The sequence below is a fragment of the Nicotiana tomentosiformis genome, chromosome 5 (assembly GCF_000390325.3).
Source record: "Nicotiana tomentosiformis chromosome 5, ASM39032v3, whole genome shotgun sequence".
Taxonomy (NCBI): domain Eukaryota; kingdom Viridiplantae; phylum Streptophyta; class Magnoliopsida; order Solanales; family Solanaceae; genus Nicotiana; species Nicotiana tomentosiformis.
The window spans coordinates 83,481,275-83,553,363 of NC_090816.1; the positions used below are offsets into that span (position 1 = coordinate 83,481,275).

Below are 72,089 nucleotides of genomic sequence, written 5' to 3' on the forward strand. Positions count from 1 at the left end.
TCCAAAATCGCTTTTCCTTTAGAAATCACCTCTAACCGGCTTAAATCTAGCCAAACAACAACCAAAGAAGTCAACCAATACAATAGGAAGCAATCTCAATCAATAAAGCTTCGCTCTTTGAAGAAGTCCCAAGAAGTCAACAAAAGTCAACCTGGGCCCACGTGCCCGAAATTCAAAACCAATACCAAAATTTGATGATCCATAACCTTTCGAGTCCAAATATATAATTAGTTTCAAAATCGAGTCCAAATCGGTGGTCAAATCCTCAAAATACACTCTCTTAAAGTGTAGTTAAAAAACAAAAAATCCATTTTAAAATTCCATATTTATGGTGTAGAAATCCATGTTGATTCTTGAAATATAATCTTAAATACGTAAAAATCACTAAACCTTTTGCCTTGTATGAAAATCTCCATGAACAATTATCACAACCCAAAATTCTACCTTGAGGATAGTGATGGTACCTAGTCTCTATAACTAGGTAAGCTGAATACTTATCAATTTTTAAAGCACTAAAGACGTGATATACTGAAGGATACAAGCTAACACGACGATAATCACAATATATCCTAGAACTAGGTAGTACATAGTCGCAAACTCTAACTGAATACATTGAAATAACTCAAATATAATACTGTTTGGATAGAGAATTGGCAATACAAACGTAAGGAAAGGACTACAAGGGACTGTGACGATCAAAGCATCTCTAGCTTGAATCCTCACGATCAGAGAACTCTCATTGTCCGGATCTGCTATCGCCAACACCTGGATCTGCACAAAAATGTGGAGAAGTGTAGTATGAGTACACCACGATCGGTATCCAATAAGTATCAAGACTCACCTCGGTAGAGTAGTGACGATGTTCAAGTCAAGATACTCACTAGTCAAATAACATGTGCAATAATATCAAAAACTGGCAAAAATAAACAATAACATAAAGCAATAATTTTTGTCTCATCAAACTAAGCGATAACCATTTAAAACAAGTACAGTTTCCATTCCGATAATAATTCATCAAATAGAATCACACACACGGCACCTAGTGCCCACATTATCAATCATCCTCGCATGGCAAGGACCTCGTGCCACAATATAAGTCTCACTCGCACGATAAAGACCCCGTGCCACAATATATGTCATACTCGCACGACAAAGACCTCGGGCCACAACAAATACCACAACCGTACGACAAAGACCTCGTGCCATAATATAAGTCTCACTCGCACAACAAAGATCTCGTGCCACCACATATATCGTACTCGTGTCAGTTACCAATAACACGTTCAAGAGAAAGTTTCCAAGAATCAAATAAAGTAATGCATGATAACAACTTCTTTTTCTTTCAATCCGTTATATTAGCATTAACTCAACAAAATATGAGATAATAATTTCACGTTGGTAAATTCACCTTGGCAGCCAAATCATAAAGTAATATCAGAGACACGCAGTAGCACATTGGGAACAACATAACAAATCACGTAATATGCAAGACACACACAAGGAAGTCATAAGCACAAGCAAGAATACCCTTTTTTTCATCAACAACACGCACCTAGGCCATCACATATCATCCCCACATAGCCACCCTTATCTCACCGCGTGGGCAACAATAAAGTAAATGCGCGCCTTGTCTCGCCACACACGTTTTAGTAATCATCCCTCCTTATCTAGCAACATACGCAAACCCGATATATATAACCCGCCTTGTCTAGCCGCATGTGAAATATCAATAATAACAATAGCATGATGGAAACATCGTGCAAACAGCCGAACAATCCGCCCAATAAGTCCACATATGCCAAAATCATGACAACATAACGTGCCAACAATTGTCATCAAGATATAAACTCACAATCTGCCAAGGCAGTGTACAGGGACAAATCAATAATGAATTGTGGATGGGTGTTCAACATATAAGCATGAAAGCTAACTCAAATTAGCAAGAATCTTACAAACGTCCAACTTAGCCAAATAAGGAATTAAAATCATAAAACATGATCTCTATCTTGGAATATAAACTCAAGTAAACACCAAAGTGAAATCACGTAAATCAAAGACTTCTCAATCAAAACAAAGTAATAAAAGTAACCTTGGGTCAAATCCGGTCATAACCAACACATACACCCGTGTACTGTCACGACCCAGAATCCCAATATCGGGTCCGTGATGGCGCCTAACATCTACTTACTAGGCAAGCTGATGTTAGATAATGAATTAATTATTTTTAAAAATTATAACAAGGAGATGATAATTAAAAATTGATTAACTCATAAATGAACACAACTAATATAAATAGCGTGATACTAAACTACTCCCAAAAATCTAGAGTCACAAACATGAGCGTGTAGAATGCTACAAACATGGTCTGAAGTAAAACATAATACTTTCTAAAACTAGAATAACAGTAAAACATGATAGAAGGGGACTTCAGGGATTGCGAATGCCAGCAACTCTACCTCAAGTCTCCTGTATCTGTCAAATCCGAGCAGTCTCCGCTACGTGCTGCTGGGACCAAAACCAGTAACTGCACAAGAACTGCAAAAGTGTAGCATGAGTACAACCGATCTCATGTACTCTGTAAGTGCCTCGCCTAACCTCGACGAAGTAGTGGCGAGGCTATGGCAAGTCACTCACAAATATCCTGTACGAAATAATAATAACAGAAAACATGAATATAAATAAAGCAGTAAACTCATATAAACGGACCCAAAGGTCAGCTACCATAGAGCCAAAGAATAACATAATCTCAATTCTTATATCACAACACCGAGAATAACTCTACGCCACAAACAACTACAACACATCAAATCCGTTGCGACGTGCAACCCGATCCCAAGTTTCATCACAATATCTTTCTCAACGTACAACTCATTTCCAATATCACATCATAGTATTTCATGTGCCGCTGCGGCATGAAACCCAATCCTCCAATATCAATTCCTTTCAATACCGTTGAAGCGCGCAACCTAATTTCCCAATATCAAATTATTAACATAAACAACTCAACACTACTATTTATGAAATATCAACACAAAAGAGAATGAAACGTATGGAACATTAAAGAACTACCAATACAAACGGAGAATATCCAATACCTCGTAATCTCAAACCTTATCTATTCATCAGTACAAGAATAGCTAAATGACCCACGTAATCAAAATAACATAGTAAAATGCATCGAGTAATATAAGGACAATAAAAGCGGGAAAAAACATGTGACAATGAGAATTTACAATTAAGGCAAGTAGGAACATGTAACAGGTAAGTAGATATTGAGTGAGAAATGAACAAATCAAAGCAAGTAACAATTAAATAACAATTAATAAGTGAGACATAGGTGTCAAGTAAGAACATGTAACAATTAAAGCATATAACAAGAGATACATGGAATAAATGAAGACATGGAAATAAATAGCCCAATCCCGCATGCTAAATTTCAGGACGGTGCATATACACTCGTCACCTCGCATATACGTCGTTTTCCCATATAATTCACATAACAAATAGTTTTTCAAGTCATAATTCCCTCAAGTTAACGTTAGACACAACACTTACCTCTTTCCGCAACCCAATCAATGCTCAACCACGACTTTTCCTTTAGAATTACCCTCCAAACCAATCAAATCTAGCCAAATATAGTTAAAATGATTCAAAATAAGCTTTAGAAACTACCCATGGGTGAAAAATATTTCAACTTTAATGAAATTGAAAAAAGTCACCAAAAGTCAACCTTAGGCTCGCTTGGTCAAAACCCGAGATTCAGACCAAAATATGATTAAACATTCACCCCCAAGCCCGATTACATGATTTATTTCAAAATCCGACCTCAATTTGAGGTCTAAATCTCAATTTTGCTAAATCTCTAATTTCTACCATGAAATTCATAGAATAAAGGTTAAAATCAATAGGTGATTATGGAAATACATCAAAACTAGTTAAAAATCACTAACCAATGAAGCGGGGATGAAACGTATCTTCAAAATCGCCTATATGCCGACCTCTTGCTTTTAAAAATTGTGAAAAATGTCAAATCCCGACTTTCAAAACTTTAAATATCTGGGCGTCAAGTGTTCTTTGCGTTCGTGAAGCACCTGACGCATTCGCGATGAGCACTGGCCAATTGGCATTCGCGTTCGCGAGGTCTTCATCGCGTTCGCGAAGGCTTATTCCCCATCCTGCCTTTGCGTTTGCGTTCGCGTCCCCAGGTCCGTTTCGCGATGAAGAGCCACCTGCCTTTACCCTATATCCCTCAACACTTCGCGTTCGCAATATGCATGTCGCGTTCACGAAGGGTAAGCCCCCCATTATTTGGCGTTCGGGATCGGCCCTCGCGTTCGCGAATAACAACCAGCCCCCAGCCCAAGGTTCCCTTTCGCGATCGTGAGGGAAGCTTCGCGATTGCAAAGCACAAGACACCAGACACCAGAAACAGCAGTTCTACAAGTTTAAAATGATCTTACACCGATGAGAAACTCACCCGAGCCCCTCAGGTTCCAAACCGAACATGCACACCAGTATGATAACATCATATGAACGTGCTCGCACGATCAAAGCACCAAAATAACATCTGGAACCACGAATCGGACATCAAAACACATGAAATTCAAAAGGAAACTCAAGAGTAGATAGAAACAGAGCAAAGCGTCTAATTCCTATCAAACCAACTCGGAATTGCACCAAATGTTGCAGACAAGTTTCAAAACAAGTCAAATCATCCTAGGGACCTCCAAATTCAATTTCGGGCATACGCCCAAGTCCAAAATCACAATACGAACCTACCGGAATCATCAAAATATCGATCCAAGGTCGTTAACCCAAAAATGTTGATCGTAGTGTAGTCAACTCAAGTTATTTTTAAATCCAAAAATCACATTTTCTTCAAACTTTTACGTAAAAACATTTCGGAAAACAACACGGACTATGCACATAAATCAAGAAACATCAAATGAATATAATAAAGATCTCGAATCATGGAAATAAGGGCTAGTATTCAGAACGACCTATCGGGTCATCACATTTTCCACCTCTAAAATAAATGTTCATCCTCGAACGGACATAGAAAAGTACATGGACTAGTAAATAGTGTGGGTATCTACTCCATATATCGGAATCGGACTCCCAGGTAGCTACCTCAATCGGTTGACCTCTCCATTGCACTTTCATAGAAGGAAAACTCTATGATCTCAACTTTCGAACCTGCCAAGCTAGAATGGCCACCAACTTTTCCTCATAGGTCAAATCATTGTCCAATTGGACTGAGTTAAAATCTAATACATGTAACAGATCACCATTATACTTTCGGAGCATGGAAACATGGAACACCGTGTGAACTCCCGATAAGCTGGGTGGAAATTCAAGTCTATAGGCCACCTCACCAACTCTCTCAAGGATCTCAAAAGGACCAATATACCTAGGGCTCAACTTTCCCTTCTTCCCGAACCTCGTCACACCCTTCATGGGTGAAACTCTAAATAAAAACCTCTATAACACCATAAATGCTACATAACGTTTCCTCCGATCAGTATAACTCTTCTGCCTAGACTATGTTGTACGAAGTCGATCTTAAATCAACTTAATTTTCTCCAAGGCATCCCGAACCAAATCAGTGCCCAACAACCTAGCCTCTCTGGGCTCAAACCAACCACACGGCGAACGATATCGCCCCCCATATAATGCCTCATACGGCATCATCTAAATACTCGACTGGTAACTGTTATTGTAGGAAAACTCTGCAAGAGGTAAGAACTGGTCCCATAAACCTCTGAAGTACATAACACAAGCGTGTAACATGTCCTCCAAGATCTGAATTGTGCGCTCGGACTGTCTGTCCATCTGAGGACGAAATGCTATGCTCATATCAACTCGCATTCCCAACTCACACTGCACGTCTCTCCAAAAATATGATGTGAATTGCGTGCCTCAGCCAGAAATGATGGAAATGGGCATACCCTGCAGGCACCCTGCAGGCTGATAATATCATGAATGTAAATTTGAGCCAATCTATTTGAAGAATAGGAAGTCACCACCGGAATGAAGTATGCAGACTTAGTTAACCGGTCTACAATAACCCAGACTGCATCATATTTCTTCAAGGTCTGTGGCAAGACTACCACAAAATCCATAGTGATGCGATCCCACTTCCACTCTAGTATCTCTAATCTCTGAGTCTATCCACCCAATGTTTGAGGTTCATACTTCACCCGTTGACAACGATGTCTTTCTTCATTCTTTACCACCAATAGTGATGTTTCAAGTTACGGTACATATTCGTGACACCTTGGTGAATAGAATAGTGCAAACTGTGTGCCTCCTCAAGGATTACCTCTTTCAACCCATCAACATTTGGAATACAAATCCGTCCTTGATGTCGTATAACACCATCATCACCGATCACAACCTCCTTAGAACCACCCCGTTGCACTGTATCCTTCAACACCAATAAGTGAGGATCATCAAACTGGCGAGCCTTGCTACGCTCCAACAATGAATACTATGCCACAACACAAGCATGAACCCGGTTGGGATCCAAAACATCCAATCACACAAATTGATTGGCTAAGGCTTGAACATCCATGGCTAGTGGCCTCTATGCTACCGGTAAATATGCCAAATTACCCATGCTCTCCGCCTTCCTACTCAATGCATCGGCCACTATATTGGCTTTCCCCAGATGATATAATATGGTGATATCATAGTCTTTCAACAACTCTAACCATCTCCGCTGCCGCAAATTAAGGTCTTTCTGCTTGAACAGGTGCTGGAGACTCCGATGGTCTGTATAGACCTCACAATGAACGTTGTACAGATTGTGCCTCCAACTCTTCAGCGTGTGCACAATGGCTGCCAACTCTAAATCATGAACAGGGTAATTCTTCGCATGAACCTTCAACTGCTGAGACGCGTAGGAAATCACCCCTACCATCCTGAGCCAAGCCCAATACGCAATGCATCACAATATATGATGTAGGATCCCAAATATGTAGGCAACACCAACACTAGAGATGTAGTCAATGTAGTCTTGAGCTTCTGAAAGCTCAACTCACACTCGTCACACCATCTGAAAAGAGAACCCTTCTGGGTCAACTTGGCCAATGGGACTGAGATTGATGAAAATCCCTCCACGAATTGGCGATAATAACCCGCCAAACATAGAAAGCTCCGAATCTTTATAGCTGAAGTAGGTCTAGGCCAATCTGAAATGCCTCAATCTTCTTAGAATCTATTTTAATGCCCTCAGAAGATACAACATGGCCCAAAAAGGCAACCGAGTCCAACCAGAACTCACACTTTGAAAACTTGACATATAACTGATGATCTCTCAAAGTCTGGAGTACAATCTGCAGATACTGCTCATGCTCCTCTAACCTGCGGGAATAGACCAAAATATAATCAATGAAGAGAATCACAAAAGAATCTAGATAGGGCTTGGACACCCGGCTCATCAAATCCATAAATATTGCTGTGGAATTAGTCAAGCCAAATGACATCACTAAGAACTCATAGTGACCATACCGAGTCCAAAAAGCTGTATTAGGGACATCTGATGCCCTAATCTTAAACTGATGTTAGCCAAATCTCAAGTCAATCTTGGAAAATACCTTGGTACCCTGAAGCTGATCAAATAAGTCACCAATCCCTAGCAAAGGATACATGTTCTTGATAGTGACTTTGTTCAACTACCAATAGCCTATACACATCCTTATTGTTCCATCCTTCTTCTTCGCAAAAAACACCAGTGCACCCCAAGGCAATGCACTAGGTCTAATGAATCCCTTATCAATCAAATCCTGCAACTACTCCTTCAATTCTTTCAACTCAACTGGGGCCATATGGTATGGTATAGTAGAAAGGGTTGAGTGACCGGAACCAGATCAATGCAGAAGTCGATATCTCTATCGGATAGAATCCCCGAATAAAATCTATAGGAAACACCTCTAGAAACGCGCGCACAACTGGTACTGAATCCACGGAAGGAGCCTCCACACTAGGATCACAGATATAGGCCAAATATGCCAAACACCCCTTCTCGACCATTCGCCAAGCCTTCACATAAGTAATAACCCTACTTGTAGAATGGCCAGAAGTCCCTCTCCACTCTAATCGAGGCAACCCTAGCATGGCTAATGTCACAGTCTTGGCGTGATAGTCCAAAATAGTGTGATAAGGTGACAACCAATCAATTCCCAAGATAACATTAAAGTCCACCATATCAAAAAGCAAAAGGTCTACTCTAGTCTTATATCTCCCGATAGAAATCACACACGAGTAATAATTATGATCTACCATAATAGAATCGCCCATAGGAGTGGACACATAAACATGAGCACCCAAGGAATCACGAGGCATAACCATATATGAAGCAAACTAGGATAACATATATGAATAAGTAGAGCCCGGATCAAATAAAATTGAAGCATCTCTATGAAAACTGGAACAATACATGTGATGACGGCATCAGATGATCTACCTCAGGACTAGCTGGTAATGTATAAAAATGGGGTTGAGCCCCACCACTCTGACCTTCGCCTCTCGGAAGACCTCTAACTTTCTGGCCTCCACCTCTAACAGCCTAACCACCACCTCTAGATACCTGAACCCTATCTAGCTGGCTGTGCGGGCAGTGGAGTAACCGTTGCCAGAATCATGGCATGAGTACCCTGTTGTGGTCTACTGCTCATCAACCTAGGACAGTACCTCCTGATGTGACTTGCATCACCGCACTCAAAGCAACCCCGTAGTTGGCCTAACTGTTGAGTCTGAGATGATCCCTGATGACCCGAACAACCATTGTAGTAATTATGTAGTGATTATGCACTGATATGAGTTAAAGGTGTACTGAATGTTGGATGCTTAGGACGAGACACATAAGAACCACGACTGCTCGAAGCATCGTGTGCTACCTGATACGCTAACTGAATCAGTCTGTGAGGATGAAGTCTACCTAATGAACCTCTACCTCTAGAGGATGCACCACTAAAACCACCAAAATGATGAGGCATGTTCTCAGATACCGCCTCTCTACCCCGACCACGAACTATCTCGATCCGTCTAGCAATCTCTACCGCATGTTGGAAAGAAATATCATCCCCCGTCTCATTGACCATCTGTAGCATGATACCAAAAGTAAGACCATCAATGAATCTCCTCACCCTCTCTATATTAATAGGAATCAAGATAGCTGCATGGCGGGATAGGTCCACAAATCTGGTCTCGTACTGGGTAACAGTCACGCTACCCTGATGGAGGCGCTCGAACTGCCTGTGGTACTCCTCTCTTATAGTAAAATAACTTCTCTACAAATAGCTGTGAAAACCGATCCCAAGTGAGTGAATGTGATCCTGCTGGTCTGCCTCGCTCATAATCCTGCCACCATCTCTTGGCAGAATTGGTCATCTTAAACACTACAAAGTTGACTCCATAGAACTCCACAATACCCATGTTGTGCAACACCTCAAGGAAACGGTCAAAATAATCATGTGGGTCCTCAGAAGGTGTGCCACCAAAATAAATAGGAAAAAGCTTGGTGAAATTATCAAACCTCATCAATCCTTTAGAAGATATTGTGGGCCTCTCCCCTGGCTATTTAGCAATAACAGGCTGAACTACTCTAACTGCTGGAATCGTTGGAGTCTGGTACAAGGGAGCCATCTGCTCCGGAGTGTGTGTGGCGGGAGTCTAGGCTCCTCCCCCAACCTAAGAGACAGTTGGTGACACAGGAAAAACTCTTGCCTGGACCACACTCTTTATAAGGCCCACTAAGCAGACTAGGATATCCTGAAGTACGAGAGTAGCAATGAATCCCTCTGGGTCCTGGGCGAGTTCGACGGGTGCATTCTAAATAGGGATTTCCTCCTCATGCTCGATCTGAGGCTTCGGAACGGGTGCCGCTACACGTGCTCTAGGCTGAGCTCTGCCTCTGCCCCGGACCCTACCTTGGCCCTAGGCCCCTGGCCCCTACTCCTGGTAGTGGCTGTAACAGGAGGCTATGGCTCCTACCCGGTTATGGATGTTGTGCGTGTCCTCACCATCTGCGAGAGAAAAAAAATAGAATGGTTTAAACTTTAGTAGTAGAATAAAGTCGCACGATTGAGAAAAAAAGAAGTGTAATTTTACTAAAGCCCTATAGCCTCTAGAAGATAAGTACATATGTCTTGGTACCGATCCTCCAAACGCTACTAATCTTGCTCATGACTCGTGACACCTAGGCAACCTTGTGCTCTTATACCAACTTGTCATGACCTGGTGTCCCAACATCGGGTTCGTGATGGCACCTAACATCTACTTGCTAGGCAAGCCGACATTAGTTAATGAATTAACCAGTTTTAACAAGTATAACAAGGTGGTGATAATTAACAATTGATTAACTCATAAATGAACATAGTATTAATATAAATAATGCGGTACTAAACTACTCCCAGAAAACCGGCGTCACAAGTGCATGAGCGTCTAGAATACTACAAATATGGTCTGAAGTAAAACATAATATTGTCTTAAACGAGAATAACAATAAAACATAATAGAAGGGGACTTCAAGGATTGCGAACGCCAGCAGCTCTACCTCAAGTGTCTTGTAGATGTCAAAATCGAGCAGTCTCTGCAACGCGCCGCTGGGACCAACTTCAGTATCTGCACAAGAAGCGCATAAGTGTAGCATGAGTACAACCGACTCAATGTACTTTGTAAGTGCCGATCCTAACCTCGAGAAAGTAGTAATGAGGCTATGGTAGTCACACACAAATATCCTGTACGAAATAATAATTACACAAAACAGGAATAGAAATAAAGCAATAAACTCATATAAATGAACCTGAAGGTCAACTATATGAGGGCTCCAGAATAAGATAATCTCAATTCTTATATCACAACACGGAGAATAACTCTACAGCCACAAACAGCTACAACACATCAAATCCATTGTGGCGTGCAACCCAATCACAAGTTTCAACACAATATCTTTCTCAACGTACAACTCATTTCCAATATCACATCATATTATTTCTATTGCGGCGTACAACCCGATCCCCCAATATCAATTCCTTTCAACACCATTGCGACGCGCAACCCGATCCCTCAATATCAAATTATTAAGATAAACAACTCAACACCACTATTTACAAAATATCAACACAAAAGAGAATGAAACGTACAGAACATTAAAGAACTACCAATGCAAACGGAGAATATCCAATACCTCATAATCTCTAACCTTATCATCAATACAATAATAGCTAAATGACTCATGTAATAAAAATAACATAATAGTGGGTAAAAACATGTGACAATGAGAATATACAATTAAGGCAAGTAGGAACATGTAGAAGGTAAGCAGATATTGAGTGAGAAATGAGCAAATCAAAGCAAGTAACAATTAAATAACAATTAACAAGTAAGGCATAGGTGCCAAGTAAGAACATGTAACAATTAAAGCATATAACAAGAGATAACATGGAATAAATGAAGATATGGAAATAAATAGCCCAATCCTGCATGCTAAATCCCATGACGGCGCATACACACTCATCACCTTGCATATACGCCATTTTCCCACATAATTCACATAACAAATAGTTCATCAAGTTCTAATTCCCTCAAGTCAAGATTAGACACAACACTTATCTCTTTACACAACCCAATCAATGCTCCAGCACGACTTTTACTTTAGAATTAGCCTCCAACCAGTAAAATCTAGCCAAATATAGTTCAAACAATTCAAAATAAGCTTTAGAAACTACCCACGAGTGAAAAGGATTCGATCTTTAATGAAATTGGCAAAAGTCAACAAACGTCAACCCCATACCCACTTGGTCAAAACCCGAGATTCGGACCAAAACGCGATTACCCATTCACCCTCTAGCCCGATTATGTAATTTGTTTTGAAATCGGACCTCAATTTAAGGTCTAAATCTCAATTTTGCAAATCCCTAATTTCTACCATAAAATTCATAGAATAAAGGTTAAAATCAATGGCTGATTATTAAAATATATCAAAACCAGTTTAAAATCACTAACCAATGAAGTGGGGATGAAAAATCTCTTCAAAATCACTTCTAAGCCGAACTCTAGCTTTCAAAAATGGTGAAAAGTGGTCAAATCCTGACTTTCAACACTTTAAATATCTGGGCGTCAGGTGTTCTTCGCGTTCGCGAAGCACCTGACGTGTTCGCGATGAGCACTGGCCAATTGGCCTTCGCATTCGCGAGGTCTTCATCGCGTTCGCGAAGGCTTATTCCCCAGCCTACCTTCGCATTCGCGTCCCCAGGTCCGCGTTCGTGTCCCCAGGTCCGCGTTTGCGATGGTGAGCCACTTGCCTTTACCAAAAATCCCTCAAAGCTTCACGTTCACGAAATGCCCGTCGCGTTCGTGAAGGGTAAGCTCCCCATTGCTTCGAGTCCACGATCGGCCCTCGCGTTCGCAAAGAACAACTAGCCCCCAACCTAAGTTTCCCCTTCGCGATCGGGAGAGAAGCTTAGCGATTGCGAAGCACAAGACACCGGACACCAGAAACAACGGTTCTACAAGTTCAAAAAGATCTGAAACTCACCTGAGCCCCTCGGGCTCCAAACCAAACATGCACACAAGTGTGATAACGTCATACAAACTTGCTCGATCGATCAAAACCTTTGAATAACACCCGGAACCATGAATCGGACATCAAAACACATGTAATTCAAAAGGAAACTCAAGAGTAGCTAGAGACACAGCCAAAGTCTAATTCCTATCAAAACAACTTGGAATTGCACCAAATTTTGTAGACAAGTTTCAAATAGCAAAACGGACCTATACCAAATCCTAAAACCAAAATCCGAACCTGATAACCATAAAGTCAACCTACGGTCAAACCTAGAGAGTTTCCAAACATTTAAATTTCTAACTTTTGGCAAAAAATGTCAAATCATCCTAGGGACCTCCAAATTCAATTCCGGGCATACGTCCAAGTCCAAAATCACAGTACGAACCTACCATAATTGTCAAACACTGATCCATGGTTGTTTACTCAAAATATTGACCGTAGTCAACTCAAGTTGTTTTTAAAGCAAAAAATATATTTTTTTTCAATTGTTTACGTAAAAAGTTTCCGAAAAAAATACGTACTATGTACGCAAATCAAGAAACATCAAATGAAGCTAAAAGAGGTCTCAAAACACGGAAATAAGGGCAAGTACTCAAAACGGCCTATCGGGTCATCACATATATACACTCGTCACCTTATGTACACGTCGTTCACATAGTACAAATAATGCAATTAGACCAAATCCTATGGGGAAGTTCTCCCACACAAAATTAGGCAAGATACTTATGTCAAATAAGATAAATCAATCCACTAGCAAAAATAACTTAATATCATAAATAAAAGCCATAGGAAATAAATTTGAATATTAAAGCTTTGGTCTTGGTTCAATTATGCAAATTCAATCAAAGAAGTCAATTCAGGACCCGCACTCCAGAACCTGACAAAACTCATAAATTTTGAACATCCATTAAAATACGAGTCCAACCATACTAATTTCACCCAATTCCGACCTCAAATCGACCTTCAAATTATCAATTTACATTTAGAAAGGTTTTTACTAAAATCCCCAATTTCCCTCACTTAGATTTATCAAATAAATGCTAAAACAAGGTTGGAATCATGAATAATAAATAAATCCGAGTCAAAATACTTACCCAATCAAATTGTGAAAATTCACTCCAAAATCACCCAAATTCGAGCTCTCTAACTCAAATTGTGATAAAATAACCAAAACCTCGAAATAGAGTACATTAATGATTCTGCCCAATAGTCCCCTTCGCGATCGGGGGACCTACATAGTGATCGCGAAGAACAAAATATCTCCTGCCTCCAGAATTCCTACGCGAACGCGACCATAAGGGCGCGAGCGCGATGCACCAACCACCCAAGCTAACGTGAACGCGAGCCCCATCCGGAAACATGAAGGCCAAAGCACCTGGCATCCCCAGCATGACCAACCATTGCGCGATCGCGACGGTCCAATGCGAACGCATTGAGTCAGCTCTCCTCAGGTCCGCGATCGCGAACCCAACACTACGAACGTGAAGAAGACAAGCTTCCAGACACCAAACACACTACGCGATCGCGAAGAACATCTAAAGCTTTAGGAAAACCAGCAATGCTACACAGCCCAGAAGTGGTCTGAAACAAATTAGAAATAAACTAGAGCCCTTTGGGACCCCGTCCGATCAACCAATCAATCCCAAAACATAACACTGACCTACTTGAGGCCTCAAATCATACGAAAGACATCAAAACTATGAATCGCACCTCAATTCAACCCTAATGAACTAATGAACTTCCATTTTCCAAAACTCATGTTGAACCATTTCAAATCAACTCAGAATGACCTAATATTTTGCATGCAAGCCCCAAATGACAAAACAGACCTATACCAATTTCTGAAACCATAATCCGAGCCCGATATAAAAGAGGTCAACTCTCGGTCAAACCTATCAACCTTACAAACCTTTAACTATCCATCTTTCGTCGATTCAAGCCAGAAAAACCTATGAGCCTCCAAATCCACATCCAGACATACCCCTAAGTCCAAAATCACCATCCGCCACATCCAGACATACCCCTAAGTCCAAAATCACCATCCGGACCTTACGAAACCATTAAAACTCTAATTTGAGATCAAATACACAATAGTCAAACTTGGTCAACTCTTCCAACTTAAAGCTTCTAAAATGAGAATCATTCTTCCAAATCAATCCTGAATTGTTCAAAAACTGAAACTGACCATACACATAAGTCATAATACATCATATGAAGCTACTCGTTACCTCAAACCACCGAAGGGAAATGCAAATGATCAAAATGACTGATCGGATCGTTACAAAAATTTTCCCTCTCCAAGTCTAGGGCTAAAAATATGATAGAATAGGTAAAAATACCGAAATATAACACTTATAAAGTCTTCTCAGGGGTATCTTTGTGATCGTGATAGGTCCCCCCGATCGCGATGCACAGATGCGACCTGCCACACAACCCCTCTTCGCAAACATGAAGCTATAGTCACAAAAACGATGATTAAACACTCCAAAACTGCGCAAACGCGATCTTACCAACGCGAACGCGAAAGACAAGTCTTTCCAGACTCCGCCTCTTCATGAACACGACCCTCAAGACGCAAACGCGATTGTACCAACGTGAACGCGAAAGCCAAGTCCTGCCTGACTCCACCTCTTCGCGAATGCGACCCTCAAGACGCGAACGTGATGACCAACAATCCCAGCACAAATGTGAATGCATCACTCCCCGGAAAACGTGAAGTACCTTCCGCGATCGCAAAGCTCATTAGATACACCAGAAAATCAGCAATGCAAACTTATCCAAAATGATTCGTAGTTACCCTGAAACTCACCCGAGCCAGTTAGACCCCGTCCAATCATACCGACAAGTCCAAATACATCTTCCAAACTTATCCAAAGATTAGAAACACTACAATTAATATCAAAATCAAAAATCAAAGATCAAAATTCGTCTCTTAACTTGCAAACCTTCAAACTTTGTCGAGCACATCCGAATCGCACCTAAACATTCTGGATCACAACCAAACTTTGAAAACAAGTCCCAATCATCTAAATGAACCTATCCAAAGTCTCAAACCACAATAGGAGCCCGATAATATTAAAGTCAACTCCTAGTCAAACCTATAAACTCTCCAATTATTCAAATTGCCAACTTTCGACAAATAGAGCTAAAACCTTCTAGGTGCATCCAAATTCAAATACGAACATACGTACAAGTCCAAAATCACAATACAAACCTATTAAAATTATAAAATATCTATTCCAAGGTCGTTTAGTCAAAAGTCAAAGCTTGGTCAACTCTTCTAGCTTAAAGCTTCCAAATTAAGAATCACTCTACTAGATAAATCCTGAATCTCTCGAACATCAAAGCCAACCTTACATGCAAATCGTAATACATCATTTGAAGCTACTCAAAGTCTCAAATCACAGAATAAAATGCTATATCTCAAAATGACCAGTCGGGTCATTACATTCTCCCCCACTTAAATATACGTTCGTCCCTGAACGTGCCAAGAGTCATTCCAAAGCTGCCAGATTACTGTATAAGATCATCCTACACATACCCATAAGTGATCTCACATCACCTCAATCAATATAAACCCATTAACACAATCCTTACAGAAAATATTTCCTTCAAACATAGCTTATAATCCTTTGGACCAAATACTTCCGGAACTCCCTATGAGATCCGATTCTTGTATATATACATTGTATCAATCCTAAAAAGTTGCATCAAGCTGTAAATATACTCCAAAGATATAATCACACGATGTACCACATAACTCATGTACCTATAGCAATATCTTTTAACCACAATAGCTTCTTATTACCAAACTTCGTACCGATAATATATCTCATATCAAATAAAATCTTGTTCCTAATCTTTGCAACACTTCTAATGATGAAAAAAACATGTAGAAACTCATAACCACCCATCGGATCAACAAGTCGTGAGTTTTGCTCGCCCGACAAGAACCATTGCAAAATTCTGAGTTGGCTAATAAAATTCTTCTTCTAGATGTACCTTATCCAAATTCAATTGCACTTATTTCGGTCCAATAACCTCATTTCACCCAGTACAAGCTGCTTGACCGACATGCCACACCAAATGCTACCTAGAACTACATAAGACACAATCTGTGCACCTAATAAGCAACAACTTAAATGACCAATAATGGGAAGAGAACCAAACTAGGGAAATTTCCAACAAGTTCAACAGATACAACCACAAAAGCACAATGCTATGAGGACATTACACAGGGGGGAAATAAAGCACATGAAATAAGCACAAGGAACCGTATCCCAAAATAACTCAGTTGCGGCACGTAACCCGATCCAAACATATCAATCCATATGGAATACCCCATCGATCCATAGTGCTTAAAATTAACCAATACATGTGTATCAACCACAAGCACATAAGGTGAATAAACATAATATGGGGAGACAGAGAGCACAACACGCTGCGAAGAAGATAAGTTGTTTAAGGTGCAATAAGCAAATCAACATCCCAAGAGCCATCACGCTCATATATAGCCACAAGGCCTATATAGAAACACATCACACGTCTAAATAGTCATATAGTCTCACAACCCATCATAACATAAGAGAGTAACACGGAGAACATATTAGGGCATGAATAACATGAATTTCTCCCGTTAACACACCATAGCAAAAGTTGCACTAAGTAAGAAAATCCAATACAGTGTAGAACACACATTCTCAATAGGCTCCCAATCGATTTAGATAATCTTAAAATAAGTAAATAGCCTTCCAAAATCCATAGTGACCTTATCCATAATACATAAAATTAGCTATCGAATCTTTGACACACTTTCAGAGTCCGCAATTAAAGGAATAGTCTACCTCTAAGAATCTAATATCTAAACCGTAAGGTTACATAAATCTCCATACCTGATCTCTAACTCTCCTACTTAATGACTGACACATCATGCATACACAATCACCTCATGGGAGATACTCATGTAACCTTCTGTATCTAGTAGCAAAACTTGAACATCAATGGTTGCCAACCATGTGATTACTGTAGCACTAACCAAACATCCGCAAATCAATACACAATACATCTTTTTCAACACACACCCTTCTTGGTGATACAAGATATTTCTAGCATTCTCTTAAATATCTGAAATCTCCCATGTTATCTATAACTTATGATATTCCTTTCAAAACTGAATCTTAACCTTGTCCATTCAATCCCATTTCCACACAGCTCACCGTTATCATGTTATTATGCAAAAATACGAAAATCTCATTATCAACTTTGAATCACAAATAGGATACACATTCCATCGACCAGAAGACTTACACTTAGCTCAATTCAGGAGAAAATCACAACATGCGCCAAATTTACCATGTTTGTAGAAGACACCAACCGCAAGTCATGACCTAAAATCATCACAAACTCTTCGGATAACATTTGCACATAACCAAGCCATCAGAACTAAATCCCTCTAAATCAACCAAGTCACGCATACTACCAAACCCAAAAGTATTACCAAAATACATGTAAATCCCTATTATACCAAGGAACCAGACATCTTTATTACCATTCTGATCCAAGCCACTTATAAACGGGCCCAACTTCTTCAGATTACTCATGACGCGCCTTCACGGCCACACTACTCTTTTTCAGTACACTATTGACCTCAACTAAAACTCATCTCAAGTGATCCTAACATGAAATCTCATCGTCCTAAGACTCGTAAGCCACCGTATTTCCTCGTATGCACCCAATAGTACATCAAACTGAAATGCCTGCTCTGAAGAGACTTTCTATAAAATCAATAATGCTATATAAATACCACAAGTCTTGTCACCATCTAATGCCAATCTCAAGTTTTATTCATACACAAATTTGGAAATCCTTAGATACCATATATTGAATCTCGAATCCATTAGAACCTTCTCGAGAGTCATCCACTCTGCTCTAGTCTCCGATGTACAACCAATACATGTTGAATGACTTGTGCCCCATTAGCACCCCAATGCTTCAAACTGACGTCTTCATATGACCTTACCATGGTCACAAACATTATGCAATCAATTTTTCTTCCCGATTCTACATTCGTCAACAAGATATAAGAACCTACTTCATTTCACAATTGAACAACTCAAAGATTCATCAACACACTCACAACTCAAGATTGTATTATACATCAAGATAATAATCAAATATCCATATCCCTTTGCATCCCAAGAAAATCCTTCTCATCACATCCAAACTATCTAAGAGTAGTTCTCAGTCATATAATACTCATCACATAGATATCTTTCCACCTATTTTGCCATCACCCCCACTCCTAGGGATACTACCGACATAAGATTCCAAAGACGCATACTCATACAACTGAACCTGCCGAGCCCAAGCTGCACTCTAAATACGCCTAAGTTCAAAATCACCATACGAACATTCTGGAACGATCAAATCACTAATTCGAGGTCGTTTACACAAAAATTAAACCTTGGTCATCTCTTACAATTTAAGCTTCCAACCATAGAACTAAGTGTTCCACTTCACTCTCAAACCTTTCCGAAACCAAACTAACCAACCCCGCAAGTCACGGAATAGCAAACAAGCATACGATAAGTATCAAATAGGAAAAAGGGGCTCAAATACACAAAAAGACCCGTCGGGTCATTACAAGTTACAATTCTCAAAAGTAGAAATAGGATACTATAAGGAAAAATGAATCATGACTTAAGCAGATAAAGAACTAAAATATCTTTTTTTTTAGAACAGATTCTTTTAGTTGAGCAGTTTGCATCCGTGAATCACCATCTTGCTATTTGTTGTGAGTGATTTTTTGTAAAACCATATTTATAAAAGCACCCACCACAATATTATTAATGTTATATTTATTTAGGTGTGAGATGGACTGAAAATATTTTCCTAGATTTGTTTTGATATTTTCTCGAAGACCTAGGGTAATTCGATTTTTTTAGCTAATATATCACTAAGCTAGGTGCTTAGTGGTCATTCTTATTAATGAAAACTAAATGAAAGTAATGTCATACATATGAAAAAAGTACGAGCTAGTTAAGAGACTAAAATCATGTATCAACTTATTGGCAACATGTCATAAGTTGATAATTAAAAATGAACAAAATACAAAATGTAGATTAGCTCGTTGAAGTATGTTTTCCGGTTCTTGTTCCTTGTCTCTGTCATTGGTGTCTTTTAGGAGTATCATCTTCTTTCCAACAATGATGATTTACCATAATATAGTAGACATTGTGTAGCTTAACCTTGTTGTATATCCACTCGATCAAATAGAAGCCATCACAACTGCCTAGATCATCCTTAGGTCTCCTGATCACTTGTTGAAAACCGGTGATTTGCATGCAACGTTTTAGAAGATATGAACTTGCCTCTTGCTGGTGATACGAATCTACACGTGAGGCAGATCATGCGCTAGGTCTCACCACGCGGAGCCTAATGCGAGGGGGAGGTAAGTGACGCCTGTTGTAATGCGAGATGAAGCTCGCGCCAGGCTTTGCGTCGCCAGTGTCTCCACGATCTGAAGTAGGCATTGGGCTTGCGACGCCTGATCTGTAGCGAGCTACGCATCTCGCATCCCATCCAACGTAGCACAGTGTCCAGCTTGTAGGGTTTCATTTATAATGTTGCAGACCTTTTCTTAGCTAGATATTCATGAGCCCTCTTAAATGATAGTTGTATGCAAAAACCTTGTTCAAAGGACTGGTTCCTATAATGACTAAACCTCAAGGGATTGAGCATCCATGACTAAACCTAAGTATTTACCGTAGTATAGTATCCAGTCCTTGTATCATCACTTGCAAAAAAGAAAACTAAGTTAGTGCAAAATGGGCCTTCCCTACTCTCCTTCCACAAAATTTGAGTAGGAAGGTGAACACCCCCAACATCAACACCGACTACACCTTGGAGCACTTTCATAAATAGACAACCAAATACTACCATCTCCATAAACACACCCATAGGCTTCAGCATGATGGATTAGGTTTTGCATTCCTCACTCTAATATATGGTAATTGGAGCTTATCACTATTGACAATACCCTTCCCTTTACTTCCCAACTCTTCAAAAGAATACACCTGAACTTCATTATGATCCAAGGACAAGTTAGAAAAGCAGTCTTCCAGTTTATTCCCTTCCCTAAGGACATGTTGGACTTCAATGTTGCCAAGAATAGGATGTTACTACTCGATCATATTGACAATATTCCAAGGTCGTAACGACCCGACCGATCGTTTTACTTTCTAGATCCCTATTCCCGTAATTAAGACTTCCCATATGTTCTTTTACTACTTTATAATTTGCGGGGATGGTTGGTCTAGGTTTGGAAGGGTCGGGTTGAAATTAAAATACTTAGTTCCTTAATAATGGCCTATGATTTCAAAGTTTGACTTGAGTCAACATTTTTAGTAAATGACCTCGAAACTGAGATTTGACGGTTCCAATAGGTTCGTATGATAATTTTGGACTTGGGTGTGTGTTCGGATAGAGTTTCAGATAATCCGAGAGCGTTTTGGCGCTTAATGTTGAAAGTTGGCGCATTGAAGGTTTTCAAGTTCTTTAAATTTGGTTTGGAGTAGACTTTGTGTTATCGAGGTCCGTTTGGGATTCCGAGACTGGGAATAGTTCTGTGTGGTGATTTATGACTTGTACGCAAACTTTGGTGCCATTTCGAGTAGTCTAAGTATGATTCGGCGCATTTGGAGTAAGTTAAAAAGCTTGAAGTTCATAAATTGATTCAATTCGGTTTTGGGGTAGGATTCTTAGTTTTGATGTTGTTTAACGAGTTGTCACTCGGAGTCTAATTTCACTTGATATGTCTGTCATGACTTGAGGATTTATAATACACATTAAGCCCTTACTTGTTGAGAATAATACGTGATATTTGGGGACTTTTAATTGTTATTTTGATAAATGGTCATTTAGTTATTGCCTTTTATTCCATCATTAATATTGTATTTCATGTCTATTAAACAATCTTGTACATTATGTATATTGCCAGTAGTAAGTGTCGAAGTTGACCTCTCGTCACTACTTCTTCGAGGTTAGACTAGATACTTACTGGGTACATGTTGTTTATGTACTCACGCTACACTTCTGCACATATTGTGCAAGTTCTAAGGCAGGTGCATCTAGAGTTCGGTCGGGCGCGTATCCGCATTACCCGCAGGCTTAGTGGTGAGCTGCTTTCCCATGCTCTGTTCTGCAGCCCCCGAGCCTCCTCTTGTTATGTTTTTATCATTTTTGTCTATGTTGTTTCAGATAGTAATTTTTAGAGAGTTTTGTATATTCTACTAGATGCTCATATACTTGTGACACCGGGTTTTGGGAATATTCTTTTAGACATTATATGGCTTTAAGTATTAAATTCACCATATTTACTATTTCGTTATTTTATGCTTTACATTATTACAAACACCTATTCATCATTATCTTATAAAATAAAAATCAATTACTTTAAAAATATTTAAATGAGAAATTAAATGGGTAGTTCATAGTTGGCTTGCCTAGCGGCAATGTTGGGTGCCATCATGACCTATAGTGAAAATTGGGTGCAGGTGGGTAGGGGTCGCCCTAGAGGTGGAGGCCAAGCAGGTGGCGCTCCAGCTAGGTTCTATGCTTTTCCGGCCAGACCAGATGCAGTAACCTCAGATGTCGTGATCACAGGTATTATTTATGTTTGCGGTAGGGATGCTTCAGTATTATTTGATCCAGGGTCTATATATTCATATGTTTATTCTCTATTTTCTCATTATCTGGATGTCCCTCGTGAGTTCCTCGGTGCTCCTGTTTATGTATCCACGCCCGCCGATGATTCTGTTATTGTAGATCGGGTCTACTAATCCTGTATTATGACCTTCTGTGGTTATGAGACCAGAGCGGATCTTCTGTTGCTTTACATGTCCAACTTTGAAGTCATCCTAGGCATGGACTGGTTGTCTCTGTATCATGTCATTCTTGATTGCCATGCCAAGACTGTTATCTTGGCAATGCCAAAGTTGCCTAGATTGGAGTGGAGGGGTTCATCTATAAGTGCATCTAGTCGGGTTATCTCTTTCCTGAAGGCTCAACACATGGTCGTGAAGGGGTGTTTGGCTTATCCAGCTTATGTTCGGGATGCTGCTATAGAGACTCCCACGATTGATTCAATGTCTATGGTACAGGAGTTCTCTGATGTGTTTCCTATTGATCTACCAAGCATGCCACCAGATCGTGATATCCATTTCTGTATCGATTTGGCACTAGGTACCCAGCCTATCTCTATTCCACCATACCACATGGCTCTGAAGGAGTTGAAAGAACATCTTGAGGAGTTGCTAGAGAAGGGGTTCGTCAGGCCAAGTGTGTCGCCTTGGGGTGCACCAGTGTTGTTTGTGAAAAAGAAGGATGGGACTATGCAGATGTGTATTGATTACCGCCAGTTGAACAAAGTAACCATTAAGAAAAAGTACCTGTTTCTGCGTATTGACTATTTGTTTGACCAGTTGCAGGGTGATAAAGTGTTCTCTAAGATCGACTTGAGATCTGGGTAACATCAGCTGAATATTCGTGCTTCGGATGTTCCTGAGACGGCTTTCCGGAGTAGATATGGCCACTATGCATTTCTAGTGATGTTCTTCGGCTTGACCAACGCCCCAGCGACATTATGGATTTGATGAACCGGGTGTTCAGGCCAGATATTGACTCACTTGTCATAGTCTTCATTGCTGACATATTGATCTTCTCGCGTAGTATGGAGGAGCATGAGCAACATTTGAGAATTGTGCTTCAGACCTTGCGGGAACAGAAGCTATATGTTAAGTTCTCCACATGCGAGTTCTAGTTAGATTCTGTGGCATTCTTGGGGCATGTAGTATCAGGTGAGGGTATCAAAGTGGACCCCATGAAGATCAAGGCAGTCTAGAGTTGGCCTCGTCCTACCACAGCGACTAAGATCGGGACTTTCTTGGGGTTAGCAGGTTATTATCGTCGGTTTGTGGAGGGATTCTCATCCATTATAGCACCTTTGACTAGATTGACCTAGAAAGGTGATCTGTTCTGATGGTCCGATGATTATGAGGTGAGCTTTCAGAAGCTCAACACAGCTTTGACTACAACACCGGTTTTAGTGTTACCTTTCGGTCCAGGGATGTATATTCTGTATTGCGATGCTTCACGCATTGTCCTGGGTTGTGTATTGATGCTGGAGGGGAGAGTTATTGCATATGCTTCAAGTCAGTTGAATCCCCACGAGAAGAATTACCCCGTACATGATTTAGAGTTGGCCGCGATAGTTCAGTCTCTCAAGATCTAGAGGCATTATCTTTATGGGATATCCTATGAAGTTTACACAGATTATCGTAGCTTGCAGTATTTGTTTAAGCAGAGGGATGTTAATTCGAGGCAGCACAGGTGGCTTGAGTTATTGAAGGACTATGATATTACAATGTTTTACCATCTAGGCAAGGCGAATGTGGTTGCGGATGCATTAAGCAGCAAGGCCGAGTGTATGGGTAGTATGGCATTTATTTCAGCAGAGGAAAGGCCATTGGCTGTGGACATTCAGTCCTTAGCTAACGGACTTGTGACGTTATATATTTAAGAGCCCAGTCGAGTTCTTGCATGTGTTGTGGCTCAGTCTTCATTATTTCAGGGGATCAAGGCTCGTCAGTATGATGATCCGCACCTTATAGTTCTTAGAGAGACGGTACTACGGGGTGGTGCCAAGGAGGTTACTATTGGCGAGGATGGTGTTCTGCGACTCCAGGGTCGCATATGTGTTCCTAATGTTGATGGATTGAGGGAGAAGATTCTAGATGAGGTATACATTTCTTGGTGTTCTATTCAACCTGGTGCTACGAAGATATATCGCGACCTGAGGCAGCATTATTAGTGGCAGTAGATAAAGAAGGACATAGTTAAGTATGTAGCGAGGTGTTTAAATTGCCAGTAGGTTAAGTATGAGCACTAGAGGCCAGGTGGCCTACCCCAGCATATGGTTATACTGGAGTGGAAATGGGAACGGATCACTATAGACTTTGTAGTTGGGTTTCCGCGAACTTCGAGGAAGTTTGATGTTGTTTGGGTCATTGTCGACAGGCTGACCAAGTCGACACAGTTTATTCCAGTTGTGAGTACGTACACTTCTGAGAGATTGGCCCAGATTTACATTCAGGAGATTGTCCGGTTGTATGGTGTGCCTGTTTCCATCATTTTAGATAGAGGCTCTCGGTTCACTTTGCATTTTTGGAGAGCAGTACAGAGTGAGTTGGGCAACCGGGTAGAGCTCAGCATAGCCTTTCATCCACAGATCAACGGGAAGTCAGAGCGGACAGTTCAGATTCTGGGGGATATGCTCAGAGAGTGTGTGATTGATTTCGAATGGTAGTGGGATCAATTCTTTCCTTTGGCTGAGTTTTATTATAACAAAAATTATCAGTCCAGCATCAAGATGGCTCCATTTGAGGCTTTACATGGTCGATGATGTCGTTCACCCATCGGATGGTTTGAGACTGGCAAGGCTAGGTTATATGGCACTAACTTAGTGATGGATGCCTTGGAGAAGGTAAAGTTGATACATGAGCGACTTCGCACCGCACAGTCTCGACAGAAGAGTTACGCGGATTAGAAGGCGCGTGATTTATCATTTATGGTGGGGGGAAGGTTCTCTTGAAAGTCTCGCCGATGAAGGGAATCATGAGGTTTAGGAAGAAGGGAAAGCCAAGCCAACATCTACACGCAATGTACAGAAGTGTAGCATCAGTACAACCGACCCCATGTACTGAGTAAGTAACAAACCTAGCCGTAGGTTGAAAGTAGTGACGAGCTTCCACCAAGGTCGGGTCCAAAACCAATAGTCTACAACAATCCATAACAACATAAAGCAAATAATACCATAAGTAACTCAGGAATAAAATACTCAGCCGAGTAATGATTTTAAAAAATAGTAGTTCTTTCTTTCAAATACGTCAGTGAAAACCCAAATCGTTTGCCGAAGTTGCCAATAATATGAATAGTTTGAAAACAATAAATTTCTCCAAAAATCTTCTCAATAATAAATAATAAGTTTCATTTTCATTCCGGATAACCCGTGTAAAAACAAATGCATCACTATGCCCATCTGTCAAAAATGTGTGAGAATCATGAATGATGTGAAGTTGTACAGCATGAGGAAAAATACATCTTTATGTATGTATGTCATGTGTGCATGCCAATGCGATACAACTCAGTGATAAAATCATAAACAGCCCCTCGGGCAGAACATCACTCATATACAGCCCCTTGGGCAAACCTCACAGTCACTCGTGCCACTCGGGCATACCTCACAATCACTCTTGCCACTCGGGCATACCTTACAATCACTCTTGCCACTCGGGCATGCCTCACAATCACTCTTTCCACACGGGCATACCTCAGAATCACTCATGTCTCTCAGTTACTCAGCACTCGGCACTCGCACTTAGTAGGTACATGCGCTCACTAGGGGTGTGTACAGACTCCGGAGGGGCTCCTTTAGCCCAAGCGTTATAATCTGCACGGACAACTCACGTGCTATAATAATAAAGTATGTTGCAGGCGGGCAGCCCCGACCACACTCATCCTCACAATCAGGCCCTCGGCCGATATAAAACATGCTGCGGAGTGCAGCCTAATCCCATAAATATCCTCACAAATCAGACCCTCGGCCTCGCTTAGTCATAAACCTCTCAAGCCACTCGGGCATTTTAGTAAAATAGGGCATTCGGCCCAAAACATTTATATACATCAAAATAGAGTCATAAAATTGAGTTATGATATGCAATGAAATGAATATGACTGAGTATGAATTTTCAATTTAAAGCAAATAATTCACAGCAATATGACCTCGGTGGGTCTCAATAATACTGGCACATAGCCTCAATCATGATTTTTAATATGCTTTTCAGCTTAATTTCTCTAACTCATAAACCCGCATGGAAAATGCAAAGATTATTTAATTACAAAATTCTACAGAAACAATTATGTCACAATTTCTATAGTGCACGCCCAAACCATATCAAAATACTAATATTTTCCAAAAATCCGAAATTACGCCCCAAAAATCACTCGTGTGGTCCATATCTCGGAATCCGGTAAAAATCATATAGTTCGAACCCTCATTCAACCACGAGTCCAACCATACCAAAATTACTCAAATCCGACCACAACTCGGCCTTCAAATCTTCAATTTAAACTAAGAGAGTTTTCAAACTTTTCCAACTTAATTCACCAATTAAATGTTAAAAACAACCATGGATTCAGGTAATTTAACCAATATTGAGTTGAGAACGCTTACCCCGTTGTTTCCTCTGAAAATCTCTCCAAAATCGCTTCAATCCGAGCTCCAAATCATTAAAAATGGAAAATGGGACGAAGTCCCATTTTCTGAACTTAAACTTTCTGTCCAGACCTCTCTTCTTCGCGAACGCGACAGGTCCCTCGCGTTCGCGAAGCACAAAATGTGCTTCCCAACATTTTCTTTTCGCGAATGCGAGACACTGCTCGTGAACGCGATGCTTTAGAGAGCCCTTCTTCGCGAACGCGAGCTCCCTTTCGCGAATGCAAAGGCAAAAACCCATGACCACTATTTTGTTTCCTTCGCGAACGCAATACCCAAACCCGAACGCGATGCACAGCCCAACTCTTCTTCGCGAACGCAAGACCGCATCGCGAATGCGAAGAGTAAATCCTGCAAGCTTGAAATTCCTCTTTGCGAACACGAGGGCCCACTCGCGAACGCGAAAGAGAAAATCCAAAAAATGCAGCAACATATATCAGCTATCCCACCAAGGCCAAAAATGATCTGTTAACCATCCAAAACTCACCCGAGCCTCTCAGGACCTCAACCAAATATACCAATAAGTCCTAAAATATCATATGAACTTATTCGAACCCTCAAATCACCTAAAACAACGCTTAAACCATGAATTAAACCGCAATTCAAGCCTAATGAACTTTGAAATCTCTAATTTCTACAAACGACTCCGGAACCTATCAAATCACGTCTGATTGACCTCAAATTTTGCACACAAGTCATATTTCACTTTACGCACCTATTCCAATTTCCAGAATCGGATTCCGACCTCGATATCAAAATGTCAACCCCCCGGTCAAACCTCCCAAAAATTAAACTTTCGGCATTTCAAGCCTAATTCCTCTACGGACCTCCAAATAATTTTCTAGATACGCTCATAAGTCCAAAATCACCATACGAAGCTATTGGAATCATCAAAATTTGAATCTGAGGTCGTTTACACATAAGTCCGCGTCCGGTCACTATTTTAACTTAAGCTTTAAACCTTGGAACTAAGTGTTCTAATTCCTTCAAAAACCTCACTGGACCCAAACCAATTACCCCGGCAATTCACACAACAACTGTAAAGTACAATTTAAGAAGTAAATGGGAAAACGGGGTTGTAATACTCAAAACGACAGGTCGGGTCGTTACAAATAACTTGTACAATATAATATACAAGATACTAGGAAACAATAACAATAAGGGAAAGATAAAACAACCAGTGATATGTACAACAAACAACAAAAATACCATTAATATCCCTCAATAATTAATAAACACAATTACACCCAATTAAATCAAGTCCTTCAAACAAATGTCTTTCACATATAATTCTTTTTGAATAAAAATCCTTCCAAATAAATATTTTGAATATAATTCTTTCAATTAGAAAGTCACCATGTGATACCTCATTTCATAATCATTAACAAATACGGGTCTCAGCCCATTTTAATATTTTTCGTAAACACGGGTCTCAGCCCATTTTCATATTTTCACGGCACCTCGTGACCATAATTAAATCATCATGTTTCCCCGGCACCTCGTGCCCTCAATTCATATCTCAACTGCATGAACAACTCACGTGCCAAATATTCTCAATGTATATAAGATCCACATGATCAATCTATTTCCATCTAGAGTGAGTTTAAAATTTTTAAATCAAAGTAAGAAATCAACAAAGAATTGAATTTATTTTTATAATTCATTTGGGTGAAGAAAGTAACATTTCACTTAAATTAAGGCATCAGATAAACTACTGGTTTGGTTGTAAAACTATTTAATTTAAAATAAAATAATAATTCCTTTTTATTTAAATCAACTCAATCATCGAAAATCAGTAAGAAAACCCAGAAATATACTTCTTCAGAGTCTTGTGCTAAAAAGCCAACACAATATAACTAGGAACACAAAACATATGATAATAAAGTCAACTAGTACATCACGGAAGAAGACAAGAATTTACATATTCAATGAAACAAAATCACCAAGACACGAACATAAATAAAGAAATATCAACAGAGCACTCCCGAGGTACCGCCTCGTAGTCCCAAATCATAAATAGTTCCGACTACGGTAAAAATTCTAAGACTTAAGCTTCCATTTTGGGGACCAAGTGTCCCAAATCACTGCAAATCATCTGGTAGCTGAATTCAACCACGCAAGCAAGTCAATACTCATAATAAGAAGCTGCTCAGGGCCTTATGCCGCCAGACGGGGCTTAAATTCTTAAAATGACAAGTCGGGTCGTTACATTCTCCACCTCTTAAACAAACGTTCATCCTTGAACGTGCTAATAATTATTCTGAGGTTACCTAATTGATGATTTTTTACTATTACACATATACTCACGGTTGGTCCCACATTATTGCATTGGAGGTATGTCCGGCAACACCATCTCATTTGAGATTATTTCTTTTATCCATATTTGTGAACCTTAAGACCAATTTTTTTTTTTACACTCCAAATATTTTCAGAAAGTCTGATTTTTCATCAACGCACGGTTTTAGTCTCAACTAGCTCTAGCAACTTGTGCCTACGCACACATCAACTTTCTTGATAGTGTTGAAGTACTTAAAAAAATTTCTGGGGTGTTACATTCTTCCTCGCTTAGGATCATTCGTCCTCAAACAGATAACATAATTTATCTCTTCTTTCACACATATCAATCTCCTAAATTTTTTTCTAACTACCAAATTTTTCAGAATATTTCGGCAGAGTCTCCCATATAAATGGGCCTATCCACCTGCCAGAGTAACACCAAAATGACTCCTAACAACACATCCACAAGGTATATATCAATAACACGGATATCAGCATTACAAGCATTGCATTATCATTATGATATCGGGACAGGAAGTACATCATATGTATGCTCATCACCACATCTCAGGTCTTAAAAGCTGTTCATAATTAATTCCAGCATCATCAATTAATCTCATATTAACCAGTACCTCATTTCAAATTTTTATTTTTCACAACACTGACAACATAATGTGAGGCATGAAGACCTCATAACTATTTGCCCGATTTAACGAGTCACATTTAACGCCACCTGGGCACTTATCTTATAGGTTAAAACTCAATGTTTATAGCACGAAAATGGTTGAATATACACAGAAAATATAGAAGAATTATCAGATAAGCGTACAAATTACATTTCACAAAGGGAGAATTTTAAACTCATAAATATTTCATCACAAGGACCTCGTCCTTATATAACTTCCACCGCGGCTTGTAGCCCGGTTAAAATATTTCACATCATGTAAAAATGCGAGGATCTCGTCCTCAACTCTGAATCACAAGTATTTTGCACATTATGCCAACTGAATTTCAATTTCCTTTCTTTCTTCTTTCAATAAATTTCGTAAGCATTTTTCATAACACATAACGAACCCTCATACCGGTAGGGAATATAATTTATAAAAATTGAAATCAATTATTTCGAAATCATATCAAAACCCACTGTATTGAATAATAAAATTTTGCTTTTTGACTTATAGCCCTAAATGGTGCACAAAATTAAAATGACAGACACAGGCTCACATCTTCAAATCTCCCAACAGGGATAAACATATAAATGGGTCACGAAATTATGAAGCTCACCCATAAGCGGAGCATAATAGGAGGACTCACCTCAATATTCAAAACCGAATCAAATTAAGGGAAAAATATCCTTTTATAACAAAAATCAAGATCGTACATGTAACGTCACCATCTGGTGTATTGGCCTCAGCCAAATCATAGCGATTATATCAACGGGTCGGGTCTCCACCTCTTAGGTGCCCACTACCCGTCTGTCCTCCACCTCTAGCTGGAATATTAACTGGAATAAAGCTTGTAGCCTAACTATTCTGATGAAATCCGTCTCTTCCAAGTCTAAGACATTCCTCTTAATGTGTCTAGTATAATCACATTGATAACAACCCCTCTGCGGGTTTGGCTTCTCATATTGTTTATGATTATGAAATGAAGTATCACATGGTGACTTTTTAATTAAAAGAATTATATTCAAAATATTTATTTGGAAGGATTTTTTTTCAAAAAGAATTATATGAAGGAATTATATGTAAAAGACATTTATTTGAAGGACTTGATTTAATTGGGTGTAATTGTGTTTATTAATTTTTGAGGGATATTAATGGTATTCTTGTTGTCTATTGTGCATATCACTGGTTGTTTTATCCTGCCCTTATTGTTATTGTTTCCTAGTATTTTGTATATTATATTGCACAGGTTATTAGACTAGTGAGTGTCTTGACTGTACCTCGTCTCTACTCCATTGAGGTTAGTCTTGATACTTACTAGGCATCGTTGTGGTGTGCTCACTCTACACTTCTGCACATTTTTGTGCAGAGCCAGGTATTGGAGGTATCGGACTTGAGCAGAGTTAAAGCGCGATCGTAAAGATTCAAGGTAGAGCTGCTTGGCGGTCGCAGTCCCATGGAGTCTTTTCATTTCATTGTACTGTTAATTTGTAATCAAACAGTATTGTATATTCGATCTTCGTGATTATTTCATGTATTCAGTTAGAGTTCGTGACTCAGTACTACCAGTCTTGGGAGGTTGTATATTGTGATTATTCCCGCTGTTGGTTTATAAAAAAAATGGCTTCAAAAGTTAATTGTAATCGGCTTACCTAGTCTTAGAGACTAGGTGCCATCACGACGCCTGTGGTGGGATTTTGGGTCGTGACAAGTTGGTATCAGAGCTCTAGGTTCATAGGTTCTACGAGTCACGAACGAGTTTAGTAGAGTCTTGTGGATCGGTACAGAATCGTCTGTACTTATCTTCAAGAGGCTACAGAGCTAGTAGGAAAATTTTTCACTTCTATCATTCCTCATAGTGCGACATTTTTCAGCTTGAAGCATATATCTTATGTTCTTTTGCATCCGCTCGTGTATGAAATTGCGCACTCGGTATCAACTATGCATCAACGGTTCGTGATACTATATAAGGGTTATAAGAAAGCCAGGGTTGCTTAACCATTATTACAATGTGTCGTCCAGATAGAGGATGCGAAAGTATTGAGAGATCATTCAGTTGTGCACATTGGGGTGCAGCAGGTTCTGACATCTGGTTGATAAGTATGATATTAAGAAAGTTTAATTAATTACCTAATCATCATAAATTTTGGTAGGGTCACGAGGTGGATGTAGATCTGAAATAGCTGGTGGTATTAAAGACTATGTAGTTCGTATGGGATTTCTATTTAGCGAAGGGTACGTACGCAACCAAGGCACTAGAGGAAGCGAGTTTAACTGTCACGAGGATGACATGCACAAAATAAATGGTTTGAGATGTCTTATGACCGGAGTCGTATAAACGATAAAGGTTAGTATTGTGGAAGATCAGAATGTGCCATATGGCTTCACGCAAAGTGAGGGGAGTCCACTATCAATGATCAGATTGTGGGGGTCATGTGTTATATCAGTTTTGGCCTGAGATGTATTTATGTGGTATTGAAAGGTTCTCCAAAATTTGTATATAATTAAGAGCTGAGATTGGTATGGGATGATGCTGGGACTTGCAGTATTCCCGCTTCCTTAATAATTTTACATTTCAGTACCAGCGAGGTCACAGAAACAATTTCAGAATACTCGGGGTGCTACAGTAAGTTCTTTTAATGCACCACCGGCATGGGGTTCCTATAATGGTTATTCCAGTTACCCCTGTTTCCTGTACTCCAGAGCAGGTAGTGTAGGGACTTCAAATACCGGGGGCACTACCAGCCCAGCCGAGTGCAGCTGCTCAGGCCCTGGTAGTCCCCGTTATGGCTGATGATGAGCAGAGAAGACTTGAGAGATTTGGGAGGCTTCAACCTCCAAAATTTAGCAGTGCAGAGTTAGAGGATGCTCAAGGTTTTATGGATAAATTCCAGCGGATGCTTCGGACAACAGGTATTCTGGAGACTAGTGGGGTCTTGTTCACTACTTTTCAGTTTTCTGGGGATGCCTTTAGATGGTGGGAAACTTATGAGAGGAGCAGACCAGTTGGTGCAATGACACTATCATGGCATGAGTTCTCCGTATTATTTCTAGAGAAGTTTGTGCCACAGACCCGCAGAGAGGAACTGCGTAAATAGTTCGAATATTTACGTCAGGAGAACTTATCTGTGACTCAGTATGAGATGCGATTTTCAGAGTTGGATCGTCATGCAGTTTGGTTGGTTCCCACTGAGAGGGAAAAGATCAGGAGGTTCATTAATGGCCTCAACCAGCAATTCTATTTTATTATGACTCTGGGGAATATAGAAGGTGCTGGATTCGACGAGGTGGTTGACAGTGCTCGATGTCTAGAGATGGTCCGTACTCAGGAGCGCGAGGAGAGGTAGGCCAAGAGGTCTCATGGTACGGGTAATTCCAGTAGTGTTCCTTCTGGGGGACATCCCTATCATGGCATGGGTCGTCCTTATAGGCTCGCTCAGATTGGTCATTTGGCTCATCGTGAAGTATCAGCTATCCATGGTTCATACAGTGCTCGACAGAGTCGGCCTTTTCATGGTGAACTTCCAGCTCAGAGTTCATCTCGTGCACCATCAGTTCAGGGTTCATCTGTACCAGGTTCTTCTGGTAGTTATTCTGGTTCTCGAGGTCCGCCTCAAAACTTGCCACCATTTTTCGAGAGGGATTGCTATGAGTGTGCAGAGCTGGGTCATGTGAGGAAATAAGGTCTGGAGCACAATCCTCAAATGCTGCTCATGAGCCTCCCAGCTGCGGGAGTACACCAAGATGTCGTCAATAAACACAATGATGAATGAACCAAGATAGGTTGTAATACATTGTTCATCATGTGCATGAATGTTGTTGGGGCGTTGGTCATCCCAAATGACATCACAAGGAAATCGTAGTGGCCATACCTTGTCCTAAAAGCAGTATTTGGAATATTCGAATCCCGAATCTTTAGCTGGTGATAACCTGACCACAAATCAATCTTGGAGAACACAGTGACACCCTGTAGCTGATCAACTAAGTCATCAATGTGCGGCAATGGATACATATTCTTCATTGTAACCTTGTTTAATTATCGATAGTCAATACACATGCACATAGAACCATCCTTCTTCTTCACAAACAATATCGGAACACCCCAAGGTTACACACTAGGCCGAATAAAACACTTATCAAGCAACTCTTCCAACTTCTCATTTAACTTCTTTAACTCCACTAGGTCCATACGATATGGTGGAATAGAAATGGGTTGAGTGTCCAGCAACAAGTCAATACCAAAATCGATATCTCTATCGGGCGGCATGCCCGAAAGATATGCCGGAAATATATTTGGATAGTTTGTCACTACTGGAACTGACTCAACGGTAGCAGTATCAATACTGATATCTCTCACAAAGACTAGATATGCATCACATCCCTTCTCAACAATCCGATGTGCCTTAAGGAAGGACACAACCCTGCTAGGAACATAATCCAAAGTACCCCCTCCACTCCAACCGCGTAAACCTAGCATAGCCAAAATCATCATCTTGGCGTGACAATCAAGAATAGCATGATAGGGCGAAAACCACTCCATGCCCAAAATAGCATCAAAGTCTACCATACTGAGCAACAACAGATCAAATCTGGTCTCACAACCACCAATAACAACTAAACACGATTGATACACATGGTCAACAACAATAGCATCTCCCACAAGTGTGGACACATAAACAGGATAACTCAAAGAATCACGAGATATACACAAATACAGAGCAAAGTAAGATGATACGTTTGAGTAAGTGGATCCTGGATCAAATAAGACTGATGCATCTTTATAACAAACAGGAACAATTCCTATGATAACTGTGTCTGATGCAACCACCTCCGTCCTACCCAGAAAAGCATAACATTTGGCCTGGCCTCCCCCTCTAGGGCGATCCCTACCCGCTTGACCTCCACCCTTAGCTAGTTGTGCAAGTGGAGCGGCAACTGGAGCAGTAACCACGGCCTGAGAAGTCTGGGGACCATGTGGAATACGTGGAGCTTGAGTAGTCGGTGGAGGTGCACCCCTCCTGAGTCTGGGGCAGTCCCTCACCATATGATGAGTATCACCACACTCGAAAAAAGCTCTCGGAGGACGTGGCTGTTGAAACTGGCTCAGGCATGATCGGTTTGATTGATCGTTGAAAGGACCCCGTGCAGGAGGTGCACTAGACAATGGCGGTGCATAATAGGCAACCTGAGACCTAGGAGTAGCCGGAGTATTACTGGAAGCTGGAAGTGCTGAATGAATTGGAAGGCTCACATAGCCTCTACCATGACGGGCTGGAACTGGGGCACTGGCACCACTATATCAGCCATAATCTTGAGGCCTCTTGGACTCCCTGTCCTCTCTCTCTCCTGCCCCGTATACCCTCCAATATCCGTGTGATCTCTACCACCAGCTGATATGGGGTACCTATCTCCTACTCTCGAGCCATGTTGAATCTAATACCATAGTTGATCCCCTCGATAATTCGATGGACTCACTCTCTGATTGTGGAAACCAAGGCAGGTGCATGTCTGGACAACTCACTGAATCTGACAACATACTCTGACACGATCATAGTACCTTGGTGCAACTGCTCAAACTCCGCGCGCCATGCATCCCGAAGGCTCTAGGGAACAAACTCTCTCAAGAACATCTCTGAAAACTGAGCCCATGTGAGCGAAGCAGCATCGGCTGGGCTACCCTCCTCATAAGCCTGCCACCACTGATATGAGGGTCCCGACAACTGGAATATAGTAAAAGAAACCCCGCTCGTCTCCACAATAACCATGGTGCGTAGAATACGGTGGCACTTCTCTATAAAACCTTATGCATCCTCTGTAGCTAGACCGTTGAAAGTAGGAGGGTGGTACTTCTTGTACCTCTCAAGTCTAAGTTGATGCTCCTCAGATGTTGCTGCCCTAACCTCAAGCTGAACTGGAACACCCGGTTGCACCGGCATAACCTCTGGGGCCTAGTCAACATGGACCCGCTGCTCTGGGGTACGGGCCGCAGGAGTCTGAGTTCCTCCCCTAGCCTGAGAAGTGGCTGGTGCAAGTGGAATCAACCCTGCCTGAGCTAGCATACCAAACATGCTCAAGAACTGTGTGAGGGTCTTCTGAAGTGTAGGGGTGGCAATAGGCACCTCAAGTGCCTGGCCCCCAACTGGAGCTACTGGTGGCTCCTCTATCATAGCTCGGGCAGGTGATCTAGCTACACCACGTGCCCCTCTTCGGTATCTGCCCCGACCCCGGCCTTTCGCGGCTCTAAAAGGGGTGCGGGTGTTTGATCATCGGATCCAGCAATGTATGTCCTCACAATCTGTGAGAGAATAGAAAGACAAAGATTCAAAATTTCGAAGTCAACAAATTCGCTCGATAAGGAATCAAAGAAGTGAAGTTTCCTAACAGTTCCATAGCCTCTCGAAGATAAGTACAGATGTCTCCGTACCGATTCGCGAGACTCTACAAAACCTACTTATGACTCGTAATACCTATGAACCTAGAGCTCTAATACCAACTTGTCACGCCCCCAATCTCCATCCGTAAGATGTCGTGATGGCACCTAGTCTCTAAGACTAGGTAAGCCTAACATACATGAATAATTAACAAAAATAATAATAAAACTTCCAATTAAACCAACAGTTATCATAAAAGAATTCCACAATACAACTGAAAATAACACCCAAAATCTAGTGAGACCGGATCATAAGCTCTACACGAGTATACTAAAACATCCCTAATACATCAGTATCTATAATAAGAATATGCAATAGAACAAAGATAGAGGGTGACTCCGAGGCCTGCGAATGTCGGCAGGTATACCTTGAAGTCTCTGATCCAAAGATCAACTCACGGATGCCTAGATTGGTATGAAGTACTTGGATCTGTACAAAATATGTGCAGAAGCGTAGTATGAGTACACCACAATGGTACCAAGGAGGTATCAAGTCTTACCTCGGTAGAGGAGTGACGTGGTCAGGTCAAGACACCTACTAGAATAAATAAAGTAGATGAACATGTATTGTACAATATAACAATGGAAACAAGGAATGAAACAATGAAGAAATACAACAAGATAAGCCACACCGAATGTTAAGGCAATAAAGGCATCAAGGGAGGAAACACATAATAAGAACACCAAGGAAACGATGCAAACAAAACACAAGTGATGTAAATGAAAGATAACAAGAAGAATCATGTCCGAGGCACAGCCTCATATCTCATTTCATAATCACAATCACAATCTCTCCTTATATCACCGCGGGGGCCTTACATTTAGTTTTGAAAAAATATTTTTTCCAAAATAGTTACCCGCGTTTTAGTCCATCTTATCACACCGCGTGGCTTCAAGTAGTTCCCCTACTAGCAACATGCATATCAATCCCACTTTATCTCACCGCATGCATATCAACCCATATCATTATACCACCGCAGGCGTATCAATATTACAACATATCACAGATCGCACCTCAAGTGTCTAATACCACAACTTGCCAAAGAAGTCAACAATAATAATATTTTCACAATAAATAGTTCATGGATCAACCACAATATGTACAAGAGTCTCAAGAATAGCAACCGAAAGTGAATAACTCAACAAAAATGGTATTTCAATAATTTACAACTTTGCCTCAATGTTATCACGTCTTTTACAACTTTAACACCAAAACTCAACAATAAGATATTCCAAAAAATAACAACTTCAAGTAAGGTAACTCAACAGTTAAGTGTTTAACAAGGAAATGAGAAAACAGTAATTTTAACTAAGCATGTAAGGGAAAATAACAAGTACGAGATGAGACAAGTATTACCAATGTCAAATGAAGCATGTAATGATAGATTAACGATAATGAATATAACATGTTGTGAAAATTCAATTAAAGGCATGAAAAGAATCTACATAGCTTAAACCGGTCAATTACCACATTTAGCCCGTGTACGCACTCATCACCGTGCGTACATGATTTTCACGTACTATAATTAACACAAAACAATATCAATCCTAAGGGGTAATTCATCCACACAAAGTTAGGCAAGACACTTACCTCAAAACATGCTAACTCAATCCACTAGTAAGCTTTTTTCGTGAATATCCAACTCTGAACGACTTGAATCTAGCCAAAATAACTTTATGCCATAAATACAAACCATATGAAACTATTCTGAATAATAAAGTTGAAATCTTTAATGAAAATTAAAAAGTCAACTCAAAAATTCAACCCCGGGCTAGTGTCTCGGAACCCGACCAAACTTACAAAATCCAAACACTCATTCAATAGTGAGTCCAACCATACTAAAATTACTCAATTCCAACCTCAAATCGACCTTCAAATCCTCAAAATATAGTCTATAAAGTTTTCACAATTTTTTCTAATTTTTTCAACACAAAACACTAATTAAATGGTAAAAACAATGATGGATTCATGTATAATAGCCAAAACCGAGTTAGAATCACTTACCCCGATCAACTCCTTGAAAATCTCTCTCAAAATCGCCCAAAACCGAGCACTCTAACTCAAAAGATGAATGAAATAAAACTCTCGATTTGCCCTTTTTCTTCTCAGCGATTTTCTTCTGTGGGCCTACAGCCGCATCTGCGGCTCCGCACCTGCGGAAATTCCATCGCATATGTGGCTCTCACTTAAGCCCCTGAGATTCCACTTCTGCGCACACCAAACGCATCAGTGCTCATGCTTTTGCGGTCAACGCTCCGCAAAAGTGCGGTCCTCCCCCAGCCCACTCAAGTTCGCATCTGTGATGGCCCTCTCGCACCTGCGGCCAATCCCACTGCAGGTGCGATGACACCAGACTTCAGCAACCTTCGACAATCAACAAGTCCAAAAATGATCCAATTACAATTTGATTCACACCCAAGGCCTCCGGGACCCTGTCCAAATATACCAACAAGTCCCAAAACACATAACGAACCTACTTGAGGCTTAAAATCACATCTAACAACATCGATTCTACGAATCACAACCCAATTATAACCTATTGAAACCATGAACATCCAACTACCAAAACAAACGTCGATTCATACCAAACCAACTCTGATTGACCTCAAATTTTGCACACAAGTCATAAATGACACAACGGACCTATTTCAACTTTCAGAATCGAAATCCGGTCCCAATATCAATAAAGTCAACTACCGGTCAAACCTCTCAACCTTCCAAACCTTCAACTTTCTAAGCTTCGCCAATTCAAGCCAAAACGACCTACGGACCTCCAAATCAATATACGGACACGCTCCTAAGTCCAAAATTACCATACGAAGCTATCGGAACTGTCAAAACTCTATTCCAGAGTCGTCATCACAAAAGTTAAACTCCAGTCAACTCTTTCAACTTAAACTTCCAACTTTGAGACTAAGTGTCACATTTCACTCTAAAACTTACCCGAAACCAAAACCAACCACCCCGGTAAGTCACATAACCACAATATAACATAAAGGAGGTAATAAATAGAGGTACGAGACTAAAATACTTAAAACGACCGGCCGAGTCGTTACATCAATACTCCAAAAAGCCCTTCACACGTGAATCGACCTCCGAACGACTCAAATCTAGCCAAAATATTTTAATATCATCAATAAAAGCCATAGGAAATAAGCCCCAAAAAATAAAGCTATGATCTTGAACTACTTGTGCAAAGTCAACCCAAAAGGTCAACCCCAAACCCATTTCTCAAAACCCTATAAAACTCACAAATTCCGAACATCCATTCTGCTACAAGTCCAAATATATGTGTTTCACCCAAATCCAACTTCAAATCGACCCTCAATTCATCAATTTTCACTCTCCAATACCATACTCGAAATCCCAAAATTTCACCTTTAATTCACATATACTAAGTGTATTCATGGGTAATCAATATCTAACATTAAAATTAAGTAAACTTTACTTAACCTTTCAATTGTAGTGAAAAGTCTCCTAAAATTACCTCTAGCCGAGCTCCACAACTCCAAATAATGAAAAATGACAAAACCCTCGAAATCATATAGGTTGCCTAGTGATTTCGCATTTGCGGACAATATACCGTATCTGCAGCTCCAATTCTACGGTCAGTGGCCCGCATCTGCGGTCCTCACTTAAGTTCCGACCTCCCGCTTCTGTGGTCACCATCCACGCACCCGCTTCTGCGGTCACTTACCGCAAGTGCGGCCTCGCTTCTACGCCAAGCCTTCCATATCTGAGGTTCCTGCCTCCTCCAGCCAAATTCCGCTTATTATTTTTTGTGTTATCTTTTTCTTTTATTATTTTACACATGTCACTTATTTATTGGTCTCTCTTCCATGTCAGAGGGCTTAGTATTCACACGCTCCATTATGATGAGAGATCGTAGCTGAGGTGTTTAATAGACACATTTTGACGAGAGTTAAAGTGTTATATCTAAGAAATAAAGGTTATATATATTAAGTCGCACTCGGATTACACAAATGGCATATGGGTGCCATGGTTCAGTGTTGCCCTTGAAGTCTCATATTGGCTTCACGGGTCTAGGTTCAATTCCTACGACAGTGTGTTCGCCATTCTTCTATTTTCCCCTACTTATGAGTCCCTATTTTCTTTATTCTCCGTCGGGCCTTGGGCCCTCACCTCTTCTTAACTTCCCGTTCTTCTTCTTCTTCTTTCTTTTTCCTCCTCTTTCTTTCTTCTTCCTCTTATTTGCAACTAAATCTCTCTTATCTTCTTCTTCTTTAAATTTCTTTACATTAGTTTTCATTTTGTTTCCTACAATTATACATTATTTCATGATCAATCTTTTTCGATGCATAATTTTAAAATGATTTTGGATAATATTAATTTCTCTCTTTAAGGATACAACATGAGTTTATATATTGAAGTATACTTTGAGCAATATCATTTATTGGCTTTTGAAAGAAAAAAAAACATCTTGATTAATAAAGGTTTTGAATTGAATCTCATAGATTGAAAATTTAAAACTTTTACTTTGAAAATAATTGTCACATAACTCGAAAATTAAATTGAAAAAATTAACCCAAGAACAATGATCAATTAATCAAATCAAACAAAGAATATATAGTAATGAAGCTACTCTTTAAGAAAAGTTTTTAATTGGAAGCGTATTTTCATAAAATATAAGTTTTTTGCAATTTTATTCTAGAATATAATTAAATCAAGCATAAAAATTTGAACTAAAGCCAAACTTATTTGCCTATTTCTGAATAAACGATGTAATTGCATTAACCAAAAACTAACAGAATCGATCTATTCTTCATATTTAAGCCAACCAAATATGAGAAAATTGAGAAAATATTTACCTTCTACCAAACACACCGTACGTCTCATTGAATGGAGCTAACATTATTGCACAACATACAAACTGTAAGAAAATGCAAAGTTAATTGCGAATCCAAGATGTCATAGCAACAATATACGCAATGACCCTATACTTAGCCTCTACAGAGGATTTAGAAACTGTTGGTTGCTTCTTCATATACCAAGTGATAAGATTAATGTTTTATAAGGGTGGACTCCAAATGTTATAGATTCATTAAATGAGCTGAATTTGCCTCTATTTTCATGTTATGATGCATTTCCTATGAAATTTCACCTATTTCTTGATATTTGGAGTATAGTATCAACAAATGATAGAATAATATAGGAGACAAAAAACAGGAACAATAACACAGCTTCTACGGGTGAAAGTCCAATGCCAACCTACAAAAAGTGTGAACTTCTAGGTTAAACGACACAAATTATGCCCTATTACATCCTACGAAAGTAAGTCTCATTTAAATATTTGTCACACAAAGGGATGATGAGCCTAAAGTTCCAAGTAGGCTAAAAAATAAGCCTATAAGGTACAGGAATACACCGATAATACAACATCCGAATTAAATCAAGATGATCGACTTTGCTCTTTATTAGATTCTTCTCCAGGCATAGAAATATTGTTTTCTACCGCAGAGATTCTTGAGCTATGTATGGAGTTCAGTGATACCGTGTTGTCCCCAGGAAAGGGAGTCGAAGAAGTAAAATTGTGACTTGGCCTAGGGTAAGCTCCATTAGTTTGTTCTTCATAAACGGGAGTTGCAGTAATAGCAGCGAAAGTAGTTGCATGCTGGAACCTCTGCTTCTTGGGCTCCTGCTCTTGCTGGTGACCAGGAATAAAGCTTCCAATGACAACCTGATGTGTTCAAGATATTCAGATTGTATTTCAAGTAATGTTGAGCTAAAGTCATGGAGTACAGTTATAGAAATGTACCTCGACAACCTCAAAAGCTAGCTCATGAGGTAAGGATTGCCCAAGTCATATAAAGAGACCACCAATCTCTTTATAAACCGATGTGGAACTCTTCAACACCCTCCCCATACCCAAGGCTGAATATCTGGGGCGGGGGCAATTTGATATGGGGGCCCAACATCGGGAAACGAGAATTGGGATGGGTCCTGCTCTTATACCATGATAAATGGACTTAGGGGTTGTTTGGTACCCGGACTAAATTATCTTGGGATTATAATCCCTGGACTAATTTATCCCACCTGGGAGGTGGGATAATATAATCTCAAGTTTGATGGGATAAGGTGGGATATCCTGTATTAAGACTGGGATTAAATATATTTGGTTGATGGTATAAATTTATCCTGTATATATACCGCCAATCAAACATGGTATAAATTTAATCTCACGCCTTATCTCACTTTATCCTGCGTACCAAACGACCCTTAGGGCTTAACTCAACCCAAAAGCTAGCTCATGAGGTGAAGATTACGCAATACCATATAAGGATACTCATTTGTTAACTCCCTCTCGATGTGGGACTCAACACCCCCTCTCACGCCCAGGACATATGGAGCTTGGATAATATAAATGGAGACCCAACATCGGGTAATTAGGATGAACCTGGGGTCTGATACTATGTTAAAGAAATGGATCTTCAGCAAGCTTTTGGTATGCCCAAGCCATATAAAGAGACTACCCATCCCTTTATGGACCGATGTGGGACTCTTCAACAAGTACTTCGATACTGACCTGAATAGGACCAGCTGCTATCAACATGCCGGCAAGTCCACCTCCAATAACTCGACCATCAGGGCCTGAGAGGGACACACTCATCCCACCAGTTCTGGTTTTTGTTACTCCATTATCACTGGACATATACGATCCTGTTAGAGAGAGAATTTCGAATCGACCCTGCAAAAAGTAAAATCATGAATCATAAGTTAGATTACTATGCATTATCTAAGGAAGAAAGATTACCCATAACTATTTCATTGGATTGGTTCGACGACGGATAAAAGGACAATACTTCTCTATACATACTATAGAAATTAGACAGCATGTCTCACCAAAGAGGAAGGATGACAGATGACTGAACTCTATATTTTACACGTCAATGGCAAACATCAATACAAGAATGTTCAAACTAAAAGGAAAACGATACAGAAGTGGCAGAGTGCCTTGGCACAATAACAAATTTAATCCATATCGACCTGGATGTCAAAGCATCAAAACAGCCTCATTATAATGCGGCACAAGGCTGTATGTTTCGAAGAATTCGCAGAAATGCAAACATCAAGAGTATTTCGCTTCCCTTTTAAAGAAGGAGGAGATCAAGCAGAATGCCAATAGCTCTTTTCTATAAGAAGAATGCAGAGAATATACAATATATGCAAACAGTTGACTACGAATGAAGCAGATGCATACATGCAAATCAAATTTCTCAAAGTAAAGGGCCACACCTCATAGGTCAAAGTTCCACCAGATGAATTTGGCTGACCAAGTGTAACATTTGAAATAGCGCCATTGGCAGCCAGCACACAAATAGCTCTAGACCCTTGCTGAGCAAATGAAATGATTTTCATTGCAACATCCTGATACATAAAATTCAAGAATGAAACAGTTTGGATTTTAAATGAACTCACAGAAGTAGAAAATCCATGAAAGAACAGTAAATCGACTCTCAATCAAATAAACACATCTAGCTGCAAGAGTACTGAGCTGCCAGAATGGTTTGCCAACAGCAAGCTGACATTTTTCTTGTATACAGGGCATAATTCGTTAAGCATGTTTTCATCAAGTGATAGTTAAGCCTGTATATTATCACCCACACACCTAATGCCCAAAGTCAAAAGAGAAAGGGATAGAACTCCCAGATTTTATGAATGACAATTATCAGCCTAAAGCACCACTGCAACAAATGCACATAGTAAATATTGATAATGATTACAAATTTCTAGGTAGTTACAAGCTTATTATTATTGTTATTATTATTAATTTGATAAGTAGGTAGTTACAAAATAAACAAAGTTAACAAATGTGAGAAATAGGAAACAAGTGCGGTAATGGTGCTATTAGCTTCTGGTTCTGTCTGATCCAGTGTTCCATTTTTTGCCAGTATAAGGCTCGACAAACAAGGAGGAATGAACATTCCATTAAATTAATATGAAATCTCCCATTCCACCCAAATTTCAAACTTTTGTATTGTCTATCCTATTTAGATTCCTGGATACCACAAAATTACATTAAAATATACATAAAATAAAAAATATATATACAAACTCTTGATTGAACAAGCACATGCTAGTTCCATCTTAAAAGGATAGAAATCAGCAATAAAAACCAGCCTCTTTACAACCTAAGAACGATGTCCACTTCCACACGTTAAGATATCTAGCAATTGTACATCTAAGTATCTAACTGCTCTGTTTGATAATATAAGAGCATTCCTATTACATATGCAGATGCATAATTGAGAAAAGTAGAAAACTTACTTTTTGATGATAGCAGCCAGAGTTAAGCACATACTAGTTACTCCCTCCGTTTCAATTTAAATGACAACAACAACAACATACCCAGTATTATCCCACCAATTTAAATGACACAGTTTACTTATTAGTCCGTTCCAAAAAAAATGACACATTTCTATATTTGGAAGCAATTCAACTTTAAACTTTTCATTTTACCCACTTTACCCTTAATGAAAAGCTTTTATAGCCACACAAATGCCATGGCACCACAAATCTTTTGCCCCTTAAGCTTTTAGCACCACATATTTCAAAAGTCTTCTTTTTTTCTTAAACTTTGTGCCAAGTCAAACTACCTCGTCTAAATTGAAACGGAAGGAGTATTTAATTATCAATTCTATGGCATGCTATCACCAATAACAAACACAAAGTAATAACGAATGTTAGAGTATCCATTAAAAGTTTAAAACTACCTCTACTAACTTTTTGTCCTCTTCGACTTTACCTTTTCCTAGAGATTGGCATGTCCGGAAATATTTTTCTAGAAAAATCTAGGCTTGCCCACTCTATTAGGCTTAAAATGAAAAGTACCAATATACTTCATCCCAGTTCAGCAGTGTAAAATCACCATCACAATCCAGCTACAGCCTACAGGGCCCAAAGCTGGCATTGCAAGTTGCAACAAGGTAAAAATCATAACATTCGTCTGAATCTAACTTATGCCTTAATAGAAAAGGGCATTTTACATCACATTTCATATTGCTTTGTACACAGACAGACGCAGAAACTGGGCTTGCTGGAGTCTGAAGAACTTTCATCCTTGGATGAGAACATCTGTAAGAGATGAAATATTAACTACAGAATCAACTTATAACATGCGAGTATTATTGTCCTCTACAAAGAGGCAGCCATGTATATTGGTTCTAGCAGAGAATGTCAGCTTTCAGTATGCTACTTTACATTTTTGTTCCCAATGCATTTGACGAAGCCATAGACGGTAAACGTGCAATCATTGCTACAAGAAAATAATTAGATCCAAATTACTTTGAGGTTTAACAGGCAACTTAATGGCGGGGGTAGGAGCAATTTCATCTCTTCGCGGACATAGTGAATTAAGTTTATGCTGTGAAGCTGCCAAATATAACGCAAGCTTTTGAAAGTGGTAGTAATGCAGTACAAATATTTGAACTAATAGATAATGCATACCTCGCCAGCATTAACAGTGATCACATGTGGTGTAAAGTTTGCACCACCAGAGTATCTCACATGAGGTGAAAAATTTGCAGCAGCAGAATATGGCACCCTTTCCCCTAAGGAAATTAATACAATTGCAACAACAGCTCAAGCACACCAAAATCTTCAAAATAATGCTAAAATGAACAGTTAAACGAATAATATCAAGCTTCACACAAATAAAACGAATAATATCAAGCTTCCCACAAATAAAATGAGCATGATATCTATATAGACTACTTCAGAAGCTGAATATCACAAAGAGGTCAATTTAATTTTTTTAATTGAATCAGGTTCCGCATCCACTTGATTTTCTAGTCTCCAAATTTAGATATGTAGCATATTATCAGTCAACTGAAAATTCTAACTTCCAGTTGATGAGGTAATATCTTTTTGTGTTGCATAATGATGATTGTCTTGTTATCACTATTAGAGCACATATTATTCTCAAATATACTGTCAGTGAAAGTAAATGTTGGCATCATTAAACTTTGGAAGAACATCCTTTCTAGGAAAATCAGGTAGTGAAAGGATATTACTTTTATCAGGCGAATTGAATATCTGCATATAAGTCGTTCATTAATGAGGAGCAGAATCTTTTCATCGTTATTAGTTTGCTAGTTCGAAAAATATTCTCTGACATCAGCATCAGAATTTCAAGGATAGTAGACAACTGAACCTACTAAAGTGTATCTTGCGTCAGATCCATGCTTTGTTATATCATTTGTTGAATCCTACAGCAGTTTGTGTTCCATAGCATCATTAGATATATCATAGTATATTTCTAACCTACTTTCAAAATCTGTATTTCTTCCGTCTTGCGAAATAACCAACGTTAAAACCGAACATGTAGGTATCACATTATGCACTACCTTATCCTTTTAAATAGGTAACGAGCTTTTTCATTATTCAATTAGTTCTTTATTCTATTTCACCCTGTTTCAAAAAAGTATTGGGGTAAGGACACATGATTGTGACCACATAAGCTTATAAGAACACATACCAAGTGGTATACACTATTTGCTGACCACATCATCCTGCTTCTCCTCCAGAAAACTACGGAACTAAACATGTGAAGAAATATACCCCACATTCAGCATCTTACTTCAGCATCATAAATGCCAAAGAACGAGATCATTTTTATACACGGGACCCAAGTTGCAAATTTAAAAAAAAAAAACAAATCAACTATAAGATAGAATGCAGAACAAAACAGAACTCAGAAAACCTATCTACACCAGCAAATTCAAAGTTTTGACCATTAATGGTCACAAATAACTATTCAACAGTCAGAGACAGTGTGTTAGACCATTTTAAGCTTTTAAAGGAAGCACATAAAAAATCCAAACTTCAGTTCAAGATTCTAAAATAAATCAACAGAATAGGGATAATGTTACCTGGACTTGAAAGCTCAAACTTCTGCTTCTTTTTGAAGGACTCAACCGGGCGGCTTCCACTGTTTTTCCAACCTGAAAAATCTCCTGGAAGTGGGATTGAAGCTGATATTGGCATTGGTGATAATGCAGTGCTTACAGAACCATCTGGTCCATATTTCTTAGGCCTTCCCCTCTTCTTCTTCACTTCTGTAGATGGCGTCGCCATACTCACTGGATTTACTGGCGTGACTGCAGCCACTGATCCACTAAACCCATTGGTAGTTTCATTCCTTGGGGCCATTTTGTAATTTTCAGAAGCTTCATCACTTCTAATTGTAAACCCTGAACTATTAAGCCCTTCTTTCTCCTCCATTCATATACACAAAAATTAAAAATCTCAAAAACCCCTGAACCCCGAAAACTATTATAAACTCAAATCCTAAACTTGAAAAAGATTAAATCTTTCAAGTGCTAAAAACGTCAGAACAGAAAATCACAGTAAAAATACAATCTTTACCAAAAGCAACAGATCAATCAACATACTAACACCTCTAACTGTAACCCCAGAACTATTAACAAGTAAAAAAGCCAAAACCCCAAAACATTTAAAACTTTGAAGTACTTAAATCCCAACTAGAAAAAAGTTACGTTTTTTTAGCAAGAACAGCAAGATAAAAATACAATCTTTACCAAATACAACAGAAAAAAGAAACTAACACCAACTAACTAAACAAACTCAGTAAAATCTTCAACTGCTGGAATCAGTTTGTATGTTTATGAATATCATCTGAACAGACAAACTAATTTCTGTGGTGAAAATCTAGAATGCATACTGACACTCTGAACTGTGGCTAACTCTCTGCTACTGCAGAGCAAGGTACAGAAAACTAATTTTTAGAAATGAAAAAAAGAGGGTAAATTGTCTTGCTTTCAGAATTTCTTGAGGAGTTGTGAAATTAGGGTTTTGCTAGAAAAAAGTTGGAGGACGAAAATAATAAAGAATGAAAATTGGGAAAAAACTAAATTTGTAATTTAATTTAAAATAAGGAAAATTTAACTAACAGCTGTATTATTTAATTGCAAATTCAAAGTATTAATTTCGGTTAAGTAAATGGTTTCACGTCCGTCTTGGAAATTTAAGTTAATAATAAAATAAATAATGATAAGTACCTTTTAAAATTTGCAACAATAAATGAATTGAAAATTTGGGAAAAGAAATTTCCTTTTATTTCCAAAATGCAAATTCAAAGCTGTAAAGTTAACATTGGAGCCATCCAAATATTTCCAACCTCTGACATGTTGTTTGGTCAGTTGACTGTAAAAATTAAAAAGACACCTTTAATTTCGGAAATTTTACTGATGATGCCATTGTAGAAAATTGGAGGACGTATAGTTGAAGCATACTGCTAAATAGCAAGATATTCCAAGAATCCAGGAGTGTGTGCAATTATAATGAGTCAACTTGGGCAGTAGTCAGAAAGTATCCGTAGGTTATGTCATTGTCTCTGTCGCACTTTATAACTGTGATTGTTCCCACGTAGAATACTAACAACATCCCTTAAACCTCTAAGTATGTTGGATATGGAGAGGCAAATAGATTCTGAGTTTCTACTTTAACTGATGCAGAAAAGAAGGTGAAAATTTCATGGGGTTAATTTTCAGAAGCTTGATTCTAGAGATGGTTTTACCGGTCCAAAAAGTACAGTTACTTTTTAGAAACCAAGTTTACTGTGAGTTTCTCCTTATTAAATAAACTAGTTTCTGAATATCAATCATTACAAACTTTTTAAAATTGAAGATAACCAAAAATATCTAAACGATTTGTTAAAAGTTCTATAAAATAGATATAGCTCTCGGAAGTCAAATGTATTCAAATACTTAATTTTTTTTTCCCCCCCGAAATTAATTAATTTCGATATGTAATATTTATGCTGCCCTAAAACCTACTGAATGATAGTTGGTTTATGAGGATTTGAGTTACGTTCTTCTAGTTGTCTTATATTCTTCTACTTATATGTCCTTCAAACTTAGATTCAAATGATATCAATTGACTTATTAAACAATTTAACAGTTAACAGTGCATTATAGGCACTATTGTTCTTTGATTTACATAGTAGACTTCCACATCACCCATGAGTTCTTGCTGGTAAAAGTAATTAAAAGAGGAAGTAAAGAAGTGAAGTCTACTAATGGGCGTGACTCATAAAATTAACATGAAAAGAAAAAACATTACCTCATTTGACACTTATGTGCGGTAGACGGTTAACAAATATGCCAAATGAAAAGAATACTTTTTAAATTAGAAAAATGACTTTTCCAATTGACAGATGTCTGACTGTAAGAAGAATTGCTTAATTGATTTCATTGCCAATTTTATAAAGTGAATGAAAGACGGAGAGAAGACTGAAATACATGAATCTTTAATAATTGTTGGAAGCTCAAAGGAGCAAAAATTGAATGGATATTCTAAAGGTTGAGATAGTATGTACATTTGCAATAAAGCAACGGAAGATGAAAGCAATACTTAGGAATTGAATAGGCTGCATTAAGTAGTACAAATTTATTATTTATTAGAAGGTAAGTTTACTTTTTAGTACAAGAATATTAGTGAAGTAGTGTTTATATAATTAATGGGTAATATCGTCCTTCAATTTTTATGGACATTTTGGTAATTAACTTTGACATTTTGAGTTTCCTACCGCCTTGTGTGTGTGCTCCATATTGGTTAATGAGTATAAAGTTTTAAAAATTACAAATATTACATAAATATTGTTATATAATGTTATTGAGTTATAAAAAATTTAACAAATATAAATTTCGTTCACATATGAATATTTATCCACTTTCTTGTTATATAACATAAGTGAAAGTACATATAAAACGTTATAGCTCATTCTGAGTGAGAGTATATATGCTACTTAGATGATTAAATTCTCGCATTCAAAATGATTGAAATATCCTAAGAGTATGAAATAATAAAATTTAAACCAAATTAGTTATATAAAATAAGTGAAAGTACATATAAAAAGTTAAAGATCATTTTGGTGAGAGAATATATGCTATTTAGATTATGGTCAAATTCTCTCATTCAAAATGACTAAAATATTCTAGAAACCTTAGAAAATGAATTTAAATCAAATTTGTTATATAATGTGCGCGAAAATACATATAATTCGAGTGAGAGAATATATATTATTTAGATGATCGAACTCTTGTATGCAAAATGTTAATTCACGTTTCACAATATGAAAAATAAATTATTGTTACACCCTAAGAAGAAAAGCAAACAAAGAATGATAAAACAATTATTTGCCCACCAAATTAAATTAAAAAAAAAAGTAAGGCAAAAATAATAATTACATCTTAAATAAATAAAATTCTTTTTAAAAAAAGTAAAATGATAGATAAAAAATTAGTTAAAAGGAACTCTTTCGCTTTTTGAATCTGGCTACTAAGGATGAGAAAAGATTTGATGGGATAATATCATGACAAAAATTAAAATGCTCAGTTTCTAACCTGTTTAAAAGATGATTATGGAACCAATCTTGTTAAACTGTAACGATCATGGACACTTGCAAATCTTAAAGAAGTTTAAAACATTCCCATAAGTTTACTTCCTGATTAACCTAATCTTCTTCTCACCGTCCCTTTTTATATCTTCCACTCCTATTTCTCTGAGACTCCAACCCATCTTATTCTCCGCTACTTAAAGCATAGATTTATTTGACTCTCTATTTTTATACATTTAAATTTAAATGATAAGGCAAATTGCTAAGCCTTTTGAGCTTACAAGTTAAAAGACACGATTATTACTTAGTTGAAAAATAAAATGGTTTTATCCATTAAGATCGGCTATCCATTACTTAAGTGTCTTTTGAGATTTTAATAGGAATTAAAGGTGGCTTTTAAAAGTTAGTGATGCCACATCACCTTGATTAATACCACAATTATATATAATTATAAAATATAGATATAGATTAATGATAATTGCCTTTTTATTTGCTCTTAAATTTAAATTAACCAAACTTCGTGTGAAAATTCATGTTACTTAAACGAGTGCAATAACAACGACAGTAATAAAGAGAGATGTATGTAGATTTATCCAAAAATATTATTGGTATAGTATTTGCTTAAAGAATATAAAGGTCATCTAGTTTTTTAAGGTTATTTTCAGTAAAATAACTTCACCTAAAAGTCTTCATGCTTATAATATAATATGATATGATTCTAGTAAACAAATGAATAGAGTTATTCGATATTTATACTAATAGCCTATTTGGCTAAGCTGTAAAATTAGCTTATTTTGAGAAGTATTTTTTTCAATAGTACTTTTGGTGAAAAGCAGTTTGTGTTTGGCTAATTAATTTGAAAAGCACTTCTGAGCAACAATTACTGTTTGACCAAGCTTTTAAAACTGCTTCTAAGTTATTTTTCTCAAAAGTATTTTTCAAAAAAGTATTTTTGGAGAGAACTACTTTTTTTTGCTTCTCCAAAATTACTTCTGCTTCTCCTCGAAAGTACTTTTTTCTTATAAAAGCTTGGCCAAATACTTCAACTTTGAAAAAAAGTACTTCTAAAATTGGAGAAACTTGGCCAAATAGAGATAGTAGGTTGTTGTAATAAACTGTGTAAAAATGAATTAAGCTTTAGAATGAAGAAGAAGGTGAAGTCGTTGAGAGAGAGAGAGAGAGAGAGAGAGAGAGAGAGATAAGAAATGTAGGAGCATTTTATTCCCAAAAATCATACAGAATAGTAGAGTACAAACTGACTTTATACACACTGATTAACAACGTATTTTTTACCAACTTAACTAACTCCTAACTTAACGGCTAACAATAACTAACCTGCGTACAGATTCCTATACCCTTATAGTACTTAACACTCCCCTTCAAACAAGGTGGTGTAAAAATGTTGAAAATACCTAGCTTGGATTTTAGGTACTCATGTTGCACTTTGGTCATTCCTTTTGCGAGAATGTATGCAAGTTGATCTTTGTAGCAATATATTTTGTAGTGATAAGTCTATGTTGAATTCATTCTCTCACAAAGTGATAATCGATTCAATATGTTTGATTCTTTCGGGGTAAACTAGACTTGCAGCTATTTGTATAGCTGCTTTGCTATCACTATATATATATATATATATATATATATATATATATATATATATATATATATATATATATATATATGTAGTTTGATTTGTGTATCAACTTCTTTCAACAAATCTTGAAGCCAAGCTAACTCAACCACTGTTGTTGCTAGACTTCTATATTCAACTTTCGCAGAACTTCGACATACAATAGTTTGTTTCTTAGATTTCCAAGAAACTAAAGAATCACCCACCTTGACTAAGAAGCTTGTGACTGACTTTCTAGTCAGAGGACAAGAAGCCCAGTCTGCATCATAGAATGCATTAATTGTGTTATTCTGATTACTGGATAGGAGAATTCCTTGTCCTAGCTGGTTCTTACCATATTTTACAATCCTCAAGGCAACTGACATGTGCGACCTTTTAGGTTGTTGTAGAAACTAACTGAGTGTCTGAACTCCAAATGCTTTATCTGGCCTAGTTACTGTTAAATATAAAAGTTTTCCTATCAATCTCTGATAAGAAGTTTGATCAACTAATGAGTCATTTTCTTTTGTGTTTTCTGTCTTTCCAACATAATCATCATATTATTTGAAGTTTTTATTATTGATGTCAATAGGAATTGTTGTTGGTTTGTCTACAACTAGTCCAACCTCTGAAATAAGTTCCAAATCATATTTCCTTTAGTGCATAGTAATTCTTTGCTTAGATTTAGCAAACTCAATACTTAGGAAATACTTTAGCTCTCCCAGGTCTTTCATTTTGAAAGCATTCTGCAATGAGATTTTAGTCTCCTCAATAAGTTCTAATCTATCTCCTGTAATCAATATGTAATCTACGTATACTAAAATTATAGTAACTCCCTCGGCAGTTTTCCTAATAAACAATGAGTGATCAAACCGACTCTGTATAAAATTGAACTTCAGTAAAGCTTCACATAGTTTTGCATTCCACTGTCTATGAGCTTATTTAAACCCATATAAGGATTTAATACTTTTACATACTGCATTCTCCCCCTGACTTTTAAATCCCTGAGGTAACTCCATGTAAATTTTATCAAATAGATCACCTTGAAGAAATACATTATACACATCCATTTGATGCATATGTCATTTTCTTGCTACTGCTAAAACTAGGATAGTTCTGAATGTTATCATTTTCACAACTGGTGAAAAAGTTTCTTGATAGTCAATTCCTTCTTTTTGACTATATCCTTTAGCTACTAATCTAGCTTTGAACCTTTCAATCTCCCTTGAGGCCTTATATTTGATTTTGTATATCCACTTGCAGCCTATAGATTTCTTACCTTCTGGTAGTTTCACAATATCCCAGGTATGGTTGTTCTCAAGTAGTTTTATTTCTTCATTCGTTGCTTCTACCCATTTGGGATATGTGTTAGCTTCAGAGTATGTAGTAAGTGTAGTTACTGAGGATGTTGCAGCTACATATGCTCGGTATTTAGAAGACAGTCTGTCATATCTAATATATTTAGTTAGTGCATAAGGCACATCTTGATGAGTATTGGGAGACACAAAGTCTTTCATCCAGATTGGAGGATGCTTACCTCTGCTGGACTTCCTAGTTTCAGGTAGTTGTATGTGATGCTGATTTTCTACAGTCATAGGAGGCACCTTTTGTGGAATATGAACATATGGTTCAAGGTATGTGTCTGTCTATTATATTTGTAGATCTGCAGAGTCTCCTTCCATTGTACTCTGATTTGCATCATTTCTAGCTCCCTCAAACCTATCAAATTGACTGATGTTTGTAAATCTTATTTTAGGTTCAAACAAGATCTCATGATTGTCTACAATACTCATGATTCTGGTGTAGTATCCACAAATGTATGTTGTGAAGTAGACTCTTTTCTGGTGAAGGGAAAAATGTCTTCCTTGAAAGTTACATCCCTGCTGACAGAGAAGGATTGAATAGAAAGATCATATAAGATATAACCTTTTTTTAACTTCTTAATAGCCCATATGAATAAGCATTTTTGCTCTGAGCATTAACTTGTCATGTTCTTGCAGTATTTTTTCGCACATGCAGCCTAATACTCTAAGATATATTAGGGAAGGTTTTCTTTTGTATAACCTCTCAAAAGGAGACATATTACCAATAAATGAACTAGGCATTATATTTTTCAAATAAACTACAGCAAGTATGCAATGCCCCCAAAATATAATGAGTATTTGTGCTTGAAACATGATAGCTCTTGTAACCTCTAGTATATGCATGTTGTGACGATCTGATCGGTCGTTGTGAGCTCTAGCAAGTTCTTCAGCAGTTTGAGACCTAGTGTAGATTCACTTTATGTATTATGACTTGTATGTGTAGTTGGTTTTGATTTTCGTGAAGTTCGAAGGTTATTTGGAAGAATAATTCTCAATTTAGAAGCTTTAAGTTGGAAGAGTTGACCAAGGGTTAACTCTTGAGTAACGGCCCCGAAATTCAGATTTGAAGGTTCTTATAGATTCGTAAGGTGATTTCGAACTTGGGCATATCCTTGAATTGTGTATCAGGTGGTCCGGGAGCATTTCGGTGCTTATCACCAGAAGTTTACATTTTGAAGGTTTTGAAATTTGCTAAGTTTGACTTGGAGTCAACTTAAGTATTATCGGACTCCGAGTGGTATTCCGGGACCTTGGATAGGTTTATTTTATTGATTGTAATTTGTGTGTGAAGTTTGGTTGTGATTCAGAATGTCTAAATGTGATTCGAACGGGTTCGGCGAAGTTTGAAGGTTTGAAAGTTAAAAGAAGGATTTTGATCGTCGATTCCTAGTTTTGATATTATTCGTGGATTTTCAAGCCTTTGGATAAGTTTGGATGAGGTATGGGAACTAGTTGGTATGATTGGACGGGGTCCCGGAGGGCCTCAGGTGTGTTTTGGGGTAGTTTCGTACCAAGTTGGTAAGTTTTGCTGCTGCTGGTTTTGTTCTTCGCGAACGTGGTAGGAAGCACGCATTCACGATGAAGGATTTAAACAGAGTCAGTTGTGCTTCATGTTCGCGATTGGCGAGTTACGTTCGTGAAGGTTTAGGCAGTGTTGCTCCTCATTCGCGATAGCCAGATCGCGTTCGCCAATTAGAAGTTGGGCCTAAAGACTTGGCCTTCACGTTCGCGAAGGCTTGGTCGCGTTCGCGTAGGGCCGACCTGATAAGGAATTGTGTTCGCGGGCCTTGTCTCGCGATCGCGTAGAGGATTTTGGAGCAGTAGCCGAGTTGTACTTCACGAATTGTTCGCGAAGAGTAATGCTTGGGCAAACCTTATAAGTTGGAATTTCGGAATGTTTTCTCATTTTTCATTTGGGATCAATTGGAGCCGACTTTGGGGGTGATTTTGAAGGTCCATTTCACCCACCTATTGAGGGTAAGTGATTCTAACCCACTTTGCATGAATATATATATATATGAATTTAGACTTGTAAATTCAAGATTTGAGGTGGAATATGTGGGATTTTGGAAGAAAACCTAGAAATGATATTTTCGAGTTTTAGTCATGGAATTGAGAATAAATTATATATTTTAGTTTGTGGTGTTATGGGTAGTATTTATCCTCAAGAATTTTTGGAATCCGGGTACGTGGGTACGGGGGTTGACTTTGTTAACTTTTCATGTGGAGTTGGGGGATTTGCTTCTAATTTTTAAATAGTGAGTCTTTGAGTATATTTTGAATGGTTTGCACGTTTTTGACAAGTTTTGGATCATCTGGCATTGGTTTGAGATGTTAGAGAGGCGTTAGAGCCAGCTATCGTATCTCAGAGTGAGGTAAGTCTCTTGTCTAACCTTGTGAGGGAGAATTTACTCCATAGGTGCTATATTTGTTATGTGTTATGGGAGCTACGCACGTATGAGGTAACGAGTGTCCGTGCGTATGGTAGAATTCCTGATTATGTCCAGGTAGACTTAGACTCACACCATGTTTTAACTGTATTACTTGATCTATCCTTACCTGTTTAAATGCCTTAATTTACACCTTACCCTGAGATTAGACTTGCATAAAGTATCAAACTTGCTATTTTAGATACTTGATTAGTCATAGAAATTGTACTTTCCTTTATGGATTGCTCCCTCGTTGTGCGTATTCGTCCGAAAGTTTACTTGAATTTCATAACTCGTACGTATATTCGTGAGTGGAGTCAGTGACCTGTTAAAGCTTCATATTCTTATGGGATCGGGATGAACACCTCAACAGTACTCTTATGGGATTGGGTCGTTCACCTCAGCAGTATTATGTAACATATTCTTATGGGATAGGGCCATTCACCTCGCAGAGTAAAATATTCTTACGGCATCGGGTCGTTCACCTTGGCAAAGTAAACTATTCTTATGGGATCGGGTCGTACACCACAACAAGATATCATACCATCACTCTTATGGGATCGGGCCGTTCACCTCGGCAGAATCGTGCGTAATATTCGATAAGGAGTTAGCGTATCTATGAATCTATCTGACTTGAGACGTGATATTTTAGTGGTTATTGACCTGTCATACATTCCATCCGCGGTATTATTCAATATTCAAGGATTTTGTGTTTGCTCTTCTGTTGAGGATCGTGTTACGTACATATACTGTTTTTACTGCTTTACTTGCCATGCTTCATGCATGTCTACCTTTATTGAACTTGATTTATTGGACCACTAGTAAGTATCGATGTTGACCCCTCATCACTACTTCTTCGGGTTTAGACTAGATACTTACTGAGTAAGCATTAATTACGTACCCATACTACAGTTCTGCACAAATTATGCAGGTACTGAGATAGGTACATCTGGTGGTCATCTGGGCGCGTAGGCGCATTTGCTGAGGAGACTTTGTGGTGAGTTGTTCTCTAAGTTACGATCCGCAAAATACGGAGTCCCCGTCCTATCCATTTACTCTATTCTGTCTATTTTCTATTCTAGACAATTGTTGTCGTAGTTTTGTATATTTTAGTAGATGCTCTTACACTTATGACATCGAGTTTTGAGAATTTCTAGTGGATGTTCATGGTTGTAATTTATGTTATTGTCACTTCGATTCATGTTTTTATTTATACTATGTGACTTGGTAAGGAAGCACGTGTATTTCTATGGTTTCTAAATTTATTTCCATTTATTTAATATAATTCCCAATTTTAAAATTATAAAAGTATAAAAAATGGATAATTAAGTTGGAGGTTTATCGTTGGCTTGCCTAATAGTATCGTTGGGTACCATCACGGTCTATGGTAAAAATTGGGTCGTGACACATGTGCTTCCTCTCAGCTGCACCATTTTGTTGAGGGGTATATGCATAGGTTCTTTGGTGTATGACACCTCAAGTTTTTGAATAAACTTTCACACACAGAGTTTACAAACTCTGTTCCATTGTTAGTTCTAATAACCTTAACTATTCTATCAAATTGAGTTCTGACAAAGCTAAAGATATGTTGTAGTGACACACAAGCATCAGATTTTTGCTTTAGTAAAAACACTCATGTCATGCTAGAATAGTCATCCACAACAGCTAGAAAATACTTGTTTTCACCCTAGGTAGCTATTTTATAACCCCCCACAAATCTACATGAATTAGATCAAATCACCTTCTACTTTGAATATTGCTTGCAGGAAAGAGCATTCTAGTTTACTTGGCACAAGGATAGACTGTGCATTTATTTATTATATCTTTGATAATTTCAAAGTCTGCTGAAAGTAACTTTTTAAGAACTTGAGTAGATACATGTCCAAATCTTCTATGCCAGAGAGCTACATCTAATCTGTTAGCTTCAGATGTTTTATTTTCCCTTGCCGCTAGTATAATAGTTTTGTTCCTCTCAGTTGTAGTTTTGTGTAATAGATAGAGTCCACCATCCTCTTTACCAATCCCCTTCACCTTCCTAATGAAGAGCTCCTAAAACACACAAAAATCAGAAAAGAATAAGGTTGAGCACTGGAATTCTTTAGCTAGCTTAGAAACTGACAGTAGATTATATTTAAATTGAGGAACGTGAAACACATTTGTTATGGTGTTGCTTTTTGAAATAGAACTAGATCTTGTATGTGTGACCACTGCAATATCACCATTTGGTAGTAGTACGTTTTTTGGATTTCTTGTTTTAGCTATTGTTTTCTTATCCAATAAGCCAATATTAGAAATTATGTGGTTTGTGGCTCCTATATCTATGATCCACTATCTAAGACAATCAGAAACTAACAAAGTTTTATCAATACCTGCTATATTAGCTTTTGATGTTGTATTTATGTAACGACCCAACTGGTCATTTTGTCTAATTGCAGCTCGTTTGTCTTTTTGATTCTTCACACATGTGTGTTTATGGTTTTAGGACTTACGGGGTTGATTGATTTTGTTCCGGGAAGATTTCGGGTTGAATTTGGACCCTTTAATTTTTGGCTTAGAAGCCTAAGTTGTTTATGTTGATCAATGGTTGACTTTTGTGAAACCGCCCCCGGAACTGTATTTTGATGGCTCCGATTGCTTCATATCGTAATTTTGGACTTGGTCGTATGCCCGGAATTGAATTCGGATGTCCGTAGGTTGATTTGCGTTATTTTGCAAAATTTGGCAATTTGAAGTTTAGAAGTTTGACCGTAGGTTGAATTTTAGCTATCGGGTTCGGAATTTGATTTTGGGACTTGAAATAGGTCAGTTTTGCTATTTAGAACTTGTCTGCAAAATTTGGTCTCGTTTGGAGTTGATTTGATAGGATTCAGACGCTTAGTTGTAATTCTAGAAGTTTTAGAACTTTACTTTGAAATTCATGCATTTTGGTATCCGATTCATAGTTCTAGATATTATTTTTGTATTTTGATCATGCGAGCAAGTTTGTATGATATTTTTAGACTTGTGTAGATATTTGATTTAAAGCCCCGAGGGCTCGGATGAGTTTCGGACATGTTTCAGAATGATTTGAACTGAAAACAAAAAATCTGGTGTGCTGGTGCCTCTGGTGTCGCATTTGTGAACACAAGGGTCGCAATTGCGACCTTAGCAGGGGGATCACAGGTATCGCAATTCGCATTTGCGATGTTTGCTTGGGCTGGGGTAGGTTTGCATTTGCGATAACTTTTTCGCTTTTGCGAGGGGAAGAGGGTTCGCATTTGCAAGAAATTCCCTAAGCCTGTCAGCACTGCAATTGCGAGCTTTTCTTTGTAATTGCAAGGGTTCACAATTGCAAACCCATCACGATCTCAATTTTCCACCTTAGGATGTCGTGGCGGCACCTAGTCTCTAAGACTAGGTAAGCCTAACATTTAATAATAACTCAACAAAAATAATCAACTGAAATACTAAAGCAAGATCGATAACTCATATAAATTCCCAAAATAGGGTCTCAACAACACTCTTCCCAAAACCGGTGGAACTGAGTCATAAGCTCTACAGAATAATCTAGAATGTCTACTACAGCACTGTATGAATAATAAAAACAACATAATGAAATGATATGGAAGGTGACTTCTAGGCCTGCAGAAGCCAAGTAGGTGTACCTTGAAGTCTCTGACGAACAACTACAAATCAATCACTAATGTCCAGTAGGGGAAGACGTACCTGGATCTGCACAAAATAATGTGCAGAAGCGTAATATGAGTACACCACAATGGTACCCAGTAAGTATCAAGCCTAACCTTGGTAGAGTAGTGACAAGGCCAGGTCAAGACATCTACTAGGACATAATAAACAGAACGAAAATATAATAATAAGAAGTAATGGAAGGCGGAGAAATGAATGATAACGAAACAGGTTAATAACATAGACTAATGACAGAATTGTAATCATGGAGTTAACAAGAAGGAAGCAAATAAAGAGAACCACAATAGTCAAATACGGAGAAATCTGATAAGACAAGGAAGAATAAAAGCAACAAGAACCGTCCCGCCAATAACTCTTATCAACAAGAGATGCACAACAAGAATCACAATCGAGGTACCACCTCGTATACAACAGGAATCACAACCGAGGTATTGCCTCGTATTCACATTTCTCAATTACAATCACAATATTTCCTTATACCACCGCGTAAGCCTTACATTTAGATAGTTTTGAAAAATATTTTTCCCAAAATAGCTACACGCACTTTAGCCCACCCTATGATGCCGCGTGGATTCAAGTAATTCCCTTACTAGCATCACGCACATAAATCCCACCTTATGCCAACACATGCACATTAATTTCTAGCCTTATACCTCCACATGCGCATCAATATCACAACACAATAATAACTCACACCACAAGTGCCCATGTACCACAACTTGCTAAAATCAACAATATCAATGTTTCCTTAACAAATAGCCCATGGCTCAACCAAAATGTGTATAAGAATATCAACAATAACAATAAATTTGAATTGCTCAGAAGGAAGATATCTCAATAATGGACAAATTCGCCTCAATGTGATAACGACTTTCACAATGTCAGTACCAATAACTCAACAAGAAGATAATTCACGAAATAAAGACTTCAAGTAAAAGTAATTCAACAATAAAGGATGTAACAAAGCAATAAGAAAAGAAATAACTTCAACTAAAGCATAAGAGCAAAGTATCAAGTAAGATGTAGAACAAGTGTTAACAAGGTCAAATAAGATATGTAAGAATAGACTAACACAAGTAAGAGTAGATTGACAATGAGATTTATAATATGATATGACAATTTAATTAAAAGCATGAAAAGAGTCTAAATAACCTAAATCGGTCAAATACCACATATAACCCGTGTACCCACTCATCACCTTGCGTACACGGCTTTCACATGACACAAATAACGCAATCAATCCCAAATCCCAAGGGGTAGTTCCTCCACATAAAATTAGGCAAGATACTTACCTCAACTAGGCCAACTCAACCCTCAAAATAGCTTTTCCCCTAAAATTCGCCTCCCCACGACTCAAATCTATCCAAAATTGACTTAATATCGTCATACAATGCAAGGGAAAATAATTACAATAAATAAAGCTATGATCTTAACATTTTTTCCCAAAAGTCAACAAAAGTCAATCCGGAATGCGCCCGGTCAAAACCCGAGTCCAACGGTAGATTCCGACTAGCCATAAACCCACGAGTCCATATATGTGATTAGTTTCAAAATTCGAGTCTAAATCGACTTCCAAAACTCAATTTTTTATTTTTCAAAAACATGACAAAGTTTCCCAATTTGTTCCTCTTTGATTCACACAAATTTGATGTTAAATCTAAGATATAATCATGAAATATAGTTGGACACTGATTAGAATCGCTTAACCAATGTTTGTAGATGAAAGTCCACTCTCCAAATCACCTTCTACCGAGTCTAGGGTTGTAAAATGAGAGAAATGAGATGAAATCTCGACTTTTCTAACCTTTTGTTCTGTTGCAGATGTCGCAATTGCGAATAAATGCTCACAATTGTGGCACTAACATACTTAGGGATTTTCTCACAAATGCGAAGATGGGTTCGCAAATGCGAACCCTGTTCCCCTCGCAAAAGCAACAAAGTTATCGCAAATGCGAACCACGCCCAGCCCAAGCCAACATCGCAAATGCGACCTAGGTATCACAATTGTGATACATGTGATACCCTTCTAAGGTCTCAATTGTGACCCTGGTGTTCGCAAATGCGACACCAGAGGCACCAGCACACTAGAATTTTTGTTTTCAGTTCAAATCATTCTGTAACATGTCCGAAACTCATCCGAGCCCTCGGGTCTCCAAACCAAACATCTACACAAGTCTAAAAATATCATACAAACTTGCTTGCGTGATCAAAATACAAAAATAACATCTAGAACTACAAATCGGACACCAAAATGCATGAATTTCAAAGTAAAATTCAAGAACTTCTAGAATGGAAACTAAGCGTCCGAATCCTATAAAATCAACTCCAAATGATACCAAATTTTACTGACAAGTTCTAAATGGCATAACAGACCTATTCCAAGTACCAAAATTAAATTCTAAACCCGATATCTAAAAATCAACCTACGATCAAACTTCTAAACTTCAAATTGCCAAATTTTGGCAAAACAATGCAAATCAACCTACGGACTTTCGAATTCATTTTTAGGCATACGACCAAGTCAAAAAGCACAATACGAAGCTTTCGAAGCCATCAAAACACCGTTCCGGGGTCGTTTTCACAAAATTCAACCGTTGGTCAACATAAACAACTTAGGCTTCTAAGCCAAGAATTAAATGGTCCAATTCAACCCAAAATCTTCCCGGAATAAAACCAACCAACCTTGTAAGTCATAAAACCATAAACACACATGTGTGAAGCATCAAAAGGGAAAACGAGGTGCAATTACACAAAATGACCGGTCGGGTCGTTACAATTTAGCACATAATTTGTATTAAGCATTTGCAATATCAAAATCATATTGGCCCTCTGTGAGAGCATAATTCCCCAGTTGATTTGAAGAATTCTCCACACTTGATTTGCACTCTAAGAACAATTTCCACTTGTATTGTATTCATATACATTTTTATTTTACTCATAGTTGAACACAAGCATAATAGTTGTTGCTTGTTGATGATCTTGAGCAGATGAGCCCTTTTCTGTTAATACATTGACATTATAAGGTGCATTTGTCCCTACATTTCCTCTCCTATTGTTCTTGAAATCTACATGGTATCCTACAATTTTGTAGCAGTTTTCTTTGCTATGACTCTTCATTTTGCAGAATTCACAATGCACATTATAATTCCTTTTGAACCTTTGATTCTGATTTTGGTTACCTTCAGCTCTAGAGTACATTGCAATTTCATAATTTCCCAACTGATTCGTAGGATTAGATCCCAAAATTCTTGTAGTTGCAACAACAAATTCTTGACTTTCATCATTGACAATCAAAGCACATGCTTGATTCAAAGTGTGAATAGGACTTCACATCAAAATATGGCTCCTAGATTGAGAATAGAAGTTATTCACTCCCATTAGGAATTAATATAGCTTTAGATTCTGCAAATATACCACAAAATATTTTGATTTTGGACAATCGCAACCAGGTGTTGGCACTAAAGCCTGAAACTCTTCCCATAGATTGTAACGGCCAGAAAGGAGTTTTTGAGTACTAGCTCCCCATTTTATGTTTTTAGACCTTCCATAGCTCTATTTGATGAATTATGACTTCAGTATATGATCCGTGTTGATTTTTCGGAAAGTTTAAATGCACATTTCTAAAGCAAATGTGATTTTTGACTTTGAAAATGGCTAGAGTTGACCACGGTTAACATTTTGGTAAACGATTTCGGATTCATATTTTGGATTTTGGTAGGTTCATATAATGATTTTGGACTTATACTCATGTTTGGTGCGTCCCGTGTGACCCGAGGACGTTTTGGCACTTTATGTGGAAAGTTGAAAATTTGAGTTTGAACTTTGAAAATCTTGAGTTTTGATGATTGATTCTTGATTTTGGATGTTATTTTGATGATTTTAGCTTGCGAGAAAGTTTGTATGACATTATTATACGTGTGTAAATGTTTGGATTGGATCAAGAGGGACTCAGATGAGTTTCAGATAGGTTGCAGACTGTTTTGCATAGCTTTTGTGTTTGTTGGTGTTGTTGGTCTACATATCTCCAATTTGCAATGTTCTATTTTCAAATGCGAGCCTCGTATTTGCGAGACAATTGTCACGACTCACCATATCATCATGCCAAGTAGGTGCCATTTTTCATATACTAATGCCATGTGGAAGCTTACATAGGAGAAAGGCTAGCATTTGTGAGAAGATTCTAGAGAAGTATGGAAATTTCCTTTGGAAGACCCTAGATCCCTATGGAATTGCTGGGAAAGTCCATAGAAGATTCTAGCTATGTAGAATATTCTAGAGAAGGGATTTACTTGTAAATAATAAGGGCCTTGTGTAATAATTATTATTTACTCACTAGCCCTTAGGAGACTATTATGTAAAGGGGGATATTCATTTGTAACTCACTAAGCAAAACAATCAAGTTCTTTACAATAAAAAGCTTTATTTGGAAAATTTCTCTCGTCTTTCTTATGTAACATTCCCTTAGCGATCTTGAGTGTAGTATTTTAGGCTAACTTGGCATAGCAAGAATGTGAGCAAGTTGTGCAAGATCGTGAGCGAGTTGTCAAGTTCTGCACGTGTACTTAGTTAAATACTAAGGATGTGACAACGTGGAATCAGAGTCAGGCTATGACTAAAGGAATGTTAGAAAGAATACAAGAGATTTCTAGAATGAAGCTTTGTAGGGAACCATGGTCGGAATTACCAAGGGCGTGGTACTTGCAAAAGGGACTAATGTGAAGGTCCCTAAGTGAAAGTAGTATGGCGGTGCACGAGACGCACGTGAGATGGCAGACTTTGGATCATGGATAAGTACTTTGAGGTATTCAAGGAGGATGACGAAGTTGTTAAGGTATGAAATGCCTCAATGTACTTGACCGAGGTTGCCGCCTTATGGTGGCGTCGAAAGTTTGCTGACATGGAGAAGGGTCTATACAAGATTGAGACGTGGAAGAAGTTCAAGCAGGAGTTAAAGAAGCAATTCTACCCGATGAATGTGGTGTACGAGGCTAGGCGGAAGCTAAGGGAGATCCGACAGACGGCCATAATTCGGGAGTATGTGCGCGAGTTCACTACCTTAATGCTGCAAATCCCCTCGTTGCCCGAGGAAGATTCCCTCTTCTACTTCATGGATGGGTTGTAAAATTGGGCAAAGCGGGAGTTAAGAAGACATCAAGTAGCTAATGTGGAGGAGGCCATAACAGTATCTAAGTCGCTTGTTGACTTTAAGATGGAGACTGCCAAGTCCAAAGAAGGCAACGTTGAGAGGGGTGGGGGAAATCATAACAAGGATAGTGGAAAAGGCATAGCCACAGTATACAAGGGCAATGGCAAGGGGCCATTCCATAACGGACAGAGGTCCAAGAGAAACAGCAAGGGGCCAGAAAATGATAGCGAGTATGTTCCTAAGGGAGGGTGCTACTTCTGTAAAGGATCATATCGGGCAAGTGAATGTCCAGAGTTGGGGAAGCTTGTAGCAATGATCGGGAACTTTTCTCAGGCACACAAGGGTGACACAGAAGGGATCGCATGCATTAGAGGGATGCGCTTGGAATCTAAGCCAAAAGTAGGGGATTCAAGAGCCTATCTTGGTGCCATGCAAATGGAGCACAGTGGCAGCAATAAAAGTTGGGCGAACATAGTTGAAGTAGATGGCGAGTTACAAAGTGATGGCATGCTATCTGACTTAGACGATGCATCAAGTAGAGGGGTCAAGTTTTCCAGTAAGTCTGGGACCATGGAAGGCAGCCAAATAGGGAGTGGAAATATGGACCCGATTCTTGAGAAGCTGCTAGACTTGGTTGAGTCATGGGGAGATTCAGGCCAAGAGAAAGGAGAGGCATCCAATGAGCGGAGGATCAAGGCCATCGTTGCTAGTCGTCCAAAGTACAAACGAGGAAAGAAGAAATATGACCAGTACCTTGTGACATGGGAAGGCAAACCTCTTCATAAGGCATCATGGCTAATGGACAAAGATTTCCAACGATACAAAGATGAGGTGCGTGCATACGTGTCATTGCTTTTTACCGAGGGTGGCACACAATTGGGCGGGGGGAAGTGTCATAACTCACCATATCATCACGCCACGTAGGTTCCATTTAGCATATATTAATGTAATGTGGAAGCTTATATAGGAGGAAGACTAGCATTTGTGAGAAGATTCTAGAGAAGTATGGAAATTTCCTTTGGAAGACCCTAAATCCCTATGAAATTTCTAGGAAAGTCCTTAGAAGATTCTAGCTATGTAGAATATTCTAGAGAAGTGACATACTTGAGGTCGGATTTTGAAACAAATCACATATTTGAAATTGGGGATGAATGGGTAATCAGGATTTGGTTTTAATCTCAGATTTCGACCATGTGGGCACGGGTTGATATTTTGTTGACTTTTTCCAATTATGTTAAATATCAAACCTTTTTAGTACTAGGGTAGTTTCTGAAGCTTGTTTTAACTTGTTTGAACAATAATTGACTAGACTCGGGTGGTTTAGAGGCTTGTTCATAAAGGAAAGTCATGTTGAGTTGTTGATCTTGTTTTGGAAAGAGGTAAGTATCGTGGTTAACTTTGATATTAGAACTTGATTGGTCTATTTGCTACGTGATCTATGTGTGGGGATGTCGCTATGAAATGTGATAAGTGCACATGCGTTGTCATAGGTTTAAGCATGCGGGGGTGTATTACTTTATTTTACACCTTTATTTAGACCATATTTTCTTCTTAGTTCATGTTATTATTTGTTAGGTGCTCATACATGATATATGCTTTACTTGATATATGTGTCCCTTCTTGTTACGTGCCATTAATTATAACATGTTCTAACTTATTTCATACTTTTAGTTATTATACGCCTTTATTTGTTACATTCTCTTAAATGATATTAGATAGATGATTTTACATGTCTCATGTCTTTACTTGTCTTATTATTTTCTGTTTCACTCTACTATGTTATATCAGATTGTCTTAGAGAATTATGCGTCTTAGTTCCCTTTTATGTTACGTTGTGACATTTACCATATACGGTTGCTATTATATATATATATATATAGGATTTGGTAGCATGCCGCAATAGTATTATTATATATTGGATCAAAGTATTATCATATATTGGATCAGGATGCACGCTGCAACAATATCATTATATATTGGATCGGGTTTCACGCTGTAATAGTATTATTATATATTGGATTGGGTTGTACGCCATAATAGTATTATTATATATTGAATTGGGTTGCACGCCGCAATAGTGTGACTATATATTTTAGATCAGGCTACGTGCCATAGTGTTATTGATATTAGTATTTGGCATCGGGTTGCGCGTCACAACGAGAATAATCTTATGTAATGGTTCTTGGTTATTATGCACCAGTACTGTGTTGTGTTATGAGGTTGTGATCTGCTTCTTTTATTCTATTCATTATGTAATTATTCGTTTCTCTACACTGTTATTATTCTCTGCCTAATACTTGTACATGTTTACAATGAGTGACTTGTCATAGCCTCGTCACTAACTCGTCGAGGTTAGGCTCGATACTTACTGAGTACATGGGGCCGGTTGTACTCATACTACACTTCTGCACTTCTGGTGCAAATCCCAATATCAGTCCCAACAACATTCAGAGGTGATAGCTCGGGCCTTCTCATGAGACTTGAGGTAGTGCTACTTGGTATCCGCAGACCCTGTAGTCCCCTTCCTATCCTTTTTGTTGTTTATCTTATATCGAATAATTTTGTATTTCCTTTTAGACTTTATATGTAGAATTCAAGTGGCTAATGTACTTGTGACACCAGATTTTGGGAATAGTGTTTGACGGTAATGGTTATGGATTTATTATACATTTCATGAGATTTACTCTTTATTTCTTATTATTGTAGTTTTTAAAATTGTTAAACTGTTTTCATCATTTAGCTAATGTGGGTTTGCCTAGCAAGCGAATGTTAGGCGCCATCACGGTCCCATGGTTGGGAATTTGGGTCATGACAAGTTGGTATCAGAGACCTAAGTTACGTAGGTCTCACATGGCATGGGCAAGCTTGGTAGAGTCATGAGAATTGGTACGGAGACGTTTGTATTTATCTTCTAGAGGCTATAAGGCTTTAGGAAACTTCACTTTCTTCTTTATCTATCGTGCAACTTTGTTCTATGATGAAGTTTGAATCATTCTTCTCTTATTCTCTTGCAAATGGTGAGAACACGTGCTTCATTCGTCATTGATTTGGAGCTAGAGCCCCAGGTTGCAACCAGTACTAGAGGTAGAGGTCGGGGCAAGGGTAGAGACATAGGTAGAGGTAGAGCTCAGTCTAGAGCACGTGCAACGACACTAGTAGTCGAGCCTCATAGATTAGTATGATGAGGTTCCTGATCAGGTTGAGCCAGTAGGACCGACTCTGGTTTCAGAGGGGTTCATTGCTACCCAGTGCTTCAGGATGCCTTAGTCCCCATGATTGGTTTCATGGAGAGTATGGCTCAAGCCGGTGTGTTTCATGTGGCACCAGCTGTTTCTCAGGCCGGGGGAGGAGCTTAGACTCCCACTACTCATACTCTAGAGCAGTGGCTCATGGTTAGCGGATCCCACGAGTTCTACCAGTCGGGGCGGTTTGACTTATTTTTACTACATAACTCAGGACAGACCCGCGATATCAGCTGATGAATAGAAGAGGTTGGACAGGTTCACCAAGTTATTCCCCCCCACTTTAGTGGTGTACCTTTAGAGGACCCCTAGGATTTCTTGGACCATTGTCACATTTTGTTTTGCAACATGGGACTAGTGTAGTTCAATAGAGTTGACTTCACCGTATTTTAGATGCATGGTTCTTCCAAGAGGTGGTAGTAAGTATATGAGCATGGTAGACCAGTGGGATCACCTTCTCTGGGCTCAATTTTCACAGTTGTTCTTATTGATGTGTATTCCTTTCACTTAGAGAGAGGAGTTAGACAGCTAGTTCGAGCACCTGCAGTAGGGTAGCATGACTGTCACTCAGTATGAGACTAAATTTGTGGATTTGTCTCGCATCTATCCTTATCCCTATTGAGAGGGAGAATTTGGGAGGTTCATCGAGGGTCTTACATATGGCATTAGACTTTAGATAGCCAGAGAGTCTGAGATTTCTTTTACTTAGGTGGTAGATATCACCAGGAGGATTGAGCGCATTAGAGGCCAAGCGAGAGAGAAACTTCTGATAAGAGGCCCCTTCATTTTGGAGGATTCAGTGGTGCCTCTTCTGGAGGCAGGGGTTCCTTTGGTAAAGGCTATACTATTAGGATGGTACAGTCAGCCTTACAGGTCACACATTGTACTTCAGGCAGTCATATTGCTAACATTCAGTGCACCTCCAACTTCCATTAGTGCACCATCAATATAGAGCTATTACAGTGGTTATTTGGGTCATCAAGGTAAGTCTTAGATTCAGCAGCCACGTCAATCGAGAGGATGCTTTGAGTGTAGAGATGTGGGTCATATCAGGAAGTATTATCCCAGAATGTAGGGAACCATGTCACAACAGGGTACTCATGCCATACTTTTGACATCAGTTGCTTCACCACATGCTCAGCTAGTTAGAGGCGGGGGTCAGGTAAGCCCGAGGTAGAGTCCAGTCAGTTAGAGGTAGAGTCCAGTCAATGAGAGGTTGTCCTAGAGGTGGAGGACATGTTGGATGGGCTCAGCCTCGTTATAATGCATTTTTAGGTTGTCCCAAGGTGGAGTCGTCTGATGCAGTTATTACAGGTATTCTCTCACTCTATCATATAGATGGTTTCATGTTGTTTGATCCGGTTTCTACATATTCTTATGTGTCTTCATATTTTGCTTCGCACTTGAGTGTTCGTCATGATTCTCTTGTTTCTGTATCTACACTGACTGGAGATTCTATAGTAGTTGATTGGGTTTACCGATCTTGTGTTGTCACTATTAATGATTTTGATACTATAGTTGATCTTTTGTTGTTGAATATGGTGGATTTTAAGGGCATTCTTGGTATGGATTGGTTGTCCCAGTATCATGCTATCTTGGATTGTCATACTAAGTCAGGGACATTAGCCATGTTGGGGTTGCCTAGGTTAGAGTGGAGAGGGACCCTCGGTCACTCCACTAGCAAGGTGGTTTAATATTTGAAGGCTCGACATATGGTTGAGAAGGGGTGTCTAGTGTATTTCACTTACATCCAGGATTCTAGTACGGAGGCTCCTTATATGGATTCGATATCGGTTGTGAGGGAATTTCCATAGGTGTTTCCTAAAGATTTATCGGGTATGCCACCCGAAAGGAATATTGACTTTTGCATTGATTTAGTTCCGGGCACTCAGCCTATTTCTATTCCATAGTACCGAATAGCTCCAGCCAAGTTGAAGGAATTGAAAGATCAATTGTAGGATTTGATTGAAAAATTATTTATTAGACCGAGTGTATCACCTTGGGGTGCGCCAGTGTTGTTTGTTAAGAAAAAGGATGGATCGATTAGGATATGCATAGATTATCGGCAATTGAACAAAGTTACCATCAAGAACAAGTATTCGTTGCCTAGGATTGATGATTTATTTTACCAGCTTCAGGGTGACAAGGTATTTGTCAAGATTGACTTGAGATCTGCCTACCAAAGGTGAATATCAGGGCATCAGAAGTCCCTAAGATAACCTTTAGGACTCTATATGGTCATTATGAGTTCTTAGTGATGTTATTTGGCTTGACTAACGCTCCAGCAACCTTTAGAATTTGATGAATCGAGTGTTCAAGCCTTATTTAGATTCCTTTGTTTCTTCATTAATGATATTCTGGTTTACTCTCATAGTAGAGAGTAGCATGAGCAACACCTATATATTGTACTTCAGACTTTGAAAGATCATCCGTTATATGCCAAGTTTTTGAAGTGTGAATTTGGTTGGACTTAGTGCCTTATTGCGTCATGTTGTTTAGAACTGGCCTAGACCTACTTCAACTATAAAGATTCAGAGCTTCTTAGGTTTCGCAAGATACTATTGTTGTTTCGTGGAGGGTTTTATATCTATCTCATCCCCATTGGCCAAGTTGACTCAAAAGGATGCTCTTTTCAGATGGTCTGATAAGTGTGAGGAGAACTTTCAGAAGCTCAAGTCCGCCTTGACTACAGTCCTAGTGTTGGTGTTGCCCATAGGTTTGGGGTGTTACATTGTGTATTATAATACATCGCATATTGGGCTTGGCATAGTATTGATGCACGATAGTAAGGTGATTTCCTATGCGTCTCATCGCTTGAAAGTCCATGAGAAGAACTACCAAGTGCATGATTTGGAGCTAGTAGCGAATGTTCACACGCTCAAGATTTGGAGGCACTATCTTTACGGTGTGCCATGCGAGGTCTACACCGATCATCAGAGTCTCCAGCATCTATTCAAGCAAACAGATCTTAACTTGAGAGAGCGAAGATAGTTAGAGTTTTTGAAAGACTATCATATCACTATATTATATTATCTGGGGAAGGCAAATATGGTGGACGATGCCTTGAGTAGGAAGGCAGAGAGCATGGGTAGCTTAGTATTTATACCGGCGGTGGAGAGGCCATTAGTGATGGATGTTCAGGCTTTGCAAAAAGGTTTGTGAGGTTGGATATTTTGGAGCCTAGTAGGTACCTCGCTAGTGTTGTGGCTAAGTCATCTTTTTTGGAGCGCATCAAGGCTCAGTTGTTTGATGATACTCACTTGCTGGTATTGAAAGATACGGTGCAGCAAGGCGGTGCTAAGAAGGTCATGATTAGGATGATGGTGTTATGCGGCTTCGGGGCCGAATTTGTGTTCTGAATATTGATGGGTTGGGAGAGTTGATCCATGAGTAGATCATAATACGGTATTCCATTCACTCAGGTGTCACGAAGATGTACCGTGATTTGAAGCAACATTATTGGTGGCGGAAGATGAATAAAGACATTGTTAGACATTTCTCTCGGTGTTTGAATTGTCAACAGGTGAAGTATGAACATCAGAAACTGGGTGTGTTGACTCACATGTTGGTTATACCGGAGTGAAAATGGGAGCGCATCACTATGGACTTTGTGGTAGGCTAGCGACAGATCTTGAGGAAGTATGATGTTGTTTGGGTCATTGTGGACCAGTTGACTAAGTTCGCACATCTCATTTCAGTGATGACTTCTTACTGTTTAGAGCGGTTGGCTCAGATTTACATCAGGGAGATTATCCACCTGTATGGTGTGCCCATTTCTATCATTTAGGACCGTGGCATACATTTCACTTCATATTTTTGGCAAACCGTACATCATGAGTTAGGCACGCGGGTTGAGCTGAGTACCATGTTTCACCCTCAGATGGACAGGCAGTCTGAGCAGACCATTTAGATTTTGGAGGATAATTTGAGAGCATATGCTCTATTGATTTTGGGGGTCA

General features: G+C 38.8%; 3 protein-coding genes across 3 annotated transcripts; 2 read left to right on the forward strand and 1 right to left on the reverse strand.

Moving 5' to 3' along the window:
• The first annotated feature begins 32,631 nt into the window (after window positions 1–32,631).
• Window positions 32,632–33,528, forward strand: LOC138892684 (uncharacterized). Its single transcript, XM_070176420.1, has 3 exons — window positions 32,632–32,886; window positions 32,983–33,188; window positions 33,276–33,528. Exons 1-3 carry the CDS (start codon window positions 32,632–32,634, stop codon window positions 33,526–33,528), a joined length of 714 nt encoding a protein of 237 aa, XP_070032521.1.
• A 7,918-nt stretch (window positions 33,529–41,446) lies between these two features.
• On the reverse strand, window positions 41,447–48,075 carry LOC104098469 (AT-hook motif nuclear-localized protein 6-like). The gene is made up of 5 exons (XM_009605209.4): window positions 47,166–48,075; window positions 45,742–45,845; window positions 43,531–43,662; window positions 42,821–42,982; window positions 41,447–41,974 (listed from the first exon to the last, which is right to left on the reverse strand). Exons 1-5 carry the CDS (start codon window positions 47,515–47,517, stop codon window positions 41,687–41,689), a joined length of 1,038 nt encoding a protein of 345 aa, XP_009603504.1. The 5' UTR covers window positions 47,518–48,075; the 3' UTR covers window positions 41,447–41,686.
• A 21,263-nt stretch (window positions 48,076–69,338) lies between these two features.
• LOC138892685 (uncharacterized) lies at window positions 69,339–69,824 on the forward strand. Its single transcript, XM_070176421.1, has one exon. It carries the CDS (start codon window positions 69,339–69,341, stop codon window positions 69,822–69,824), a length of 486 nt encoding a protein of 161 aa, XP_070032522.1.
• The last annotated feature ends 2,265 nt before the right edge of the window (window positions 69,825–72,089 follow it).

Bases quoted from the DNA above. Each gene is read 5' to 3' on its own strand.
- LOC138892684 (XM_070176420.1), top strand. From the start codon at position 32,632: ATGGCTGATGATGAGCAGAGAAGACTTGAGAGATTTGGGAGGCTTCAA. The intron at 32,887-32,982 runs GTATTATTTCTA...TCTGTGACTCAG, and splicing joins TATCATGGCATGAGTTCTCC to TATGAGATGCGATTTTCAGA. The intron at 33,189-33,275 runs GTAGGCCAAGAG...TCGTCCTTATAG, and splicing joins ACTCAGGAGCGCGAGGAGAG to GCTCGCTCAGATTGGTCATT.
- LOC104098469 (XM_009605209.4), bottom strand. From the start codon at position 47,517: ATGGAGGAGAAAGAAGGGCTTAATAGTTCAGGGTTTACAATTAGAAGT. The intron at 45,846-47,165 runs GTAACATTATCC...TAATTTCCTTAG, and splicing joins GTTTGAGCTTTCAAGTCCAG to GGGAAAGGGTGCCATATTCT. The intron at 41,975-42,820 runs GTCAGTATCGAA...TGAACACATCAG, and splicing joins TAGCAGCTGGTCCTATTCAG to GTTGTCATTGGAAGCTTTAT.
- LOC138892685 (XM_070176421.1), top strand. From the start codon at position 69,339: ATGAGAGGTTGTCCTAGAGGTGGAGGACATGTTGGATGGGCTCAGCCT.